The following is a 60,829-nucleotide window of genomic DNA, read 5'->3' on the forward strand; positions in this document are numbered from 1 at the left end:
AAGAAATGTGAAGGAGAGACTTGACTGGGCTTTTGGCAATTTGATATGGGAGTCTGAATTCCCGCATAGTAGATGCTGCCATCAACTGAAATTCAAGTCAGATCACAGAGTCATTATGGTTAAAACAACTCAAGATCAAGGTACCCCACACAGAACCAAACAAAGATTTAAATATAATGCAGCGTGGGCATTGGAGGAAAGCTTTCAGTCTATGGTACAGGAGTCTTGGGAAGGAAACAAATGGAGTGTGGGGGCCAGCACCTTTGTAGATAAAGCCATGAAGTGGAATAAGGAGAATTTGGGCAGTATTCCTAGAAAGAAACAGGAAGTAATGAAGAGATTGGAAGGCATTGATAGAGCAAGGCGAGATAAAGTTTCATCAGGCCTCTTCAAACTCGAGAAACAGCTATGGCGTGACTATAACAAGCTTGTAACCCAAGAAGGGCTTATATGGTACCAGAAATCTAAATGCCAGTGGTTGCAATGGGGAGATAAGAACACAAGATTCTTTCACACTTCCACTAAAATCAGAAGACGAAGGCAAATGGTGGAAACCATTCAAGATGACCATGGGAACTGGATCTCTGATCAAGAAGAGCTGAAACAGATGGCTGGGCAATTCTTTGGGCAACTTTACACTAAGGACAATTCTGTTATAGGAAGTTATAGTTGGGAAACAGAATTCCCACAACTCACTACTAGTGACGATCTAAGCATTCATAATGAAGTGACAGAATTGGAAATTAAAAATGCTGCTTTTGTTATGGGGGCCTTTAAGGCGCCTGGACCGGATGGTTTTCAAGCCCCTTTTTTCCAGTCACAATGGCAACATATTGGGAGTGCGATTTGCTCTTTTATCAAAGAAGTGTGGTCGAACCCGAGCAAAATCAAGGAGGTTAACCAAACAAACATAGCTCTGATCCCTAAAATTGATCACCCTACCAACCTCAAAGACTTTCGGCCAATCTCACTTTGCAATGTAATCTTCAAGGTTATCACAAAGATTATTGCGAGCCGAATGAGAAAGGCTATGCAATACTTGGTTCTCCCTCAACAATGCAGTTTCATTGCCGGGAGACATAGCAGCGATAATGTTATTATTGCACAGGAGGCAATACACACCATGCGCACCAAGAAAGGGAAAAAAGGCTTCGTGGCAGCAAAGGTTGATATGGAAAAAACCTATGACCGATTAGATTGGAAATTCCTCAGGGATACACTTAGAAGTATTGGCATAAGGGAGCAGATGCTGAACTTGATTATGGCCTGTGTTTCTTCGACAACTATGCAAGTACTTTGGAATGGGGAATGCTCACACGCTTTCTGTCCTTCAAGAGGTGTTCGGCAAGGAGACCCACTTAGTCCTTACCTCTTTGTGTTATGCATGGAGAGATTAAGCCAAATTATAAGTAAAGCTGTTAGGGATGGAAGATGGAAAGGGCTGAAACTTAGCGCTACAAGACCAATCCTCTCCCACCTCTTTTTCGCTGATGATTTATTACTGTTTGGTGAAGCTTCCTCTGAGCAAGCCGAAGTGATGAGTAACACTATGAGAAACTTCTGCAATGCGTCGGGACATAAAATCAGCCTTAGCAAATCCAAGGCCTACTTTTCAAGGAATGTGTGCTTCAACAGAGCTAGGGAACTCAGCCAAAGCCTAGGAATTGGTATCGCTGCTGACCTAGGGACATACGTCGGAGTTCCTTTACTTCATAAGAGAGTGACAAAGGCCATGTTCTTTCCGGTCATCCAGCGTGTCCAAGGTCGACTGGCATCTTGGAAGAGCTCTTTTCTCACTATGGCAGGTCGGTCAACCCTGATTAAATTAGTGATCTCAGCCTTCCCGAGTTATTACATGCAAACAATGCTTATCCCCAAAGGAATTCTGAAAGAAATAGAGAAAGTAAGCAGGAATTTCTTGTGGAACCAGAATCCAACAGGGAAAAAGATGCACTTAATTGCTTGGGATTTAATCAAACAGGAGAAGGCAAATGGTGGGTTGGGAATGAAAGATCTTCAAAGTCAAAATATTGCTTTCATCATGAAACTGTGTTGGGGGATCCTTACCAAACCCGAAGCACTGTGGGTCCAATGCCTAAGAAGTAAATACAAATGTGGTGATGGAATGTATCCTGTGGTTTACAAAAAACAAATGCTTCTGCTGTCTGGAATAGCATTACAAAGGTTTGGGACCATTTTTATCAAGGTGTAGGCCAAAGAATTAAAAGTGGCAACCAAACCCACTTCTGGTGGGACCTATGGACACCTTTGGAAATACCACTAATTCATCTAGTAGAAAGAAATGTTACGAGAATTGTTCCTAGTGAGAAGGTGAGCCACTTCATTCTCCCTAATGGCTGTTGGGATGTTCACAGATGGAGGGATTTCTTCCCGGATGAAGTAATTGCAATACTTGAGCAGATGAAAACACCGAGTAGCAGTGGGGAAGATGAATTCTGGTGGCGAGCAACTTCATATGGGAATTTCAGTGTCAAAGCCGCGTATAATAAAACCTTCAGACATCTCCGCACTAATAATAGAGCTCAGTGGAAGGTCATCTGGAAACTTCCGATTCCAGAAAAAATGAAATATTTCCTTTGGCAAGCTATTCAAGAGAGACTACCTACCAACGCACTTAGAAAAAAGAGAGGAGTCCAAACAAGTGAGGAGTGCCCGTTTGAGTGCTTGGGTGAGGAAAACACTCTACACATTTTGAGAGACTGTGAGATTGCTAGAGAAATCTGGATAAACGTTGTGCATCCCAATCTTCTTTTTAGTTTTTTTCAATCTAACTTGCAGGTTTAGATGAAGCAAAATTTATCAACAGGAGCAGGAAACGCATACTTTGCAAAATGGAGCTAGCCAAAGGTCTTTATCACAACATGCTGGCTCATTTGAAAGAACAAATGCAGAGGTGTGCTTGAGGGACAACGGTTTTCGGCTAAGGAAATTAGACACACGCTACTCTACCAACTCATGGAGTCTACGGAAAGAGGAAGGTTGCAACACATGATATTTGGTGCTGTAGCGTCAAGGGAAGAGAAGTGGCGCCCCCCTTTGGAAGGAGTCATGAGACTTGATGTAGATGGATCCGTGAATCAACATCGACAGGCAGCGTGTGGAGGTCTGGTAAGGGATGCTGCAGGAAGATGGCGTATTGGATTTCAAAGACGATTAGGAGTCCTACCACCGACAGCAGCTGAGCTAATGGCCTTACTAACAGGTTTGCAAATGTGCAAACAGCAAGGTTTTAGTAAGATTGAGGTCTTCACGGATTCTATTGAAGTTCTCAGACTAATAGAAACCGAAGGAGGAGCAAGCCACTTTCTCCAGACCGAATTAACAGAAATCCGAGAGCTAATTTACTCAGATTGGGACGTTAGCATCAACCATGCACCGAGGAAGGTTATCCAATGAGCAGACTTCTTGGCCAAAAAGGCACAGGACATACAGGAAGAAACGATTTACTAGCATAGGCCCCCTCTGGATTGTATAGACCGAATGCACGATGACATGGCTTTAGCTGTCTCATCGGCCACGAACATTTAATCAAGTTTTCTTGCCTTGTTTAAAAAAAAGAAAAGATTACCATCGAATCAATATATTAGGTTAAATCTAATACATTACTTTGAAGTTTAGATTATGTATCTACTTGGACAAATATAAATCATCTTCTTCCTACTTCCAACACGACGCACGGGCTTCCCATTTATTAATACTTACTGAAAACAATTTACGAAATACAAGTTTATAACTAAGGAATTTGAGTTTGTCTTAATTTTTTCTTTTGTTCTTTCTGAATCTGTCCTTATCCTTCTTTAAATAGGAGTATTTTTCAAAAGATCATTTATCAACAATGGGCATTAATCATTAAATTTAAAAATAGTATTTTGAAAAAAAAAATCATGAAATACTAAACCACGTACTATACTCAGCAACAAAGATTAAAAAATTATTCATTATACTTAGAAACAAAGAAATATTTTACTTCAAAGCATTATTTAAGATAATTATTAAGTTTTCTGAGATATATAAAATGACTAGCATAATTAAGCTAAGAATAACTTTCACTTAACAAATGACAAGAATAACTCAAATAGGGACTAAACAAATAACAATTTTTCACTTGATAAATGGTAATAATTTGTGTGAGCACCTTACATATGAATGTCTAGAAGTTTAGAATTTGGATTAGCTTTTCCGAAATAATTTTATAACGTTTGTGGTAAATATATGAAAAAAAAAATTATTTCAGTTTACATAAAAACACTTTTTTCAAATATTTCTAGAGTATTCCAAACACTAACCAGTAATAACTTTTATTTAACAAACAACTGACAAGAACAACTTAACCACTAAGAAGTTCAGATAAGAACCTGCATATAAATTACTAGAACGATTGTTCTTGTCATTTGTTAAGTAAAATATGTATTTAAGTTTTTGAAGGGACTTAAGAATCATTTCCCCTAATAACTATAGCCCATGTATTCACAAAAGACAAACCCCCCATGAAAAGGGTATTACAAGAATCTGAATTTGGAGCTAGCAAAAAAAAGGAAAATCTGAATTTGGAGCGGCTAGAAAAATCTGAATACACAATCCCGTTGGCTATATTTGGTCCCCCCCCCCCGGGGACCGTAGTCGCAGAACATTTTCACTAGACATAGTCCTATTGGTTGCTATTGTTATTTGTAATTGATTTTTTTTAGGTACCAGATATTCTCCTGTTAAAGGTAATATTATTGAAGATATTATCATCTACTAAATATAGACATCTTCCATCCTACTGGGAATGGGAATATTTTTTTCCTTTCCTGCCTTCGGTGAACACAGAGAGCAGGCAAAATCAGCAGGATCCATAAACTAATGTATCCATAGGCTTGTTATCAGAAAAAAGTATCCTTAAGCTAGACTGGATCCATAAATTAAACTAGAGATGGACAAATTAAGGAACAAAAAGGCCCAATCAGATCTGCCCAAGGTCAAGTAAGCTAAACCCAATTCATAACCAAACCCTTCATAAATCATCACTTGTAAACTTTTCGTGTCCCTAAATAATTCACTTTGAAAATTCTATGAAGCACTTAATATTTTTTTTTTCAATTAGTACACTTGACATGTATGTTGTTATTGAGTACTTATGGTAAAGAAAGGGAATGAGAAGATGAGGACTGAATTTGAATTCACTGAATCTAATTAAGAGTCTTTTAGAAAGATGTGACAGTTTAAATAGAATTCCCTGGCCAAAAAAAAAGTTTAAATAGAATTAACAAAATTTAATTCATTTGGTTAATAATCTGCGTGAATTTGTTAGATATGGCTTATAAATAAAAATATAGGAAGTAACTTAATGAGAAAAGACTAAAAAAATATTAAATAATACTACCTCCGGTCCTAATTATAAAAGCCAGTTGACTAATTTGAGAAGATTAAAGAAGTAAGTTGAGTTAGTTATTTGTCTTAAATAGGTGTTGTCTTTCCTTCAATAATAATTACTACCTCCGGTCCTAAATATAAGACCCAATCCACTTTGTCTCTCATATTTATACTTTTTTTTTCAAAATAGCCCTTCTAACAATAATAGTTCAAGTCAATACACTTGATTGGTAAGGATATTTTAGGAAATACAACACCTATTTATTACAAATAACTAATTTAACTTCTTTCTTTAATCTCCTCAAATTAGTCAATTGGATCTTGTAATTAGGACCGGAGGTAGTAATTAGATTCTTATGCATTGCATGAACTTCAAATAATGGGGTGTACTATTCATTTACTGATAATATTGTGGTTTGCAATTATATTTTTCTATATATGTTTTCCTATGTGTATTATACAACATCTAGAGAATGTGATGCCCAATAATCTAGAGGTTAAAGATATGCACAATCCACAACTTATGAATAGTATTATAAATTTTATATTTGATATCTATATTAATTTCTGTGGGCAAGTGGAGTTACATAAAATTGCAAAAATAAATTATATTATTAATAATTATGATCTTTAAATAGTTAAACTTACCATAAATTTTATATAATTGATTGCTGATATCATGATAGCAAAATCTAACCATTGCAGCTATATATAAATTTTATCATTTTTGTAGATTTTTTTTACAATATTGGTTAACTGATATTAGTATTGATATTAATATAATTATGAATATAAAAATCATTATTACATATCACAGGTAAATAATATGCCACTGTTATGTCTCTGCTTTTTTTTTTAATATAAAATGTTTGACTATCAGTTAAAACTTTTATTCCTAGATTTTTTTAAAAAATTCAAAATCTCTGAACGTAGCATATTATTGGCGCAAAATAATATTTATCATTATCTTTTCATCTTTAGTTATAACAACTTTTTTTCCCCCTGAAAACAAAGGATTGAAACAAAGAACAATTTCACGAAAAACTGAATTGAATTGGTGGATTTTTTTTTTTTTTACCAATAGATTGAACTCTGGTTCAATTCCATGTAAACCCCATAATCAACAAGATGTAATTTTTTTTAAAAAAAAAAGTGTATCAATTAGAGATATATACATTCAATAACAATTAATCCAACTAATAATTGAATTACTTTAGCTTACCGAAAAATTAACTTATAAAAAGTATTAATTCGACAAGTAACAAATTAACAACAATACCTGATTTTCTTTGTTCATTGATGATCAAGTTTACGTATTCTTTGCTGGAATGGAAAGTGCTCCCAAGTTAAAGTCTCGTGTGAATTGACGAAGACTTGCCTGCAAGATGAACAAATAACTGTACGGACTGACTTCAAACTCGTGAGAACTGGGCTGCTACAATCTTAAATGACCCTTCCTGTACAAAGTAGGAAGTTTTTTGCCTTAATTGATGTTGTTCTCTTTTGCTTGCTATGTTATTAAGATTGTTTACTTAGTTAGAATTTGTATATCAAAATAAGCCAATAAAAGATTAATCCACTTAGTAAAAAGTTGACGTATAAGATCATAAGTTTAACTCCTGCTATTGTTGTGAGAGTTTTATTGATAAGTGATATATACATATATATATATCATTCCAGTAAATGTTCTCTAAGTATTGAAAATACATGCATATAATATATATATATATATATATAAAAGAAAGCATCAAAATAAAAGATATTAAAAAAATTATTATGAAAAAAAAAAGTTATGAGATTTTTTAATAAAGACAAGAGGGAGAATGTATATTACTTATTTTTTCAGATATCCTAACATTCACGTGAACATTTTCATGTATATTGGTCGTTAATTATTTGTTCTCATCCGTACTAAACTACTCTCTATGTGTTAACTGCCTAATACAAAACTTGGATCTAACATTTTCATGTATTTGCTTAGAGCTGTTTATCATAATATGTTCATATAAATTAAGATTAACTTCATTTCACATATTTATCTTATACATTATAAATAACGATTAAAAATTTTTTTAACTACTACTACATCGTCATTCTAAACAAGCACTGACTGTCTGTTCTATTTATCAAAACGTATTGTTGTTGGTGATTATATTGGCACTCAACTAACTATTCCAATCTTGACCAACAAATCTAAACTAACAGTCAATTTTCATATACAGAGGCATCCAAATATTGTAATTCCTTCTCTCTGTTTTAGTAATTTGTCTATATTGTAAGCATTAGTTGATAATGTGATTCAAATAACCATGCTTGAAAATACTACCTTTGAGAGTTATTTTACCACGTACGATAAGAACGTAGCATGAGAGAAACAGAAAAACAAAATAGCAGATCCATAAAAGAAGGAAAACCCATGGGAGAACGAGAAGAGCTTGAAAACTCCAAAAACCTCAGGGCACTAATTCATACAATATGAGTAGGCTTTTAGTGGCAAAAATACATGTGAACGTTGGGCTTCTATAAATTAGATTAAAGATAGTTTATTTAAGGTAATTAAATATGGTTAATGACCAAATAAAATATAACTGACTTAGTTAAAACACATAAGAAACTCCAATATCTAGTTCCAAGGACTTTTAACTATTTTCAATAAAAATAACGCTGGATTTTGATAAAAAGATTTTTAGCAAAATCTTGCATGTGAAGGCAAATTGGTAGGTTTTTAATTGCATTGGCCTTTTGTTATTCTCATTAACCTTCCTCCAGCGGTTAATGAACAAAATTTTGCCCCCGCTCCAGAAAAAAAAAAACCTTCGATTCTAATTATAAGACCTTGTTTATAGACTATAAATAAGGTCTTATAGTTAGGAACAGAAGTAGTATTTCAAGATCCATCCCTATTGATAAAAAAATGTCTAATTTACAAGGCAGGGCACTAGCTAGCTAACCACCCCCCTTCTCTCAACTGTTTTTTTTCTTTTTTTAAATTACTACTCGTATTGTTCCTTAATATAATATCTATATAACTAATTTGATTAGATTAAAAAGGTTAGGTAATTTAGTTAATTATAAGAAATACGACATGTTTTTCTCAAAACACCGAAATCATCTTTTCTTAATATCCTCTTTCCCTCACTTACTGATTATGGTTGAGGAATTATCTATAGAGTAATTTAGAAAAAATTAATAAATATGATAAATATGTTTTATATTTAGGATCAAAATTAACTTAACAATCAGGTTTTATATTAAAGATTGGAGGAGTATATTATTTCAGTCATTCCCTTGGGATGTAAGTCATAACACAGTTTATCTTTATGGGATACTGGATCTTTTATTTATATCTAAATTTATATAATTTGTTCGTTTTGTCGATAATATGAGTTGTTTGCTTTGCTCTTAAATATTCAGGGGTTCCGCTGAGGGATAGTCTTCCTTCCTTCACGGCTACATGCACCCTGATAATGTTTGTATAACTACAGTCATATATCCTTCTAAACCTATATGTATAACATTAAAACTTGCTAAAATCGCTCCAACATACTCTATGTTGGCTGTTATGGATAGCTCTGGCCATGATAATTATTAATCTCTACTGTTTTTTTTAATAAAAATCTTTGATCATCTAATATAATTTATATTTTTTTAAAAAATAGCATTTTTTTTTAAATGTCCATATATTTATTTAGTCTAATATTTATAGTCCATAAATAAGATTTTATAATTAGAATAGAAAATAATATATTTTTAAAATTCTTTTAGGTGTCCCAGAAGAGACTAAGGACATACACACTGTAGAGCCGGCGCCGTACCTGCTGCATTACACAAATCCAAGGGAATTCATTGCAACATTTCAATATTTCATAAACAGAATTACTAGTAGAGATTTGATATTTTTTTCTTAAGTGATAATAAATATCCATATTTTTATAATATTAATTAATATTATTTTTAATCCTTTTATTTGGCATAAAATAAAAATAATAATATTAATTATAAAAATATTAATTTTTATGTAATATAGTGAAACATTTATAAGCTTTTTCCAAAAATATTCTTAAAAAATTTGCTCTACAGATATCCTCTCACCTTTTTAAATTTTAATTTAGAATACAAGTCAGCGAAATTTATCAAGACAAGTACTATCAATTATTAATATGTGGCCATTTTTGCATGAAAAGATGTTGGACAAAGGGAGAGGTGGGGTATTAAATTTCATTAATTAAATCCTTTTTAAATTAATTCTCCCATGATTCCACCATAGTTTTCCAAATAAATATTTAATGCTAGCACCTAAGCTAGCCCCGTGAACTGAGAAAGACCCGGGCAGCCATTTTCATGCGGATCACTTTATGTCTTTGTCAATTTTAATCGTGGTGCCTCAAGTCTAGAATATCTTTTTCCTTCTTATCAAAAAAAAAAAAGAATATCTTTTTCCTCCTTATAAGAGTAAGACAGCTGGCACCTCGTCGTCAATCACTAGTTCATTAAAATATATTACTTCTGGTCCTAATTATAAAAGCTAGTTGATTAATTAAAGAGATTAAAAAAAAGTTAAGCTAGTTATTTATAATAAATATTTGTTGTTTTTTCTAAAATATCCTTACTAATCAAATTTATTGGTTAGAACTATTATTATTAGAGGGACTACCTTAAGAAAAAATGCATAAATATGAGAGACAAAACGGATTAGAGTCTTATAATTAAGAGTAAAATAAAAGTCAAACAAAATCTTATATTAAAAACTTGAGGTAGAAGTTCATTAAAATACTTATAAATTGTAAACTAACTCATAACATAAAGAAAAAAATTCCAAAACAAAAACCCTAAAAAAAAACTCAGAAACAACAAATTATTTATTCAAATTTCAATAAGAACAATACTTATATCAATTTTTTTATATTTATCATGTTAAATTTTTCAATTACATATGGTCATGCATCCTAGATCCTATCATTGAAATATTATCATTTATTTATAAACCCACATGAAAAAAAAAAACACATGAGCACATATAATTAAAAGACTCGATTTAAATACTTTTCTCTAAATAATTCTAAATTTCTATCTAAATGAAATTTTGAAATATTAGTATTTTTATAATATTTACCTTTCGCTAACAAGAAAACCCCTCACTTTTTTTGTTCTCCAAAAAATGCTTTGTTATTAGCCTTGTTAGCAGGTTAACAAAGCTCCCACGACTGGTGATTGGAGTTTTGGCCGTAAAGGCTATGATTTCTATAGGCAAAATTAGCTGATAAAGTATGGTAAACAACTAATAAAGTGTAAATATCCTGAAATATCTGTTATTTCCGAATCAAGTATAACAGATAGCAAATGAAATATAGTAACTAACTAATAATGTGTAAAATAAATATTTAATACACTTCACTATTTATTTATAACACTTATTAACAAATGACAACATAATTTTCTAAATTTCACAATTGAATTTTCAAGATATTTACAACACTTTCATTAGAGATATACTTTTTTTTTTAATGAAACTAGATAAAAGTTTTACAGAATGCCAGAGCATAAAGAACAAACATAATTAGAAAATAACCTACAAAAAGAAGCTAAGGAATAACTTTTACATAAGAAAAAAGAAAAATCACACAATAAAACAAATTTTCCTGCCAAATTATTAAAGCCGGAAGATTCACAATGAGCTCAAAAAAATAAAACAAATTTTAAAAATTATTATTTTTTATTCTAAAACTTGTTCTTACATGCTATTTAGATTCTTCTGGGGATCTTTTAGTAATTATCTTTTTTAGGGTTTTATTATAATTCTCCTTTAAGAAGCAGAAAAATTAATGAAACTTTTCGTGACAGAAGTGATATACAAAGAAGGACTGGGTTAATCAACTTTAAAGAGGTGTCTGAATGAAAACTAAACCATAATTTCAAAAAAGTTTTTATGATTTACGAAATAAATATATGAAAAAATTTATCTCATTTTATAAAAAAGTGCTTTTTAGAAATATTTTTTAAGGTTACCAAACACGTCCTTAGTCATAATTCATAGCGTTGGAAATCTGGCATCTGGCCATCAACAAGGTGATGCCGACAGGGCGGCGTTTAAAAAAAGTGAGGGGCAGTAATTTTTTTCCCCAACATGTCAAAATTTTACATCAACATCGAGTCATTGATTTGGTATTTTGAAAAGTTGAATAGCTGATTTGTCAATTTTAAATTTTTAGGGTATTTTTTAAGGATATTCCTTCAAATAAAGTTCAAATAATTATTTTAGCTGTAAAATCATATTTTTATCTTTAAAATGCAGTACAAATTTTCAAAAACTATTTTTACTTTGAAACAAATTATATCTAAAAGATGAATTTTGGAAAAAAAATTTGTGTAACATGTTTAATTAGATACAAAATTGCGCCATTATATTTCTCCTAATTTAGATTTATTTATATTATCTAGGTTAATCTTACTTTTTATTTATTTATTCTCAAAACATTAGATCTGAACAATACATGAAAGTGTAAAAAATTTATATAAAAATAAAAAATAATTTTTCCTTTAATAATATATTATGTAAAAACACATATAGTCCATATTAATCGATATATTACGTAAAAATATGTAAAGTCTTTCCGTGTTATTCATAATATATGAGTATAATAATATGAACATACTAATTTGTTTAATACTATTCCCTCGTTCCTTATTATAAGAGACAAATAACCGAAGTACGTTGATAAAAAAAAACAGTTAAAATTAGTTAAGAACAATTAATGTGCAAAAAAGTATAATTTTTTTCCAAAAATGCCCTCATTAATAAGAAGAGAGAGCATGAGAGAGAACAATTAAATTATTAAAAGAAAGAGAAGTGGGAGGGAGAGAGAGTGTGAGTTGGAGATAATAAATATGGGTAAAATAGTAAATCAACACAAAAAAGTAGAGACAACTTGTAAGTGTCTCTTATATATAGGAACATGTTATAAGCATCAAATGTCTCTTATAATAAGGAACGGAGGGAGTACTATAACCTAATTTTTTTTAGGAAGAATATCATAAAAAGAAATTTGAAATATTAAATCCCACATAAAAAATTCTTCTAAAAATATGTTGTTATTTATAAATCTAATATTATTAAAACTTATTAAAGTATTGTTATCAAACCTAACTTAAAATTTACTAATTACAAGCTTATTTTTTTAAGAGATTTTCCTTTTTTTTAATATTATCTATGTGCGGGCGTAAATAATGTATTATTAGTTACTTAATATTCATTGACGTGACATCAGGAAAAAATGCACCTGTTGATAAGGTTGGATTTGGATCGGCCTATCCCACTTAGTGAGTAGTGACCAGGCAAGCAAACGAACGACCACAGCTTCCGCAATAGCTTTTGCTTTATCAAAATATTATCTCTAATTTTAATTATAAGATTGTTTAAAATCTATAAATAAATTTTTTGAACTCAACCCTTTTAAAAGCATCTTTTTGTTTTCTTGTTTTATTTTTTTGGTCTTAGCCCTTTTAAACAAAATCCCAAATAAATAATAATCAGTAATATAATAATTTCAAAATTCATTTTCATCATTCCAAAAATCATAAACAACTATAAAAGCTCTAAATAAATAATAATCATACAATTACATATATGCTAAAAGCTACAAATATAAACATTTTGTATTACACATACCTTAACCATTTTGCATTTTGAGCAATTAATACTTATAATATAAAAAAAATTAAAAAGAAAAATATTACTACCGGGCACCATCCCGTTCTGTCTCTGTCCCATTTTCCTTCCGTTCCCAATATAACCAGAACTGGGACAGGCCTATTTTAAGTACTTCCTTTCATTTTTATTATATAATATATTCTAAAAGTAATTTTTGATTTTAAACAGGAGTCTTTTATCATCATTTTCACTTAATTATATGTCTCTTGTGTTTTTTTACGCTCATTTTCTTTTATCATTCTTTTCACTTATTCTCTCTTCTAGTTTTCCTTTCCCATCCATAAATAAAAGTGTCTTAGAAAAAAGAAATTACATTTAACTAATTTTAATTAACTTTTTGAATTGCATGATTTAGTTATTTAATGCTTATATTTTGAATTGCATGGTTACAATTACAAACTAAATCTTATATTAAAAAAGAAGGCAGTAGAAGTCTATCTTATTTGCCCTCTATGCATTTATTTAAAAAAATAATCTTTGAGCAGATACAAATTATCAATGATTCTTTTTTTTTTTGGCCAACATTATTAACGACTCACTAATATTGTTATCACAAGTTAGTAAAAAAAGCAGTGTGTGTAAACATGTCACAATGTCATTGGTGATTAGTACTACTGCCTGGTAGGTACGGTTGACCAACAAGTGTCTACATAGAATGATAAGTTGTTCTGTATCACATCCTAATCATAATGTCGCATCCGTGGATAAAAGTAGAAGTGATTTTTTTATCTTTCTGATTTTTTAACAAAATTAAAGAAGGATAAAATTAAAAAACAATAAAAATGATTTATATTTATAACTAAAAATTTTCTCCGCAAGTAACTTGTGCTCAGTGCCGAAATGATAGTTCAATGAGATCAAATGCCTTGGTTGTTAGAAAATTTCCAATCTCCATACACGCTCGCTCTAAAAATTAGGTGGGACCTGATATTTCTCTTATTGCGGGTTGTAATTAGCAGTTCGTTATCATAGGCAAAGCTTCGCATAAATATTTGAGAGATGAACCATACATTCTGTGATTTGTCAGTGGAAAGGTCAAAGTAGCAGAGAGTACTTGCTAGGCGTCATATGCGCCTCTGCACAGTTTCAGAGAGCACTTTGGCAGGTGTCAGCGTTTGCCGCAGAATCACACCGGAGCTCGAGTATCAGTTTGGTCCTCTACATCCATTCGGTTGGATTCCGTCGTATTGTTGGTGAAGAGCCGAGTTGTGTTGTGGTGAAGCTATGGACATTGTAGCCGCACGGAGTCTGCAATTCCCAACATTTGTCAATATCGAGAGACTTGGGGGAAAACATGGTGATTCTCTGAAACTATCTCCGGGTTTTAGGGAGAAGAGCCTTCAAGTTTTTGTTTCAGCTAATTGGCAGTCTGGAAAACCTTTGCGCACAAGGACCCCGCTGAAGCTTGCTTGTTCGGGCAACAATTCTCCAGGTGGCTATAAACAGTAATTACTGTTCCCCCCCCCTCCAGCGATATCCTGGTCTCAAAAGTTGATTCTGGATAGCATTATGATGTTTTATCTGGGTTTTCTCTGCTTCTGTACGATAGGAACTATCTTTGTACCGAAAGTAACACCAATTTTGAACTTGCTGTTGTGCGAAAGAAATCAATGAAAGTAGAGCGGATGTACTGTCTTCTGTGATATGATTTATTTATCACTAATGACTGACTTTACTAGAGGCGCGGGCCATTTCGAGTGTTGACAGTTTATTTCCAACGTCACTTTGCAGTTTCTGCGCTAGAAGCGGGAGGTTTTCAAGGTTCTATTGATGAAGAGTTGATCCTAGAGGTAAAGCGTGACGCGTTTGTATTTTTTCAATTTTAATTGAATTCAGCCTATTCGGTCTAATAAGTTCATAATACAGTTCGGAAAAAAAAAATTGTAATCTGAGCTCAGTTTGTTGCTTGGCTAAGCAGCTATCTACCATTGTCTCACTCAAAATCAGTAAAAATTGCAGAATATCTCGCAAGAGATCGAGCAGCATCTAAATGGCCGCTGTATATATCTTGTTGGTCAGTTTCTTTGTTGAAGTCCGTGTGTTCACATGGTATACGTTGCGATAATAGTTTCTTTGGCACCCAGAATATTTTGTTTTTGACACGCAGGAATGATGGGCTCCGGGAAGACGACTGTGGGTAAAGTTTTGTCACAAGTTCTGAGCTATGACTTTTACGACTGGTTAGTACTCAGATGGAGACCACTCTTCCATCTTTAATCGCTAGAAAAATGTAGTTTTGAAGGAAACCATGGTTAGAAAAAGGAATAACACTAAGTAATGAAGTGATTCGATAGTTTATAGAATTATATTCTTCAATAAGTACCCAATCTGAGCTTCAACAGGGATTAGTGTCAACCTGTTCTGTTGATATTAAAGACTTGGCATACCATAAATTCTGGGGTATAAAATCTAAGGTTGAGACCTCAAAATCACTATGTGCATGTTAAAGTTCCTGCTGAATATTTTCTGCATTTGTTGCACTTGTGCTTCAGTGACGACCTCGTGGAGGACGAAGTTGGAGGAACTTCTGTGGCTGATATATTCGAACACTATGGGGAAGGTTTCTTTCGTGACAAGGAGGTCAGTTGAAAAAGCCTTGTTCTTTTCTCCCCCACCTCGTCTTTTTCAGGATTTTGATGCCTTCCGCCTTCCAAAAACATAGCAAAAATGGCCGAGAAAGTTACTGGTTGCCAAATCCAAGGCATTCTCATAAATGCTCTTTACGTCTCAGTAAATCATGGCCATATAGCACCATTCTTGTTGCTTGGCCTTTCTTAGGGATCCAGTGGCGCTTTCCTGCTGGAGCTCACAAGGCAAATAAGGAGTTGCCCTCATCTTAGCCATTTTTGGAACAAATGCGTACTAATTATTCAATTTCGGAATTTATATACTCATTTTAGCTGCTACAAACTAGCATAACTGGTTTAGTAAAACTAAATATCTGAGAATGATGTGTGCTAACAAGAAGCCACTGCATAATATCACAATTTGCGTTCTATTCTGCAAGAAGACAGTTGGATAAATATAAATAGGTTCATTTTTCTTTTGTGATAACTGTCAGTTTTCATGCCTTCTCTTTTGCCATTTCAGACTGGGGTATTGCGGAAGCTGTCAATGATGAATAGACTTGTTATTGCTACAGGCGGTGGTGCGGTTATAAGGCCCATCAATTGGTCCAATAATCATCACACTAATCATTAAATCTTGTCTTCAACTTTTGAAGGTATTTCTTCCTCAAATCCGTCTAACCATGTACTGATTTTGGGTTGCCAGGAAATATATGTACAAGGGGGTTAGTATTTGGTTGGATGTACCACTAGAGACATTGGCTCGGAGAATTACTGCTGTGGGAACTGAGTCCCGCCCGCTTCTACATAATGAGAGAGGAGACGAATACACACAGGTAAATTACATCTCTTCCTTAGGAACATCTTCTTTTTACATCGAATAAGCCATATTTTTTGAGAATTTAAGATGCTGAGAGAGAAAATGATTTGTCTTGATAGAAGTTACTGCCTCCAGTCCTTAATATAAGACCCTGTTTGACTTTTATTTTGGTCCTAAATATAAAACCCCAATCTATTTTGTTTGTCATATTTATACTTTTTTTTTTCAAAGTAGCCTTTTAACAATGATAGTTCTAGTCAATACACTTGACTAGCAAGGATATTTTAGGAAAGACAACACTTATTTAGGACAAATAACTAACTCAACTTATTTTCTTAATTTCCTCAAATTAGTCAACTGGCTTTTATAATTAGGACCGGAGGTAGTATATTCAAAATCACTTGCTGACTAGTACTTTGATTCTTTGGAATCAAACTGCAGACTTTGATGCGTTTGTCTTCTCTATTAGAAACCAGAGTTGAAGCATATGCTAAAGCCAATACCAGGGTCTCCTTAGAAAGTATGCCGCTGGATATTTTATTCTTTGTTATAAAATCTAATCGTTATTCTCTCCAAAATTTACCCAATGAAAATTCAATGCATGTGCCTTCTGTTGTTTTGTCTAGAAATGGCGCCGAAACTGGGCGACAGAGATGTGTTGGATCTGTCTCCAACTACCATCGCAATTGAGGTCCAAATCTCTTTCTGCCCTACCCGCCTCATCTACTCCATTTTCTTATAAGGCCCTTAGGCCAGTTAAAAGATTCCTTGTGTGGTACATTTTGCATTATTGTTTATTCTCTAATTCGCATCTTTGTACTGATCAGGCATTAATGCAGATTATGGGCTTCCTGAAAGCTACATGTGGATGATGTAATGTCAGATCAAGTCTTCGGAATAATGAATCTTGTAATAGAGTTTGTTTCGTTTTTATTGTCCTTTAAAATCTTTATCATCTCTTTTGTACTTACGTCTACTTCTATTTAAAGGCCTAAGGGTAGCACTATAAATAAAAATCATTCTCATGGTAGTATATTTCTCTATTTTATTTTTCTCCTATATGTGCATGAGACTAATAAAATGATAGCAAAGCTTTAGACTAAAAATATACCTTTAACTAACTAAATTAAAATTTTATATAAAAATAAAAGACTTAAAGTATAATTTTGCCACACATTTAAAAATATTTAAAGGGTAAGCTAATGCTTTTTTTTTGGGACCAGTAAGCTAATGCTTTCTAAATCCTGTTAAAGATGTACAACTTATTATTTTAAACTGTATAAACCATATAATTATATTATTACATCATATATATGCATCTGAAAAACCAAAATTTATCTTGCATTTTATTTTAATCAAATTGTATATGTTTTTTTTAGAGTAAAATACTCTAACCTTCCTCATATTTTGTCTTAATTATATAGACCTCTTTTCTATTTTAAAAGCATATACTTAAATCCAAACTGTTAATTTTGTCAAGAATATTTCAAAAAATATTTTTTAATTCAAATTTATATTGAAATACTTTCTATTTGCTAAATCATCCTTCACAATACTAAATTCCAAAATCTTGGTTAAAACTATATCAAAAAATTTAAGATTTTCTCCTTTACCTTAATTTTATTTTTCTATTTTTAAAAATTGTTTTTTGATTAATGTTTTTATTGTATTGGGCCAAAAAATTAAGTAATTTAGTTAATGCACACATAAATTTAAATGATTTGTATAAGTTTCCAAACTTGCAAAATTTATATTATGTGATAAGAAAATAAGCATTCAAAATATTTTCTAGCCATTTAAAAAAATCTTAAGTTTCAATATTTCATGAGGAACTAAAATTTTATAATTCTATAATATAAAATTAAAAATTTTATAACATATTAAAAATTTTGAAAATACATGTATTATAAATATTTCTTGTTGTATCAAAAATTATTTTTTTATAGATATAAATGTTTAAATAACATTTATGTTAAAGAGAGATATTTTGGTCAAAATAGAAATTTAAAAGTCAAACTTAATAGTCAACTAACGATTAGATGGATGGAAATTGAACTTTAAAAATATAAGGAAGGTTTGTATAACATACATTTTAATTTGAAAGGAAGTTTATATATATTTTCAAAATAGAAGAGAGGGTTCTGTAATTTAAGTAAAATAGAAGAGTAGTTATGTATTTTACTATATTTTTTACTATCTTCTAAATAGTTTTTTAAAGATCATTTATTAGAAATAAAAAATGTTTTCTTGGAAAATATGCAACAAAGTTGCCGGATTCCAAAGAGACATTTATTATTTATTCTAAATAAATGTGGAATAAAAACCCGATTTTGGTACTGAAGTTTTGCTAGGCAACAACCTTGTGTTGTATCTTGTCCTTTATCCAGTATATTTATATTTGACTTTTATAAAATAAAATATAAAATAATATATGAGTAAATTATTACTGAAGTTTGAAATATATGAAATATCTCGTCTATGATTTTTTTTTCAATCTATTAAATTGTGTGCCCCCACGGGAAATAATATTTGCTGGAAAAAAAACTCAGATCAAATTCTTAAATAATATTTGGTCATGTATTTTTCTTTGTTTTACATGGATTTATCATTAAATACTAATATTTTAAAAATAAGACACATGATTATATGTGATTAGAGTACTTAAGATAATAAATATAAAAAGTTTGACGTAAGTATTGCTCTATTTTTTTGCTCAAAAAAAAGTATTGCTCTATTTTGCCTACGCCGACCATGTGGACTGATGTATGATCAAGGGCTAAAAATGAATGCTCAGTTCAAGCCAATTGGGCTCGTTCGCCATAGAGCCCAATGAAGGCCTAGTGCCCATATTCTCCATGTTTCGGTTCAGCGGCTCCTGGATAACATGTTGGATGGTCTGAACATTCCTGGGGGTCCCTTCACCTTCCCAAACGTTTGCCCGGTGCATCATGAGAATTGAGAAGGGAAAAGCTGAGCTTACTCTTAAAGCCAACTTCCATCTTGTTCCCTTGCACCGAGGAAATTAATTCTTGTAGATGTATATCACCTCATATTTTTAGTATAAAACCCAATTGACTAATTTGAAAAAAATTAAGAAAGTTAGTTAAATTAGTTATTGGTAGTAAATAGATTTCTTTCCTAAAATACCCTCATTAATCATATGTGTTTGAATTACAAATTGAGAGTAACTCCTTAACATATATAACTATTGTAGGAATTAATTGAGAAAAAATGGATAAATATCAAAGATAGAATGGATTTGAGTCTTATATTTAAAATTAAATTAGAAGTTAAATTAACTCTTATAAAGAACCAAAGATAGTATAAGCACGACATAAAGAATCAAGACACATTAGCTGTTGAGAAAACAACATAACCTTAACTTATTCATCCCAAACAGCATTGTGGACTATCACACATTGTCTATATAGGATCCCACCCAAACCTCCAGGCATTCAAACTTGTCATCCACAACATTGTAGCTATTCTTAAATTTTATTTGGAATGAAGTATTGTCCCGTCTAGAATGAACTATTGAGAGGTTAAGATTGGAATTAAGATTAAAAAAACCTACTAAAAGAGTATTTGGTGTGAGAGATAGTTTGTTACTCGAGATGGGATAAACCCATATAAAATTAAGAAATACCAAAAGGGAATATGGCATTGAAAATTTCACCCTAAGATTACGATTTTTCAGAACAAGGGTTTTTTTTTTTTTTTTTTTAAGGCTGTTATGGTATTTCCGCAATTTATAATTAATTTAAAGTAAAAATTAATGCAATTATTACGTTTAAATATTACTCCATATCAAACATAATTTTAAAGGTCAATCTCACTTCCACACTCGATTCCATTACTATTTCCAAACCTTCAGAATTGAGACCCAGGCCACAAGCCAAAAACAGCCTAACAAGTCCACAAAATGCATTGTCTTTTGGAATAATCAAAGAACTCAACTGTACATATAAACTAATAAATAATACAATTAGTAAAGGACCAATCATTATCCATTTGCCCTGTTGTGTTGTGCGGGCAGCTGGCGATCATTTCATCAGTAATTAAGGTGTGTCCCTAAAGGCAGCGAAAGCATTACATGTCCAAATGGTTACCAGCAGCTTGCAAATTCGACTTCATCAGCTGAAACTCTTCCTAAACTGAATCTGCATGTTGTTGGCCAGTTTACGCAATAAGCATCAAGCTATGATGACTAATAAATAGGTTTTTGAAAACAAAAGGATAAAATAAAATTGATTTTTTATCATCATAAAAATAAGAAATTATTATTAAACTTATAACTGTGACAAACATATGCTCAGTGAGAGCTACATCATCTGCTACTTACTCTTACAAATTAACAAATAATAAGTATCAAGGCTCATGCCTATGAGGCTATGATTGAGAAAATAAAATTTAATTTAAAAGAATAAAGTAAAATGATAAGGATTTGTATGTATATCAATTTTCTATAATAAATATGCATATTTATTTAGCGCATTTTCTCACTAATTTCTCTTTTTGGATGCTTAAAATGCACAGACATACATAAAATATAGCTTAGAAACATAATTTAACTTTTTTAATTTTTTTTTAAAAATTTGGTTGACTCAAATCAATTCTGATTCACTAATAATTTTCTATTGGTTGAAGTCCTTTTCAAGTTTTATCCCTGAATAGGAGGTTCCCCCCCCCGGGTTAGAAGGGGTTTGGAAACCTTTGAATCATTTAAAAAAAGTGCTTTTATGCAAACCTGAGATTTAAAGTGCCTTGCATTAAATAGGACCAGAGATAAGTATTTTTTACTAATTTTTCTTAGAAATATAGGAATATTTTGTATCTACAAAATCATTTTATTTATTTTAATTTTCTTTCATTTAATTTTATTTTCTCTTCAAAGTTATTTCTAATATTTTTATTTAGTAGTATTTTGCAAATTTGTTTATTCCTTTTGAGTGGATCCTAATTACAATCAGCTTTCTAAAAATTAGAACAATCTTCTCTCTTATTCTTTCTCTTGGCGCAACCTCACTTATGGAAATGTAAGGAAGAAAAAAAAGAAATCAGCTACAAAACGGCATCACTTCAAGCAGCGGACGGGCAGCGGACCACACACGCGGCGGATAGAAGCCACTTCCCCTGTCAAACTGTAGCAAGTGAAAACTCACCAAAGGCGAACCGTACAATTTTATATCATAACACCTCGAACTTCAAATTTGGGAATATTACAAAAAAGTTACACTACATGCGTTCACATTGAAGACCCCAGGTTCCTTTTTAATTGCAAAAGCTGCCTCAAAAACATATAAAAATTGCATATTTCAAAAAAAGGTCAAATAAACTCGTAAAATTAAGCCGTTTAGCCAAACCCCTAACATAATCCTAATCATAACTTCACCAAATACGTCATTATAGGGACCTCATAGATTTTTAACCATTCCTTCTTTCCACGGCCATGGCATGCAGTGGGTGCTTCATTTCGCAGGACAGTTTTAGAACCTCGGAGATCTCAACGGGTCGAGTCGGGTCCTGGACCCACTTGAACCGTTGAACCAGCTTGGCCACCCACAGCGACACCGTCACGAGGCCAAGGTGTTTCCCGGGACAGACCCTTCGTCCCGCCCCGAACGGTGCCAGACGCAGATCAGAACCCCTGACGTCCACGTCAGCGCCACCTTCGTTCTCGAGAAACCTTTTCGGCGAGAACTCGAGCGGGGAATCCCACACACGGGGGTCGTGCGTGATGGCCCACATGTTCACCATCGCGGTTGTGTTGGCGGGAACCACCATCCGGTTGCTTAGGTGGACGTCCGACGTGGATAGTCGGGCCCACGACAGGAGTGGACCAGGTGGATGAACTCGCAGTGATTCCTTCACCACCGCCTGTAAGTACGGCATTCTCACCACGTGGGCATCTGTCACAATTCCTTCCTCCCCAACAATCTGGTGGATTTCACTGTAGAGCTTATCCTGCACCATCGGGTTCAAAACCAACTCTGCCATTGCCCACTCGGTCAGAAGCGCCGTCGTATCTGTTCCTCTGAATACCATTTCCTGCAAAATTTAACACCCGAGTCAATTCGGTTCAACTGAAGAAACTAACCTCTCAGCTTAACTAATGAACATATTACATACCCATAACACAGCGATCATATCATTTTCTTCAAGCTTCTCTTCTCCTTCCAAGGAAAGCAACACGTCGACGAAATCATCGTTATCGGTGGGTTTTCCAGACTTGGCGGCTCGGTGCTCTCCTATGATGGAGCCGACGAATTCTCTGACACGGGAAACGAGTTTGAAGCAACGTTCATTTATATGATGCGGGTCATAGATAGCACCAAGCCATGGAAGATAATCAGACCAGTTGAAAACCCCAAGAAGCTCAAAAACTTCTCGAACCATATCCTCGAGCTCTTTAAGTTCTTCGCTCTCAATCGATGGATCGTACCTTTTCCCGAAGACGCTGCCCATTATGTTGTTGAGAGAAGCTGCTTGGAGATGCCTTCGTAGAGACACGGTTCCAAGTTGCTTCTGTTCGTTTGCTATGTTGCGCAGCATGGCGGCGCACTCAAGCTGGCGTCCTTTTTCGTGGGCTATAATTCGCCGAGGTGCAAACAAGTGGGACGAAGCTATCCTCCTGAGAAGACGCCAGTAGCTTCCATTGGGAGCAAAGCCGATGGCTCGGCTAAACATGAGGCTCTTGGCCGACTGCTTGAGAGGGCGGTCGGCGAAGTGAGGGGAGGTCAGAATTTCGCGGGCAGTGGTTGGATCAGAAGCCACAACAACAGGAGTACTCAAGCCGAGGCTGAAGGCCATGAGCTCAGTATTACCCCGAGCCCAGGCCATGGCGGCGAGTGACCGATGAGCCAAGCCACGGCTCAAGGTAAACAAGCTGCCAAAAACAGGAAGACCCCGAGGACCAGAGATAGGAACTCGCCCTCTAGAGTTACGACCATTTTTCCAGGCGAGACCGCCAGGAGAGAAGGCCCAAGTGAGAAGGCCGGTAGCGAGAAAGGCACGAAAGTTGGAAAGCAAAGCGTAGGCGTCGCCAAAGAGAAAAGCAGGAAGGGTGAAAGTGAAACCCCACAAGTTCACGGGCTTCATAGCCGCACAAGAACCTTCCTCCATCTAAAGAGGCTTCGTGTAGAAAATAACGGCAGAGAACAAATCAGAGACAACAAAGAGAACACGAGAATGCTCTTAGAACGATGGGTGGTTGAGGGAGAAGTAGTAACTACGAATATATAGAGTTCGGGAGGTGAAAACCGCAAGGGTGAAGTACTACTAGTTTTAACAATTAAAATATTCAGCATCAAATCAGTCGTTGTCTAATATCCAGCATCAAATACATCAGCATGAAGTCCATCTGTCGTTTCCTTCTTGTTTGTGTCGAAATATTTTCTCAAATATTAATATAATAATACCTATAGATTTCGTTCGTCAAAGAATTCTATTCTTATTCTTAGTTTCTATTTTTTTCGAGTTTTTATTAAAAACTTTATAACATATAAAGTTTCTCTTGGCTACTCCACTACTTCTTATCCACTACTTCTTATACTCCACATCTTGTTTGTGTCGAAATATTTTCTCAAATATTAATATAATAATACCTATAGATTTCGTTCGTCAAAGAATTCTATTCCTTATTCTTAGTTTCTATTTTTTTCGAGTTTTTATTAGAAACTTTATAACATATAAAGTTTCTCTTGGCTACTCCACTACTTCTTATACTCCACATCTTGTTTGTGTCGAAATATTTTCTCAAATATTAATATAATAATACCTATAGATTTCGTTCGTCAAAGAATTCTATTCCTTATTCTTAGTTTCTATTTTTTTCGAGTTTTTATTAGAAACTTTATAACATATAAAGTTTCTCTTGGCTACTCCACTACTTCTTATCCACTACTTCTTATACTCCACATCTTGTTGTGTCGAAATATTTTCTCAAATATTAATATAATAATACCTATAGATTTCGTTCGTCAAGAATTCTATTCCTTATTCTTAGTTTCTATTTTTTCCGAGTTTTTATTAGAACTTTATAACATATAAAGTTTCTCTTGGCTACTCCACTACTTCTTATCCACTACTTCTTATACTCCACATTAGTGGAGTAGCCAAGAGAAACTTTATATGTTATAAAGTTTCTAATAAAAACTCGGAAAAAATAGAAACTAAGAATAAGGAATAGAATTCTTTGACGAACGAAATCTATAGGTATTATTATATTAATATTTGAGAAAATATTTCGACACAAACAAGATGTGGAGTATAAGAAGTAGTGGATAAGAAGTAGTGGAGTATAAGAAGTAGTGGAATAGCCAAGAGAAACTTTATATGTTATAAAGTTTCTAATAAAAACTCGGAAAAAATAGAAACTAAGAATAAGGAATAGAATTCTTTGACGAACAAAATCTATAGGTATTATTATATTAATATTTGAGAAAATATTTCGACACAAACAAGAAGGAAACGACAAATGGACTTCATGCTGATGTATTTGATGCTGGATATTAGACAACGACTGATTACAAAATATTTGATGCTGAATATTTTAATTGTTAAAACTACGGAGAGATTAAAAGTGTTAGATTTTGGGCTTGGGATCCGCCCTTGATGGGCCGGATTATTTGACCGGGTATAAAGAGAATGTATCAGTCAAATATCCAAGAGATATTGTGATATGTTTGACTTAGTCAAACACCCTGAATCATATCCAATCAGTTACGATATAAATCTAATTAATTTATATTAAATTAATTAATTTATATTGTGTAGATTAAATATATATTAAGTATATATATTTAGAATTAATTGTGATTGATTCTGGATTTAAATTCAAATATCATGATATTATGAGATAAGGATATATTATATATCTTATCTCAGATTTTATTTGATGTGCTCAGTGGATATTTTTATGCTACCCAAAATATCCCTGACAAAAGCTATAAATAGAGGCTTCCCCCCATCAGTTCAAATCACTCCAGTAGTAGAGCTTTCCTACTATCTCTCTCTCTCTCTCTCTTATTTTCTTTCTCGCAAAGAGGTGCTCTGCTGTGCACTTAAAAGCTTAGCCTTTTATAGTCTAGCTTAAGCGTGAGCTAAGAAGATCCGACGACCCGACCCGAGATCTGACCCGGTATGTTTTCGATCCAGTGTCTTTTTATTTCTAACATTGGCATCAGAGCCATAATGATCTTGAGGCTATCAATATATGTTATTCGTTTATTCCATTGTCGTTAATATACCAATATATATTCGGATGCCATACTCTTGTGTTTTAAACTCAAATACACACTCTGTACATATATTTGAAGCTCGAAAACATTGTCTGTAATGTCGTGGGATTAAAAAACATGATCAAAATCTTCTTTTTCAAAAGCTCCAACGTCGGCCGTTCGAATCAATTTTTGGGTCTTTAAAAATGATGTTTTTTTAAAGAAAATGAACCCATAGAATTATAGAGCACGAAAATACGAGTTCATAGACACCTAAAATGCATAAAACAGAGCTCGGAGGCGGAAGATATGGCGGTTCGAAAAAGGCAGGTTGCAACGGACTGCCAGAGCTGGGCGACCCGGCTGGAGGTCAGGGACGACTTGACCAGCCCAAAATGACTTGAAGTGAAACGCTGCATTTCGGGTCTATGGACTCGGATCCTCCCTGGAAGTCGGGTTGGTAGACCGACCCGACCAAAAAAAAAAAGAATTTTTTTTGAATTTTTTTTGGACGCACCTTGTGGGCGCGTGGGGTCCACCTAGGGATCCTTTTATCATAAAAAGCACATATATAGACTCCTTAAGACGTGAGAAATCAGATGGAATAGGTCAGGTAACGGCGAGAGGCTGAAAAGGCGATGCATGTGTGGCACGCGCCAGTCCCGAGAGTGGGCGAACCTCCCCCTTATTTATTTTTTAAAAAAAATTTGGGACTGCCTATTAGGGCGCGTGAGGGCCTATTTTTGGGCCCTGTTTGACCTGAAATATTTCCAAAAATCATGAACTATAAATTGATATATTATGTGCCTATTTTTTATGACTTTTTGGGTACGAAAAATAGCAAATAAATGTTTTGAATATTTATTTTTATATTTTTCTTAACTCCTTCTTTTTGGGTTTAGGAAATGGCCAACTCAAACTCAAATTCTAACCACTCTTTTGAAAAATATCCAACTTATTCTCCTCTTTTTGATGCTCCGAAATCTTCAAATTATTATGCTGAAGAAAGTACAAATAAAAGAAAAGCGCCTCAATCACAAGTAAACTCTAATGTACCTGAGGGGAGTAGTGGTAAAAGGAAATGTGTTCCTGACCAACAAGAGGAAGAAGTCTGCAGACCCAAAGACATAAATTTAATAGAACAAATAGCAGAAAAGTATGCTGATGAATACGAGCATCAAAAGTGCCTATTTTCAAAATTGAGTTATTATGCTAAACAAATTGTCAATGAGCAAGACGCACTTTTTTTCTCAAACATTGCAATCCAATACAGAGAGGAACTAGCAAGGAGGGGACACATTTTTAGTGAAAGATTTTTTAAACAAAGTCTTTGTAGATGCTGGAAAGATGTTAGAGAGAGTTTGAGAGAACCCATGATAAAATATATCATGAACGAATGAGTTTTTGTTCACATTTATTTTTCCTTTTTCATTTTATGTTTACTCTTGAGACTTTATTTTTGGATTATCAAAATTTCTTTAAACATTTATGCTTTGATAAATAAAGTTTTTTATTATTTTAAATGCTTTATATGAGTGGGAGTTTTCATGAGGAAAACTCAAATTGGGGATATGTTCAAGGAAAGTCAAAGATAAGAAAGGTAAGAAACTAACCAGGAGTAATGGGATGGGAGCCAACCTAGTTGTCTCCTGATCATGAAAGTGGTGAGACTCTTACCCGGACGACCTATGACCTACTTGAATAACGTGTATGTTGCATACCGTACTAAAATGCATTGTTGTCTATATGATAGCACAATGTCTCAAAGAGGAATCAAGGCTGAATGACAAGTTGAACGGAGATAATTACAGCATGTATAGGATCGTAAGATAGGACCTTGTGACAAGTTGAACGGAGATAATTACAGCATGTGGCATCGTAAGATATCATATGTCCTTGAAGAACAAGAAGTCACTGATGTGTTGACTACTTTTCTTCCAGAGCCTGAGGCGAATGCATCGCGAAGGGACTAGGACGGCTACGCGGCCTGGAAAAGAAGGGACACTATCACCAGAATTACTATGCTTAGTGCCATGACTGACGATGTGTTGGTGCAATTCGAAACACACCCTTCCGCCTCTGCCATGTGGGCAGCGCTGAAATCCGAATTTGACAGTACCTCTACTGCAAGGCTTAGGAGACTCACCGTCAAAATTGATAATTTCAAGTTGGGTCCTAACACTCCCATAAGGCATCACCTAAGGGTAATGCAGAACTTAATCAGGGAGCTTAAGGAAGCCGGAGGCGCCTTATTTGAAGAGCAACATATTCAAGCTATTATGAGATCTCTCCCAGCAAGTTGGGACACCATGAAGCACACCATTACTCACAACGAGAGTATTAAAAACCTTTGCTGATGTAGCTTGCCACCTCCAACTAGAGGATGATCGAATGGAAAATGTGAAATCTATCAGTGAAGCATATTTAACTGAAGGAAAGGGAGGAGCAGCCTCCCAAAACTAGTCCAAGAGAAGCAAAGGCTCTCAAAATAAGAAAGACGGCCCTAAAGTAAAGAAGGGAAAGAATTCCTTCAAGAAAGGCAAGAAACCTGCAAAGAAGCGGAACATAGCAACCATCAAATGTTATGCATGCCAACAAAAGGGGCATTATGCCAAGGACTGCCCTGAGCAGAAAAAGGTATTGGATTCAGATTCGATACATTTCTCTTATGTTTCTAGCACTGCATTTATTGCTGAAACTAATCCTGTTTGGGTTATAGACTCAGGGGCCACAGACCACGTGAGCAAGGATTGTGGTAACTTCACAGAATTTCGTCGGTTACCAGCAAGAAGCAGATGGCTTTATGTTGGGAACAACGCGAGAGTAGAAGTCAAAGGGATCAGTACTTGTGAGCTGACCCCGCATGGAGGAAGGACCCTAGTCCTGCAAAATGTCCTCTACGCTCTGAAAATCTGACGAAATCTTGTGTCTGTTATTTCCTTAGTTAAATTTCATTTCAATGTCTTTTTTCATGATTTCACAGTAGACATTTCGTATGGGACCAACTTTTCAGTTTCTGGTTATGTTTAGGATAGTTTCTTTGTTTTAGAAAATTTCAATGATAATTTTTCTAGTTCTTGCTATGCACTTTCTTCCGATGTCAATTACGATATATGGCACACTAGATTAGGATATATTGGTCAAGAACGCATGACCAAACTGGCAAAAGAAGGTTCTAGGAAACGTGTCCAAAAAGAAAATGTCTCTGTGTGAACATTGCCTTGCTGGCAAGAGCACAAGGAAACCTTTCGGAAAGGCAACCAGGGCTAACCATCCTCTTGAACTAGTACACTCTGATATTTGTGGACCAATGAGTGTTAGGGCACGTCACGGAGCATGGTATTTTATTACCTTCATCGATGATTCTTCCCGATATGGCTATACTTACCTGATTTCTCACAAATTTGAGGCATTAGAGTGCTTTAGAAAATATTTCAATCTAGTGGAAAATCAGCTAGGTTCAAGAATCAAAGCCTTAAGAACTGACCGAGGTCGAGAATACCTCTCTGATCAGTTCAAGAAGCTATGTGAAGAAAGGGGTATTGTTAGGCAATTAACAATCCCTGGCACTCTTCAACAAAACGGAGTTGCTGAAAGGAGAAATAGAACTCTCCTCGATATGGTTAGATCAATGATAGCACAAGCTGAGCTTCCAACCTCATATTGGGGAGATGCTCTTTTAACTGTCACATTCATACTTAACCGAGTGCCTTCTAAATCAGTCACTACAACCCCTTATGAATCATAGACAAACCGCAAACCGGATCTAAGCATCCTAAGACCATGGAGGTCAGTGGCCTACATTCGTGATTCTTCCCATAAGTATGACAAACTAGAATCGAGGGGCAAAAAGTGTATCTTCATAAGATACTCTGAGAACTCTAAAGGGTATGTCTTCATTGGTGAAAATGATGACGGCTCAGTGACTGAGATAGAGTCAAGGGACGCAACATTCATAGAAACCGAATATCCTAGCAGAGGGAGTATTGATCGAACAAGCCTTCTTTATGAGGATGATGGCAATGAGGTACAACAAAGTGTTCCTCAGTCTGCTGATCTGAGTAGGAGGGTTGAACCATTTTCACAACAAGGTTTAACCCAGTCACAGGAAGAAAGTCCTACAGCAACCCCACTTAGGAGAAGTAACAGAGACAAAACTCCTAGGAAACGCTTCTTAATTGAAGGAGCAACCTTCATCGTTAGTCCAAAACACGATGAAGAAGACCCCGTAAGTGTTAAAGAAGCATTAACAGGACCTGCTAAGGAAAAATGGCAGAAGGCCTTACAAGAGGAAATGGATTCCATGGAATCCAACCAAGTATGGGAATTAGTTGATCTACCACCTGGCCGAAAGGCAATTGGGAGCAAGTGGGTTCTCAAGTACAAACGTAAGGCTGATGGATCAATTGAAAGCATTGTCACAAAAGGCATACATAGCAAAGATTCTTGAGCGTTTTAATATGAGAGACTGCAAGCCTATGGATACCCCTGTGGTTAAGGGACATAACCTAAGCGAGGAAATGCGCCCTACAAAACAATGCGATATAGAACGCATGAAAAGAGTCCTATACTCAAGTGCTGTTGGCAGCCTAATGTACGTCATGTTGTGTACCAGGCCAGACATATGCTTTGCAGTCGGACTTGTGAGCCGATTCCAATCCAATCCAGGAGTCAAACACTGGGAAGCTGCAAAGAGAATTATGAGATATCTAAAAGGAACCATGGACTATGAGCTATGCTATCAAGGAAATGGCCTTCGTGCGGAGGGTTATTCCAATGCTGATTGGGCAGGAGACCTGGATGAGCGACACTCGACGTCAGGCTATGCTTTCCTACTGAATAACGGAGCAATCTCCTGGAGTAGTAAGAAACAAACGTGTGTGTCTCTTTCATCCATGGAAGCAGAATACGTAGCTTGTTCTGCAGCTGTCCAAGAAGCTGTGTGGCTCAAAAGATTCTTAGTACGATTGGGAATCCATGGTGGGAGTGAGGGACCAACTCTGATTCACTGCGACAGCCAAGCAGTAATAGCCTATGCAAAGGACCCTAAGTACCACAATCGTACTAAGCATATAGACATAAAATCACTTTGTAAGGGATATGATCGCTAAGAAACAAGTGACAGTTCAATACTTGTCCACTCATAAGATGTTGGCAGATCCCCTAACCAAGCCTATAGCTAGAGATCCTTTCATTAAGCATGTAAAGGCCTTGGGCATGCGTAGAGTATGATGTATTGAACTCCTTTTTCTTTTTTATCCTTTTTTTCTTGTTCAAACATGCAAGCACAAGGCATGTTGTAATGAACTTTTTGTTTCCTCTTACTTAGTAATTCAATACATTTTATCCAGTTCAAATAAATTTTTCTTGTATATACATTTGTGTATTTATACATGCATAGGCACGAGGTATGTAATACAAATATGTCGTACAGGTCATAAGGTTGGCTCACTCACACGAGTAACCACCTCGCTATATTCTCATGGGATATAGAAGGTTTGACAGCAGATGATCACCATGAGATGGTAGAGAAGAATCACTACACAAATGTTACCTCAGCTAGACTGAGATGAGACCCATAAAAGTTTAGGCCGAATCACGGATAATGTGTCGTCCATGAGACCTGTAGCTAGACAAGGAACTCTTCACTAGTAAGACGTCATATATGGTTGTGATGAAAGAGCTCTTGGTTCAAATGTTGGAGTGCATTTGGAACTTAAGTCTATACGGTGCTATTAAAACCAAAAGCAACATACTCCACTTGGTGGATTGAGCACCGTAGCATGCAATTCATACTACATGAGCTCACCCAAATCCGCAACAAGGGACGTAGATGGAAGATCCCTGATCCATTACGGTGTGAGTCCCAGAAAGGAAATAAACCTTTCATAATGCCCTTAAGACTTAGACAACATCACAAGGTTTTGGTTTAGTGGCAGCTACTCTAGCCTAAACCCCATGGTCAAGAATGATGCGATCTAACAGGTCAAGACTAAGAAAGCGACTATGCCAAATCTAAATGATGGATAGTCAGAAGGAAGATTTATCCTGAACTACACATCTACGTTGGTGTCTGTGACATGTCCCTTGCAGGTTGAACAGAACAACTAAGCAAGTGTGGATACCATACGTATGAGAAGGCAATCTGAGTAAACAAAATAACTCGAGAGGGATTAGATATGCCACAAGTAAAGTGTATGGATAAAACTGGGGCATTCGAGGCAACAAGCATGTAATTTGCAGGTACACCAAGGGTGTTCTTGTGTGTTGGTCCTGCATAAAGGATTCCTAGTGCACAAGCGCCCGAATCGATGACGTCATGCCCACGCGGTCACGGCAGACACCCAGTATGAAGCAATGAAAGATTTAGCTATCGCACGATGGGCAGCCCATCAAGTGCGAGTGGGAGATGTTAGATTTTGGGCTTGGGATCCGCCCTTGATGGGCCGGATTATTTGACTGGGTATAAAGAGAATATATCAGTCAAATATCCAAGCGATATTGTGATATGTTTGACTTGGTCAAACACCCTGAATCATATCCAATCGGTTACGATATAAATCTAATTAATTTATATTAAATTAATTAATTTATATTGTGTAGATTAAATATATATTAAGTATATATATTTAGAATTAATTGTCATTGATTCTAGATTTAAATTCAAATATCATGATATTATGAGATAAGGATATATTATATATGACAAAAGCTATAAATAGAGGCTTCCCCCCATCAGTTCAAATCACTCAAGTAGTAGAGCTTTCCTACTATATCTCTCTCTCTCTCTTATTTTCTTTTTTACAAAGAGGTGCTCTGCTGCGCACTTAAAAGCTTAGACTTTTATAGTTTAGCTTAAGCGTGAGTTAAGAAGATCTGACGACCCGACTCGAGATCCGACCCGGTATGTTTTCGATCCAGTGTCTTTTTTTTTTTTTTTTTTTTTTATATTTCGAACAAAAACAAAATATCGTTGCCCCCTCCACCTAATTTATTATTATCCATCAATCACCACGGCCATGTGCTTTTTAACCCTTGCGCTTTTCACCTCCCGAGCTCGAGGATATGGTTCGAGAAGGTTTTAAGCTTCTTAGGGCTTTCGACTGGTCTGATTATCTTCCATGGCTTAGCGCTATCTATGACCCGCATCATATAAATAAACGTTGCTCGAAACTCGTTCCTCGTGTCAGAAAATTCGTCGGCTCCATCATGGAAGAGCACCGAGCCGCCAAGTCTGGAAAACCCTCCGATAACGATGATTTCGTTGGGAGCATGAGGTCCAAATTTCTTTCTGCCCCACCCGCCTCATCTACTCCATTTTCTTATAAGGCTCTTAGGCCAGTTAAAAGATTCCTTGTGTGGTAAATCTTGAATCTACATTTTGCGTTATTGGTGATTCTCTAATTCGCATCTTTGTACTGATCAGGCATTAATGCAGATCATGGGCTTCCTGAAAGCTACGTGTGGATAATGTATTGGCAGATCAAGTCTTCGGAATGATGATCTTATAATAGAGTTTGTTTCGTTTTTATTGTCCTTTAAAATATTTATAATCTCTTTTGTATTTATGTCTACTTCTATTTAAAGAGTAGCACTGCAAATAAAAATCATTCTCATGGTAATATATTTATCTTTTTTTTTTTCCTCCTATATGTGCATGAGACTAATAAAATGATATCAAAGCTTTAGGCTAAAAATATACCTTTGACTAACTAAATTAAAATTTTATATAAAAATAAAAGACTTAAAGTATAATTTTGCCGCACATTTAAAAATGTTAATTTTCTAATTCTTTTTTTAATTACACTAAATTTTCTAATTCTTCAGCCTCGATAAAAACACATATAACCGTCTCTCATGTCCAACTTCCAAGTTTTGAAGGTGATAATTAGAATAAATGCCTGTTTGGTGGGGCCTTTAAGGAGCCAAAAAGTAGTTTATATGTTTAATAAATTAGTTTATAAATTTGAGAGCGGTTTAGAACATTTTTTTTTATCAATATGACTTATTGGTCAAAAGTTACTTTTTTTAAGTACGATTCCAAAAATATTTATAACTTATTTATAACTTATGCAAAAAAACTTTTTAAAATTAAAAGATATTTTTGCCCTTATATTGTTCTTATACTTCTATCAACCTATTTCTTATAATTTCTAATCAGTTTTCAATTATTTATTTTTAATATTTCTCAAATGAAAATAATTTTAACATAGTTTTCATACTACATCTAGTCCTAGAAGGACCGGAGGTAGTAATATTCTTAATTTTTAATATTATCTTTTATTTTATATTTACATAAATTTTGTAGATATATCATCAAATTAATTATGAAATATTATTTGATTTAAAATTTTTTGACATTATTATAATTTTTAATTTAAATATATTTTATTTATTAAATATAACTTCTTCGTATTATAATAATAATTTAAAATTATTATATTTTGCAAATTCATATTTTTAATAATTTTTTATTCTTCAATAAAAGTTATACTATTTTGATCATTCTATAAACTAAACTCATGTATCCGACCATAGTTCAAATAATTTTTCTACTTCACAAACTAACTTTTATAAAAATTAATTCAAACAAAAATCACATTACCCCATCCGACTTTTACCCAATATTTAAAATGCAATGAACTTTCTCTTACTTTTTGAATTTTTATATTATTATCTTTATCATGCGTAATGTAGTCCTATGTGGTAAAATACCCTTGAACTTGCTTCCAACTAAGCTCCACCTCCATTCATTTTATAAAAATTTAAATAAAAAAAGGAAGGGGCGGAGGACGGGCAAAAGGGAGAAAAAGAAAGTTACAGAGCACCACTACCCACAAGCTGTGAGTTGTACCTTAACTTCCTGCCGCCATCCGAAAATATTCATATACTCCTCCGGTTCTAATTATAAGACCCAATTAACTTATTTGAGGAGATTAAGAAAGTAAGTTAAGTTGGTTATTTATAATAAATAAGTGTTGTCATTCTTAAAATATCTTTGCTAATTAAGTATATTGGCTAAAACTATCATTATTAGAAGGATTATCTTGGAAAAAAAATGTATAAATATAAGAGACAAAATGGATTGGGATCTTATAATTAGGACCAAATAAAAAGTCAAATAGAGTCTTATAATAAGGACCAGAGGAGTATAACCATTTCGATCTGTCCGATGCCGTTGAGAAATTTTTGTTGGTGTTGAGAAAAATTAGGGGAGCTTAATGTTGCACGGACGCGAACAATCTGCCAGTGCTTTTTAAAGCGATAAAAAAAATAATAGGACTATCAATATCTTTGTGACTTGGTAACATAAAAATTCCATGGGAGAGGTCCCTTGTAACTTGAAATAGTCAGCGCCTGCTCCCTCAAATACTAAAAAACAAGATTAAGTCAAAATTTGATTAGAATATTATTACGTACTAATTGGATGTCGACAAATCATAAATATTTTTAAATTGACTCATTTAACATCGGCGAATTTCATTTATAATGGACAACTGGAACTGTATACTGTTGCCAATCATTCCGCGGCAATTATTTCATGCTAATTACGTACATCAAAAGAGCTCGTACAAATTAACAGACTGATAAGCAACACATAATGTCAGCTATGTACAAATTTAAGATCAAGAAAAAGAAGGACGAGCAAGCAATTCTTCTTCTTGTTTTTTTTTTAATAGAAGAAAGTGATTCTACTTGTTACGAAGCAAGATATAAAAATAACAAAGATGCAGTACTGCCTCAGCAATTCCTGTATTATTTACCATGAACGGGGTTGTCAGAGTCACCTGACCAAATCAGAAAGGAAGCTTCAAGCTTTGTTAGATCAAGTGACATCTTTTCAGGACATTACAGCTGCCACACATATGTAGAGAAATAAGTGGACTGCAATCAGGAAAAATAAAAAATTTTGGTGCAGTAAAGCAAAAATCTTACAAGAGTCTAAATACAATACTAGACTTCCGACTATTAACATAAGAACTAATTGACTAATTTAAAAAAATTAATAAAATTACTAAATTACTTAATTATAACACATATTACATGATCTCTTTAAAATATTTATGTGTACTATCAGATTATATATCAATTTATAAGCAAGGCAAATTAGTTGGAAAAAAAACGATAAATATAAATACTTTAAACTAATTTAGTAACTTTATCAATCTCTCCAAATTAATCAACTGAGTCTATGACTAAAAGTAGTATGTACTACTCACTTAAGCACCGTCTTAATCTCAATCTCCGCCGAATAAGAATCAAATTTACAATAGCAAGTCGTGGTTACATGCTGCATGAATACATCAGAATTCAGATAAACAATAAATGGAGTCAAATTATCAACAAGTAAATAAATTGGGACAAGACCCTTTTACCAAGATGATGTTAGTCATACACGTTGAAGACAAAATACATCACAATCCAGCAGTGTGAAAAGCATTGTGACTCGTGACTGATGATGACACGATGCTCGGGTCGTTACTGTGCTAAGTACATTGGCTCATCATTATTCCTTCAAAAGACAAGCCATAAAATACACAAGACTTAGTTATATCAAACAAACATGAAGAGGCCAGCTAGCTAGCTAATCTGTGCCTTTGTGGCTCACTGCTATGCTTTAAACTACAAGGGCACGGGCTCCTCAAAAGCAAGCATAAGAAAATGAATAGAGAATCAACAATGCCATTTGATTCTTGATATTGACCACACATATGACCTCTCAACCATTCTACTTAAAAAAATAAAAGCAAGAGTTACTACTCCTCTGCTGCGCAGCAAGATTTGAAGATTGGAATTCCAGAAAGGGGGGCGAGGGGGAGAGGAATCCCCTTCTGACTCAGGAGCTTAGAGGGACCGAATGGAAGGAAAAACAAGCAAGACTTCATAGAGGTTGAGCCATTGGTCAATCAAACACTAAAGATCTACATATTTTGGTATGTTGTTTCAAGTATGATGGCATGAGTTGATACCAAAAAACTATGATTTGGAGAGAGATATGGGATTGTCCTACATATGAGAAGATTAAAGATCTCCATTGGCTTCCGGCAAAAAAACCAAGTACAGCGGATGATCTCGGCTCAGGTGTTGTGAATTCCCTGAAACAATCATACACATCCTCCAAGATTGCAGCTTGAGAAGTCGTATGACTTTCTCAAACATTCTTAGCATGCCTTTGTCTCCTAAGATCCGCAGAACTGGATCCCACGAAATGCAAAGAAGGAAGCCAAAAAGGGAGAGCTAGTTGGCTGGAGTGGGGGAAAAATGTATCAGAATCTTTAGTCAGAATGATGCAGTAGAGTTTCAGATCCAGATTGGCACCTAAAGAGCAACTAAGCTGTAGATGCACCCAGAGGATACTGCGGCAAAGATACACAGAATTGGCAATTGAGCCCCAGATAATAGCAGCTGGTTTTGCATGTATGTTGATGGATCAGTTGATGCCAAAGGGAAAACTAGTGGAATAGGGATGATACAGGACCACTAAGGGCTATGGCAAGTGGCATTCCTGGAGAAGATGGGATTTATCCCAAGTATGGCAGCCAAGGGCATAAACTTGGCTCGAACTGGCATTAAGATTGATTGAAACAATCTCACTGATAACCAGAGGCTGAAGCATGTATCATCATCTGGCGAATATCATTAAGGAAGCTCAAGGCCTTCTCATCCACAACTAGATAGTCATCCTAGACCATGTTTGAGGGCATATAACGCTTTGTGCCCATTGCCTTGTCCACTCAGCATATAAAACCCCTTGGGGGTGCTGACTGTAGATTCTTAGAGTAGGATAGTCATCGTCTGGATCCTTCTCCTTGTGCTCTATTCTTGTATGGTTAATACCGTAGCCTTTGGTTCATTTATGTAGACAATATTGTACAAGTTAGTTTAGGTTATAAATTCGCGTGCAAGAAACGAGCTTCTTGAAAATTTTGCATATTAATTATAAAATGGACTAGGAATAAATATATACAACTCCCTAGTCCCTACTAAAATTTAAAGTATTTAATAAAGACGGGGGAGTTTGTGGGAATAAACCAAGCCAGATTGGCTTTACCTAAGTCTTGCTGGCACAAGCCAACTCTACAGCTAAAAATGTTCATAAGTTGGGGAGGGTATTGATTTAGGTTGATTGATGGTCCCAAAACACAGACTGATTCAGTTTGGTATCGAGTTGGACCAGATGACTGATGTGAGCCAAGTCATGGGACAGACTTATTCCAGAAGAGCAAAGGGTCTAGCCCAAAGCACAAAGGGTCCAGAGCCAGGAAAGGAAGGGCAGAAAGGGAATACTGCTCAGTAACGGCTTCTCTGACCTCTGAGGAGTAGTGGGAGTGCGTAAAAGTTGTAGGAGGGGTTCATTTTGGGGCAGAGAGAAATGTCTGTGGCTTGGAAGAGGTTCCTGGTCTCTCTAAAACAGTAAAACCAGTGAGAGTGTTTCTTATTTTCGTGAGGTCTTGAAGGAGTGTTTATTTTCCAGAGCAATTGCTAGGCTGTAATAGCTGTGTTCACTCCATTTCCCCTTGTTAAGAGTGAATCGGATATTTATACAATTACTTATCTCAGACTCTGTTTTGCTAGTCCTATCAATGACTTTTTCAGGCTAGTTAAGCCACTTTGTAACAAGACCAGATTGGACAACATGAGAAATTTTCGTATGCTTTTTTCTCTTTTCGGCGCCCAACCCAAACCAGTGTGATTGGTTTTAAAACATCCTATACAGGAGGGTATTTTATTCAACTACCGTTATAGACAAGCTAATGGCAAATTTGAAATTATACTATTGTGCAACTTAAAATTTTGCTACATCAGAAGTTTATTGTGCATGCTTCAGAGAGAGAGAGCGAGAGAGAGGTTCTAAAAAGAAAGAAAGAAAAATGGGAAAAGGTAGATAAGAAACAAGACATCAAACTCCTTCTCACCGCCCAAATTTCAAGACACCACCAGACTGAGAGACATGGACGCTTCCTAAATACTGCTTTTCCTAATAATCATTCAAATTTTCTTTACTTTAATTTTCTTCAACTAGAAATTTATAATTCTCATCTGACCCACTCCGCCATAGGATATAGGTTAGCAATCCCTTTCGCATTAAACATCCCAAACAAGCAATTGAGTAGAAACTATATCCAATCACAGCCCTGTTTCTAAAACAAAGAAAGTAAACAAAGGGGAAATTATGAATAAACAAGTTCGGAAAGAAACTAAGAGACAAACTAAATGGTATCATACCTTACTGCGAACACTAGCTGATAATCAATTCACAACGGAACTGCAGAACAATGCACAATTGATGCCCCTTTCTTGGCTGAGAGAACTTCATCCAACCAAACAATTTTACCCCACAACTCATCTGCTTCATTTTTCTTCACCTCAATTTCGGCACACCAAATATGTATTTCTTTCCCACTCCCTTCTTCCCATGCCACAAACAACTTCCCACCAACGTCAGCCATGGTCGCCCCACACAAAAACTTCGGCAAGCACTTTCCCAGGCCTCTCAATTCCTTCCAAACACCTTTCTTCACATCAAATCCCTTGATATTCCCCACGTAATCGTAGCAATACAAAACACCATCCACCACGCATGCCCTCCCTCTCCATCCCAAATCGAGCTCGTTCCCAGCACTTTCCCAAACCTTATTCCGTGTATCATACACGACCCCACCGCGATCGGCCATGGCGTAAACCTTACCGTCCACGACAGTGCTTGCATGCATCCATTTCTCCCGTACCTCGACAGGACTCGGAACCGTATCCCACCTACCAGTTACTGGATCGAGTACTTCAGCCCAATTCGTCGATCTAGCCCAGGTATCAGCAACGCAACCTCCTATGACATAAATCTTCCCGTCGACAACACCGGCGGCAGCGAACTCACGGCCGACGCGCATGTTAGGGCCAGGCCGCCACTTATTAAAGCGGCAATCGAGGATCCATACGTGCTGGGAAGGGACGTCGTGGACAGAACCGCCGATGACGTAAATATCATGGCCGAGGACGGTGTACGCGGATCCGACCGAAGTGGAGGGCATGGGTGGAATAGGGACGAGAATGTTCCTGCGTGAAGAATTGTGGGTGTTTTGATGCAGAGAGAACCATTGAAGAGGACCAGAGGAGTCATGAGAGCGAAGAGTGAGGTAAAGAACGTGCTGCGTACAGTGAAGGAGAGAGCGAGTGTTGAAGAAGAGAGGCGAAGAAAGGACAGAGCGGATAGATTTGGAAACAAGCGAGAGGGATACGTGTTGGGAACGAGGAACGCGAGCTAAGCAGTTCAAGGCCACGTCGTCCGGAAGGGAAGGGATGAGACTCGGCGACGCCGGTTCCGAGTCTGTGGCGGAGGACGACGACATCGTTGGCGTCAGAAGGGTTCGGTTCACACGCGGGCTACATAACTGAAAGTCTGAAACAGCTAACGAGTGAGCAAGTCCGTAGTACTGCAGTAGGCGTCTACCGTTTTCCAGCTAACTTCCAATAATTGGGCCGGGCTTGTTTCTTAAAGCCGTTTTTTGCCAGCTTAAGGGCCCAATTGATAGATGGATATTTAGCATTGGTCTAATTTAATAATTTTCTTAGATGTCTTGTACTACCAACAAAAAGCTGGTAAAAAAGAAAAATGTACCCACAAAAAAAATTAGATGTCCTGCATTGGGTATGCTGTGCTAATGCTTTCTAACTCTTGTTAAAGATATACAACTTATATTTTTAAACTGTATAAATCATATAATTATATTATTACATTAGATACATGCATCTGGAAAACCAAAATTTATCTTGCATTTTATTATAATTCAAATTGTATAAATATTTTACTATCTTCTAAATAGCTTTTTAAGGATTATTTATTAAAAATAAAAAAATTTCTTAGAAGATATGCAACAAAGTTGCCGGATTCCAGAGACATTTATTATTTATTCTAAATAAATGTGGAAAAAAAAAAGCCGATTTTGGTACTGACGTTTTGCTTGGCAACAAACTTGCGTCATTGTGCGTTTTTTATCTTTCCCTTTATCAAATATACTTATATTTAACTTTTATAAAATAAAATATAAAATAATACTACTTTTCAGTTCTAATTAGAAGACTTTATTTGTAATTTATAAACGAGATCTTATAATTAAAACCGGAGATAGTATATGAGTGAATTATTACTGAAGTTTGAATTATTACTGGAGCATTAAATTGTGTGTCTCCTTGTGGGAGAAAAACAGGAAATAATATTTTGTTGGAAAAGACTTAGGTCAAATTCTCAAATAATATATGACCATGTATCTTTTTTTTTATTTTACATGAATTTATTATTAAATACTAATATTTTAAAAATAGGACATTTAGTCATATGCGAATGCGATTGGAATATTTGATATAATAAATATTAAAAACTTGATGCAGGTATTGTCTTATTTTGCCCATGCCAAGAATGTGGGCCGAAGTATGATCATGGGCTAAAAATGAATGCTCAGTTGAAGCCAATTGGGCCTGTTCGCCATAGAGCCCAATGATGATGTAGGCCTAATGCCCATGTTCTCCATATCAGTGTCAAAAGCGTCTCTTGAACCTTCCCAGTTCCAAACTTCGGCTCCGCGGCTCCTCGATAACATGGTGGACGGTCTGAACATTCTTGGGGGGTTCCCCCTGCTTCCGAAACATATGCCTCGTGTATAATAATAAGGGAAAAGCTGAGCTTACTCTTAAAACCAACTTCCATCTTGTTCCCTTGCACCGACGAAATTAATTCTTGTAAATATATATAAGCACGAAATAAAGAATCAAGACACATTAGCTGGTGAGACGACAATGTAGCCTTAACTGATTCATCGCAAACAGCATTGTCGGCTGTCACACATTTTGTATTTAGGATCCCACCCAAACCACCCATAAGCATTCTGACATGTCATACACAACATTGTAGCTATTCCTAAATCTTTGGAATGAAATATTGTCCCGCTTGGAATGAAGTATTGGTAGGTCAAGATTGGAATTGAGATTAAGAAAACCCACTTAAGAAAAAGAGTATTTGGTATGAGGAATTGTTTATTACTTGAGATTGGACAAATCTATAATAAAATTAAGAAATATCAAAAAGGAATGTGGTATTGAAAATCTACCCCTAAGATTAAGATTTTTCAGAACAAGGGTTTTGTTTTTTTTAACAAGGTTGTTATAGTCTTTCCTCAATTTATAATTAATTTAAAATAAAAATTAATGCAATCATTACTTTCAGATATTACTCCCTATCAAACATATTTTTAAAGGTCAGTCTCACTTCCACACTCAATCCCATTATCCTTTCCAAACCTTCGGAATTGAGACCCACGTGCCAAACATAGCCCAACAAGTCCACAAGCTGCAATGTCTTTTGGCATAATCAAAGCACTCCACAGGACACATAAACCAATAAATGATACGATTAGTAAAGGAGCACTCATTATCTATTTGCCCTGCTGTGTTGTGTGTGAAGCTAGCGATCATTTCATTAGTAATTTGCATCAGATGTCCAAATGGTTATCGGCAGCTTGCAAATTTGGCTTCATCAGCTGAACCTCTTCCTTCTGGTTTAAAAAAAGCTGAAACTCTTCCTAGACTGAATCTGCATCTTGTTGGCTAGTTTATGCAATAAGCATCAAGGTACGATAACTAATAAATAGGTTTTTTAAAACAAGAGGATAGAATAAAATTGATTTATTATCGCCGTAAAAATATGAAATTATTATTATGCTTATAACTGTGACAAACATGTGTTTAGTGAGGGCCACATCATCTGCTACTTACTCTTACAAATTAACGAATAATAAGCATCAAGGCTAATACCTATGAGGCTAAATTTGAGAAAATAAAAGCTACAGGTATTTAACTAAAAAAAATAAAGTAACATGATAAGGATTTGTATGCATATCAATTTTCTATAATAAATATACATATTTATTTAACGTGTTTTCTCATTAATTTCTCTTTTTCGATGCTTAAAATGTGCAGGCATACATAAAATGTAGCTTAGAAACATAATTTAACGTTCTTAATTTTTTTTAAAGAAAATTTGGTTGACTCAAATCAATTCTAATTCACCAATAATTTTCTATTGGTTGAAATCCTTTTCAGTTTTACCCCTAAATAGGAGCTTATTTTTTTCGGTTAGAAGGGGTTTGGAAACTTTTGTAATCACTTAAAAAAAGTGTTTTTACATAAACATGAGATAAAATATCTCCCACATACTTATTTCGAAATCTTTAAAACTACATATGAAAACCTATTCCCAACAGCCCCTCAAACTGACCCGTCCGATTCAATTTTTAACATGTAGCATTGATCAAAATGCACATTCATTTTTTAAAACATTGATCAAAATACTGAAATCCTAGCTAATACTTTTTTCCTTTCTTCCTCCTCCCTCCCTCCTTCCTTTTCTTCAACTATTTATGTCGTTGGTGTCGGAGCACATATAGATCTTCATGGCCGAGTAGTTTTCGGTGTTTCTGTTCTTGAATCTTGTGCTGTTAATCTACTCACTCCACAAATATTGTGATCTCAATTTTTTTTTTCTTTTTTTTTCTATGCAAAAAAGTTGAGTCAAGTCCAAACCCTTAGGAGCTTACCAAGACAAGATATGTTTTCAAACTTAAAAACACTTACAAAGATATTTACAGATTGCCTTTCAATAAGTTCCTTACATATACAACAAAATTTAAACTCATGATCAACTCTTGTTTGTTAAATTTCTCTTTTGGAATGATCTACTTCTTGATTTTTTTTAATAATGGGTAAATTTATCTATTGTAATATTCAAAAGAAGCAGTAAACACCATAATAAAATGTAAGGTACAAAAATACCTATGGTAATTCAAACGGAGCCCTAAAATACTACTTCTGTTAAACTTAGTATGTTGACCATTTAAAGAAAAGATTTTGACCAAAACATACTGATGTGGTGCTTACATGGCATAAGAATACCCTAGCTGCGAAAGTAAAACAAAAATACAACTATTACAAAAACTCTTCCCCTCTTCATCACCATCACCTTCCCACCATTATGCCACCAGTGCCTCTATCATAGCCCCCTTCATCGTGTCTTCCTCATTCCATCGACAACATAAATCAAACCCAAGTAATCATTCATGGTTTAGATCACAAAGCACAAGCAATTGAACATTTGAAAATGATGAGAAAGAATCTATTAAAATACCAGATGCTCTGAATCACAAATAGTTCAATGTCACATCCTTAGAGTTTGCTTTTCTTCTAAAACTTTACCAGAGCTAATCATTAGTAAATGCATTGCGATCTGTGCTCAGAAGTAAGATTTAGGGGGTGTTTGGATGAGGCAAAACCATGGTTTGGAGAATAGCTTCTGGAGAATAGATTTTGGGGAGAATAAATTTTGAGAGAATAACTTTTCTGAAAAAGTGATTCTGATAAAGTGAGAGTGTTTGGATAATTATTGTCAGAAGTGCTTTTTGATATGTAGAAATTACTAAAAAGGACATAAGTTTAAATGATAATTACATGTAAGATATATTTCATGATATATGCTTATTTGAAGTAATAAATTTGTTAATAATATATATTTTGGCAACATAATAAATAAGACATAAATAATATAAATAGTAAAAAATTAATGTGTATATATATTAATAATATAATTAAATATGTTTTGAGGAAAATGATTTATTTTGCCAAAAAAAATATTATTATTTCTTAAAGATGAAATCCCATAATTTTTTTTTCACAAAATTAAATAAGCACAAAAAAAAATTCATATCAATTGTCTTCATAATAGAGGTTGCAACGAAATATATTTGTCCAAGTAGTTTTTTTTTAACAACACATTACATTATCTGAAAAGAAAAAAGGAAATAAGAAAGACATGGCTATTCTTGTATATAGTGAACAATTTGATCTCTTATGGAGTCACGAAGTCGAGCCATGTGAGATGAAGATTCTATTGATGAAGGTATATGTGAAGACCCAACTCCATCATCATCATTATTTTCTTCTGCATAAGAACCTTCTGGTTCAAACTGAATGAAACCAGGATCAGAAATGGATGTTGATCTAATGAAGTTATGTATGGCCATCGTTGCACAAACAATTTGAACCTGTGTTGGAAAGTCATAGCTCGGCATGTTTCCTAAAATTGCAAACTTACTCTTCCAAACTCCAAAAGTTCTTTCAATAGTGCTCCGTAGACTTGAGTGCAAATAATTGAACGCCTCATTGTCATTTTCAAATGCAGATGACCTTCGAAAATCAGGGAGATGGTAGCGTTCACGTCTGTAGGGACCAAGATATCCCATGGGTGTCGGGTAGCCAGCATCGACCAAATAATATTTGCCTACATGAAATATATGATTGGTGTTAATAAACTTTGTTTTCTAACAGTTAAGGATAAATAAATTGTAGCAATTTAAAATATACCTTGAGGCGGATGGGGGAAGTTCATGGAAGGAGTTGTGAGGGCGTGGTCAAATATACGAGCATCATGCGCACTACCTTCCCATCCAGCCAATACAAAAGTGAAGCACATGTCCCAATCACAAACCGCCATTACATTTTGCGTCACTCTTCCTTTTCGGTTAATAAATTTTGTTTGCTCAGTTGCATCAACAATGCATGAAATATGTGTTCCATCAATTGCTCCAATAGCATGTTTGAAAAAGGGCCAGTATCGACCACCGGGCCGTATTTTTGTATGCAAATGCTGAAATGTTGGATCTTTTGGTTTGATATTGGACATAGCAAGTCTACAGCATGCCAATAAGACATTATGGAAATGTCTACTAATTGTCTCCCCTGAATGTTGGAATCTTTCTTGCTGCATCCTACTACTAAGCGCATGGCCAACGGTATTTAAAAACATTGCAACCATTTCATATATCCCAACATTTCTAGTTTCCCTTAGACCGTGTTGTTGCAATTCTGTGCAAAGACTAAAGAATACTTCCCTTTCCATTCTAAACATGTTATAACAACGATTGGAATGGCCTTGTAAAACATCCCTTACCCATGCCTTGCCTGTATAAATACTTGTATGCTGGGGCTCTTTACACAAATGAAGAGAAGCGTATCCACCAACCGCTACTGCAACTTGATTAACCCGTTTGTTCCGTCGTTTACGATACTTTTCCGCAATTTTAATTTCATCAGCCATTTTTTGTCTTGTCCTGTGCACATAGACATAAAATTTAGAAACCTTGATATGAAACTACTAAACATTTAACAAGAAAATAAGTTCTTTAATTCCTACAGAATTTGAAAGTCACATAATACAATAGTGCTGATTACATAATTCCTAAAAATATACACAAATTATCACAGTCATCTTCTAAGCAACATAAAAAGTAGTCAAATACTACGATAAGCAACACAAATGAAGTCTCAATCCTTGGTTGCATGCTTCAAGAAGAGCAGGAGTTTTTCCCTCCTGTTCTTCAGAGCCACATACATCTCCCTTGCAGCTGGCTTGTCCATGAGGAGTGTTGTGCACCGGGAAAACAGATCAGGATCATCAGTAACTTCATCAACTTCATTAAGGTGCTCCATGACTCCGGCAATTGACGTCTCATAAGCACGTGCTTCTTCTTCTGCCTTCCTAGCACGTGCTTCTGAAATCTCTTCATGTTCACGCTGAGAGTCATTTTCATTTGCTTGAGCTATCCTGCTTAGTGCATCTGCTATTTTCATAGTGGTAGTGGGTTTCTTCTTCATGGATTCACCTTTTCTTCTAACCCCTAATGAGCTACTGGGTCGACTGCCCCCTGTGCTTCTACCCCCACGAATGGTTTCCTGTCTCATCCCAGTGTTGCCTCCACTTCCTCCACTATTGTCATTGAATGTGACTGAATTAAACTCCCCGCTTATGCCAGTTGGTGCCCCCAAAATTTCATCACTATCTCCAGATCCTTCTTCCATATCATCTTCAGGAACTCCTTCATTTGGAAGTGTCATGGAAGAAGGTGTCCATGAATGTGGTCCAGTCGCAGCTACAGATCCAAAGAGTTGAGTCAATTCAGCCCGAAATTGAAGCCCTCTTTCTCTAAATTTCTCATAGCCTGGAACTTCCTGCGCATTCAACACCAAAAATATTATACATTATACAAAAAACGTTAACATGGGAGAAAATACAAGTTCAAATAAAGTTAAATGATTACCACAATTTTCTTCTCCCACCAATCATCAGGGGCACTAACAGTATTCCTTTCAGCATCCCACCCTAAACCTGTCTCACGGAGCAGCCTATCCCATAACTGCCACTCCTTTCGCAAAGTATCAAATTTGTTTTTTAATTGGATTTTCGTATAAACCCTCCCAGTCTTTGCAGTAAAGCTCCCCTCAATACTTGTCCAAGCAGGCTTTGTCATGCTAGTTCCTCTTCTTCCCCCTCTTTCAACTTCTTCAATACACAGGTCAATAAAGATCTTTGTGGCTCTTATATCCCACGAAGCCTTGCTATTTTTTTTATTCATTATGCTATAAACCAATTACAACAGTGGGGTCATGACAAGTTCAACCCAAAAAGCATACCATTCAGTCCAGGAGATATGATATAACAGGTATAGTATTTAACAAGTATAGCCACATGTTCTTTTTTCTAGCAAAATGAGGCCTCATTAATAATTGATATTGCAAAATTAATGATGACTTTTTTTCTCATCATTTCAGGGAGTTCTTTTCGGTTAACTGACCAAAATTGAAGTTCAACCACTAATTATACTATTGGTTAAGTGATCAAAATTTGAAACATAGAAATTGGTTAACTCATTCATAGGATTTTCATTACAGAAATAAAAATAATTTCATCAGCACAAACACCCATAATCCAACCGAATACACACAGCATCATCGACTGATCTGTCTCCAAAACACAACATACGAATGTTCAATAAAAGACACACACACCTATTTAAAATTTCCAGCTACCAAAATTGCACAACAAACAGCCACACACAACAGAATGAAACCAGCATCCAAACCAAACGGTCAGCCCGAAATTAACGAAATTAACAGCTGTGTGGGGGAAACAAAATGAAGCCACCAATGATCCAAAGTTATCGGTGAAACCACCGCTGTGTGGGGGGGAAAAAATCGACCGGAGGTAATATTACAGACCGAAATGATTCAAAGCATAATAATTACGGTGAGCACATATATATTACAGACCGAAATGGGGGGGGAATATCGACCGGGGGGGGAATATCGACCGGGGGGGGATATCGACCGGGGGGGAATATCGACCGTGGGGGGGATATCGACCGGGGGGGAATATCGACCGGGGGGGAATGGACCGGACGTCATTTCAAATCGACCGGAAGTCTACAGCATGCCAGAGAATCCTAACCGGAGTTCGCGGAGGCAGCTTACCGGAGTTGTGGATATGAGAGCTGGAACCGAGCAAGGCGACCTGAGACGGACTGAAAGCGAAGAGATCAGAACCGGATGGCTCCGATCGGCCGAACCCAATACGCGGTGATGTCTTCGCAAGCCCAGAAGCACGTCGCCGGCGCTGATATTGCTGAGGGATGGGAAGATCTCACCGACGACACAGGACCGGATGGCTGGCTTTTTTCCTTCGATTCTTCTCCAGTGAGAAATTGCCCGAGTCGAGATCTTCAGGTGAGCTGAAGGGAGAGGCCGACGGCGATGAATGGGAGAGAAGAGGCGGAAGACATCTTGACCGTGAGCTGAAGAGTATACCGCGTGCGGCGTGCTTGTTCCCGTGAGCTGACCGTTGAAGCAAGTCCTTCGCAAGCTGAAGGTTTTGTTGGGGAGAGCCAATAATTGAAGTGCATAATCGATCAGCCGGCTGCTTATCTGAAACCGAGGTTTTGTTGGGCAAAACCTTGGTTTTGTCCAAAACCTTGGTTTGGCAAAAACTGGGGGTGTTTGGCAAATTTTTTGCCAAACCATGGTTTGGCAAACCAAACCAAGGTTTTGCCCAAAAGCCAAACACCCCCTTAGAGGAGAGATAGGAGAGTTACCTAAGACGCCACTTCTGAGAAGAGAAGAGGAGAGCTATAGAAACTTGGACTTTACAAATATGTGATTTTGAGGACGAGAAATCCAATGCTCCACCACATGCGAACTTTACCGTTGAAGATTCCAATAATGAGAAACCCAGTTTCAATTTGAACGCCAATGATAAGAGGGTGGGCCCAATGATTTGCATCGCTGCATGCGAACTCGCTGGCGGCAAGAGGCTATGCTTTTGGCACGGCTTGCGCCATCAAAATACAAAGGAGTGATAGATGATCCGGGGAAACCAGTAAGCAGCTTTCACATTGATTGATAGTGATAACAATTCCTTGACTAATTTTCTTACTAAGAGGGCTTTAAATGACTTAAGGAGGCTTTAAGTTTTGGGCTTGTTGTCACTACTTGGGTGACTATAATGAGGGATGAAGGAGAAAAGTGGAGTGTTGAGGAAGGGGAGAGGTGTGTGGGTTTTTTAATAATAATTTACAACCACAAATTTCAAATAAAAATGAGAGGGTGTAATTAAGCTATTAAGAGGGTGGATTGTAATTGGAGGGTGTATGAAAAACATGGCATTAGAAGACAGAATGTGGGATCCACAACCAAAAAGTAGTACTTTATCATCCTCAAATAAGCTTTCTGGTCGCCTCATTTGGTCAACATTTTAAAAACTAATGGTCAACGTAGCTAAGTTTATTAGAAGTAGTATTTCAAGGCCCTTTTTAAATCATCATAGATATTTTTGCACCCAGCATTTTATTATGGTATCTATTGTTCCTTTTGAATATTACAATGACTAAATTTGTCCGTTCATCATTTTTTTTTTTATATTTGTAATCAGCAGTTTGTTAACATTAACAGATTGGAATACCGTCAAAATAATGCTGCTTATTGCAAACAGTTTATGCCAATGGCTTTCTCAAGATAATGGCCATTAAATTAAGGAAAAGTAACTAAGTAAGAACTTGAAAAATGTAAAATCTCTTTTTTTAAAAAAAAAAAAAAGCACCCCAAAAGACATAAAAGGGGGTTGGGAACTTACTCTTTTTTTAAGGAAAAAAATAAAAAGGTATTTATATCTCTTAATTTGAATTTTAAAATTTCAACTTAGGATTTTGTATTTTTATGAGATTACCCTAATTCAGGTGATTTCACATAATTCATGCTCTTTATTAGTGATTTTCCCTTTAATTAAATTTGGAAAAAACCAAGGCAATCTACTTCACTGCTAACGTCCTTTGTCTGATAACCGATGCCTACTAATTTTATTGTAACGCTCCCAGTTCACGATGACGATTTCTATTATGGTCGAAGTAGATGCATGTGGTAGTAGGGAAAAAAAAACAAAATAAGAAGTAGTAGCAGATACAAGTAAGAGCACCAAGTAATATGTTAATTATCATGAATTATTACTTTAACCGTCACTGTCTTCTATCTTTTTAATGAAAATCATACACTACTTCCATTCTTAAATATAAGAGTCATATGAAAATTTAATATAATCTAAAATATGAGAATTCAATTTACTTTATCTTTCAAATTCATTATATTTTTTTCTAAAATATCCCTATTGATGATAAAGATTCCTAGCTAGGAATGATCCTAATACAAAAAGAATAAAGAGGATAGTTTAAAAAAGTACATGAACATTGGTTACAATTAAACAAGTTAACTAATTTTCTTAATTTCTTTAAATTAGTTATCTATGTTTTATATTAAGAATATTTTTTCTATGATAAAACAAAATTTATACTTCAACTTATACTTAAAGTATGTTTTTAATTAAATTAAAAATATAGGCTACCTATTATGTCACCTATTGTTATTATTATCTTTAACTTCTTTTCAAATTTAATATTTATTATTTTAATTTAAATATTAAAGGTTCAACTATCAAAAATTTTGCTTTTTAAACACCACAGACCATACAGTTCAACAATTTAGGTTTGATAATACTTAAACTCAATAGTAAAAAAAAAAACCCGAACTAAACTTTGGTAACTTTCACACTAATCTAATGAGTTGTAATTATCTATAGGCTACTTTATTTTTCATTTTGTTTAATATACTTTTTTATAGTTTCAAAGTTAAACGAGTAGATTGCTCTTGGAGTATTAACCCAATCCTCTCCTCTCCCCCTATCTCCTCCCTGGTTCTCAAGTGAGGTGATTTCCCACGAGCATCAACTCTGGCAACTGAATAACCATTGTGTAACTATCGTTTCATTTGGTTATCGATTAATAGCCTCAAAAGCTGTTTTCAACCCTAACCCTAACAAAAAAAAAACTAATATTTGGTCATGAGGCAAAATGTGACACAGTGTTGTAGAAGTCTTAGGGATTAGAACAAAGGAAGTAGGAGAAAAGAGAAGAAAAAAAGGTAGAATCAGAGACATGAGAATGAAAACTTCACTAAATATCATTCATTAGTCATCAATCAACAACAGTCACAATTAGGCCATCCTAACTTTGATATAGGTGAGAGTTGTTAGCTATATTAACTAACTAATCCTCAGAGTAATTACCTAACTACTCCTAAGGCCTTAAAGACTTAGTAAGCCTTTATTAATAAATCATGTGGCTCATAGAATTAGTAACACCACCCCCAACCCAATATTTATGATTATATAACAATCCCCCCTTTTAAGGGTCTTGAATCTGGAAAAAAAAAAAGAGAAAACTACAGCTGCAGTTGGTATAGCAACACCCAACTTGCTTCTTCTTCAGGAAGATTTTTCCACCATGCCAACACCTCTACAACAATTTTGCCCTTTTTTCTACCAATCCTTTTATTCAATATTTTTTTTGCCTCACGAGTAGGAGCAGTTCTAGCCAATCTAGAGGAGGATGACGCTGTTTCACATTAGGATTGAGACACAACTTAAGTAGGAAAATGCGAACAGTAGAATATATCCTGGAATTTGGAGGTAATTTCAATTTATATGTCATATGACCAATTGTTTGCCCCACTCTATAAGGGCTAAAATAGTTAGGGGCCAATTTTTATGAGCTCCTAAAAGCCAAGAAAATCTGTTTATAGGGCTATAACTTTAGGAAAAGCCACTGCCTTATTTGAAATTCCCTTTATGTTTTGTGAGAATTAGCCTTTTGCTTCATAAAGTTCACTGAGAGATGCAAATGATATTTACAATTGACAGTGCCTCTTCTCCTGCTGTAAAAGATTTGTCTACTACTTCCATAGCTGCACTTTTAAGTAAATAAGGCACAAATAAAGGAGATTTTTCTCCATAGAGGAGCTCAAAGGGAGTTACCTTAGTAGAGGTATGATAAGTGGTATTATACCACCATTTAGCCAATAGCAACCACTTACTCCATTTCTTTGGTTTCTCCTGGTAGACACATCTCAAATAGGTTTCCAAACACCTATTTAATACCTCTAATTACCTATCAGATTGTGGATGATATGAAGAAGTAAGCTTTTGATCCACTCCCAAAATTTTTAAAAACTTTTGCCAAAAGTTACTAGCAAACAAATGATCATGGTCATTGATAACCTCAACAAGAGCACCATGCAACTTGTACGCATGATCTGAAAAGTGTTGAGCCAAACTTGAAACTGAAAATGAGTGAGATAATGAAATAAAATGAGCATACTTGCTTAATTTATCTATCACCACCTAAATAGTGTCTCTAGACCTTGGCGGTCCCTTGATAAAATCTCTAGTTATACTTTCCCAAACCTTGTTAGGAATTGGAAGAGGTAGCAATAACCCCAGATTGGTTGCGATATCATACTTACATCTTACACATGTGTCACAATGTTTAATGAATTCTTTTACTTCTTCAAACAAATTTTTCTCCTACAAAAGTATCTTAACCCTTTGTTGGGTAGCATGAATCCCTTAATGGCCTCTTTGAGGAGTAGAGTGAAGCCATTCGAGAATTTTATTCTTAACAATTACATTAGTTCCTACCATCAATCTGCGGTTCTTTCTTAATAATTCTCGTTCATAAGAGAATTTGCCCACTTGTACCTTGATGTTTAAGGGTAGTAACAACTTCTTTTAAAGTCAGATCTTCTTCCAAACTTGCCCTAATATCTTATGGAAGTTGATCAAAGCAAGTAGATAATGTAATTAGGAAAATTTTCATCTTAGGCATTTTAGAGACAGCATCATCAACTATTGTTGTTTCCCTTCTCATAATGGATCTCATAATTGTAACCTATCAACTTAGACACCCAATACATCTAAAAAAAGAGGTTTTCAACTTCTGATCCAACAAGTATTTTAAGCTTTACTAGTCTAGTCTAATAACAAAAGGCCTTCATTTCAAGTATTAATGCTAATGCTCCACTAGTTGCACCACCGCTGGTAACTCATTTTCATATATCGAAAGACTTTGGTGTCTAAGAGCCAAAGCCTTGTTCAAAAAACCAAGTGGCTGTCCTCCTTGTATTAAGACAATACTAATCCTTGTTCTACATGCATCCGTTTCCACTATAAAAGTCTTTGAAAAATCCAGAAGAGTAAGAATAAGTGCTGCCACTAGTGTTTCCTTTAATTTCTTGAAGGTAATTGCTGTTTCATGCGTCCAGTTATTGGTGAGGGGCCTTACCAACTCACCATAACATTCTTCTAAATAGCTAGGTACTAATATAGCCTTAAGTTGATTGGATCAGACCCTTCTTGCAAAACTATGGGATTATTATGACCTTCTCTTAAGGGTGAAAGTGATTTAGGTTCAGTAGACACATCCCCAAACTCCCTTAATAACTATCTCACACCATTTCTGGCATCATTCTTCTCATTGTGCACCACTCCCAAGGTTTGATCCCCTCCTCCTTCAATAGCTTGCAGTAAGAAGAGTTGGCTACCATCTTCTAATAGGTTTTCTAATTTGCTTACCAATTGATAATTTCCTTAACAAGTAGGCTGTAAGGTACACAAGTCATCCTTGTACTAAAAAGTCATAGCCATATTGTCATAGTCTCATGAAGCACGATGAACTACACCCTTCAACCATTTGACCTTAAGAACAATGTCATATGTTTTAATATCTATTATTCTAAGATCCCATTCAAATTCCTTCCCCTTCATATGCCATTTGAAGTTTATCCACCAACCATAAACCTTCAACCTGCCTCCTCTAGCTATACTAGTCTCTGCCATAAATGTTGACCCACCCTTTTATCCTAGTTTCCTAGCTAGTTGAGAATCAAGGTAATGTGAGTTGCTCTATCATCAATTAAAATCTGAATAAAATGCTTACAAACATAACCCTACAGTCTCATGGTATAGGGACTCTTAATGCCCTAAATACCGTGTAGAGAAATCTACAAACACTCAGAATCTTCTTCAAGAGTGCCCATAATTTCTCCATCCTCAGCAACACCCTCATCTTCGTCTACTTCTAATTCCATCAAGTGTAGTTCTAGTTTTTGCCTTTAGGGACAATTATGTCCTTTATTAAATTTCTAGTGGCAGTAAAAACAAAGACACTGAGTGTGGTGTTCTTTGACTTCTTCAAGGGTTAATTTCTGTGAGCTGGGTGCTTTGCTTTTCGGTGAGGAAGGGTTAGAATTTGAAGAAATAGAGGAATCCATGCCTATCTTAGATGAAAACACAAGCATTTTGGCCGTAAATATGTGCCTAGAGTTACTGAAGTGGAACCACTCCCAATTGAAGAGGTTTTTGGCATTTTCCACTTGCCCCTTGTATGCGACACACCAAAAGAAGGCTTCTTGGAAGTCAATTTCCACTTTGCTTCGTTGCATGAGTTCATATTGTGGATCTTCCCTATACTTTACACTTTGTCCATGGTCTAGGGTTGTGGAATCTTGACCTGTCTAGCGAAGTTAGGTGGCAAACCTTCAATGTAGGCTTGAAACATGTGAGCCTCTAGGAGTCGCAGCTTGTAGAAAACATTATCGAGGGGTGTCATTGTAATCGTCCAAGGTGCCCATCTGCTTCAATCGTTTTAATTCGACCATGGGTTCTTTAAAGGCAGTACCAAAGCGTTTCTTGATAGCAATGTGATATTTCATCCATGTCAATAGTTCACTGTCAATACCTTTTTGCAACGTCAAATGCCAAACATATGCTTTGTCATCTAAGATGCAAGCTAGTGATGGTAACCTTTCATTTTTTAGGAGTTTCATGAAGCAGGAAATATCACTCACATTTGGCTAACCAGCCGATGACATCTTGATGCTGAAAGTTGGGAAAGTCAATTTTTGTAAAATGCATCAGAGGGTGATAATCGCGGCTTCCTGTTCTTGGAATCTCAAAACACGGATAACCATCGCACCTATCCCCATGCGACCAGATGCGTGTGGTGTTACTAAAGGTTAGCGATTTAGGTTGTCAAAGCCTTAATAGCATCAGGTAAAACCCTCAGTTCTCGTAATTCTTAGAGTTCCTCTTCAATGGCTTGCAACCGATCATTAAAGGCCTTTGACATCTTAACCTTGGATGATTGGGAACGGGTTACGTGCATAAAGGTCAAGGAAAGACTAGCTCTGGATATCACTGATACAGCGTTGTAGAAGTCTTAAGGAGTAGAAGAAAGGAAGTAGGAAAAGAGAGAAGAAAGAAGGTAGAATCAAAGACACAAGAGAGAAAGGAGAATCACTGAATATTATTCATTCGTCATCAATCAACAACAGTCACAATTAGGCTATCCTGACTTATATATGTATATATGATAGCCGTAAGCTGTATTAACTAACTAATTGTAAGAGTAATTACCTAATTATCCTTGGGGTCTTATAGACTTAGTAAGGGTTTATTAATAAATCCTTGTGGCCCATAGAATTAGTAACACCATCCCCTAACCCAATATTTATGATTATATAACAAAATGCAACTAATAAAAGGAGTTATTTATAATTTTAATCAAACAAAAGTAGCCAATTTAAATTTTGTTTAGACCTCTTTAAATAATCACTTTTATGTTTTACAAGTCAAAATTCTTTTTATTTTCTCAAATGCAATCATATTTTTTTTAAAACTAAGTTATGCTTCTGAATCACTTATTATCTCATTTAGAATGATTATTATAAGCATTTATAAATATGTTTCGCATAAATTGAAACAAAACTTTTTTTACATACTTCCCTCGTATTCCGTTATAATTTAAAAACTGTTTATGAACAATTCTAAACTAGCCTTAATCCAAAAAATGTGTATTTTAATCTTTTGCCTCTAAAACAATTTTTTGACCTAAATAATTCATATTATAGCGTCAAACTGGAATACAAAGGGGAAAGAGTCATAATACTAAAAATAAACACGGAAAGAGAAGAAATAAGCGAGACAAAATGATCTCAACAAAGCAAAAGTTGGTTCTACCCAGTTAACTGATGCCTTCTTTGTCGTGTCTTTCATCTTGGGCAAGTGAGTTGCTAGTGGAAGCCATAGACCTAGCCACATCATGAGAGAGAAAGACACATAAAGAAGATGATGGTGAGTCCACCCACCCCGGAGGGTACATCTCCCTGCGCATACAAACTGCTAAGTGGTCAACAGCATAATTACTTTCCTGTGGAGAAAGAAAATCTAAGGTCTGTACATGATGCAACTAGATCTGGAGTATTTTTTAGAATTCCTCATCCCCTCCACTCGCATCTCGTCATAGAAGAAGAATGTAAACATTCAAAGAGATCATGATTATTTGTTTCAATTACAATCTTGCTTAAGTTAAGTTCAGTGCACAACAGAACGGCTTTCTGGACAGCACGCAGTTCTGAAATGAAGGCCTAGTTATCTTCAACACGATCACTGAACCCCCAGATAAAGGAGCCAAAGCTGTCCCTATAAATTAAACCAATTGCTGATGAGTTATCATTCGCCAAGTAGGACCCATCACAGTTTATTTTGAGCCATTCCAAGATAGGAGCTTTCCAGTGAAAAGATTGTTCAATCCTGTTCCCGGGTTCAATTCTTGGTTCCGAATGATTTGCATCAAAGAACTGTTTGGCTCCCCATTTTGCTTTAGCTATCACTGAGGTAGGATCGGGGGATTTGGCATGGAATACTGCTTCGTTCCTTTCCTTCCAAATAAACCACAGAGTCCACGCAATCATAGCCAAGTCATTTGCCTCCAGCTCCATGGAGGGATTAGTTAGAGAACAGAACCAATCTTTAAAAGATTTTAAATTTCTTTGTTCTATTCGCATAGATAGATAGCTCCCAAACCATACGCTTCTGGCCCAGGGGCAGAAGAATAGCATGTGCTCTAAGGTCTCAGGGTCTGACAAACAAATAGGACAAGGTGGGTTAACTGCACCATGGCGAAAAAAGAGAATATGATTAGCAGGGACAACCTTAGAACAGCATCTCCACAGAAACTGAATTACTCTTGGTAGGGCCTTGACTTTCCAAGTACCAGTCCACAAAGACTTAGGCAGAATAAATGAAGTATTTGGTCTAACGAAGTGCTTTTCAAGCTTTCCAAGTGATGTTTGTAACCCTTTTTCACTATCTATGCGCCATTGCTAATTGTGGTCCAAACAATCCTGTCCTTCTGGGCTGGGTATTCCAGCTTGATGTTACATATCAATTGTGCTATTTCAGTTGGAACTACCCTTTTATGGATGGGAGATGCCATTGGTTATCTAAGATGAAACTGTCTACTGTTATACTAGAGTTATTTTCACTATTCAGGTGATAGGTTAAAGAATGATTTGATAGACCTGGGATCCAGTTGTCGTGCTAAAAGCTGATTGATTTTCCATCTCCTATGAGCCAGTGACAGTTTTGTGCAATCATACTCTTAGCTATGAGAATGCTTGACTAGATCCAAGATGCTTTATAACCTCTTACCGCATTTAGAAAAGAAGTCTCAGAGGAGTAAAATTCCTTTGAGCACTTTGAACCACAGAGTTTTTCTTATTGCATCAAACGCCAAGCGGTTTTGGCTAGTAAAGCATCATTGAGTACTTTAAAATCACAAAAGCCCATTCCTCTCTCTGTTTTTGGAGTTTTCATATGTTCCCAAATTCTCCAGTGGATCTTGCCTCCTATTTCTTTCTCCCCCTACCAAAAGTTTGATATAATTCTGTCGAGGTCCTTGCAAGCCTTCTTTGGGAATTTAAGACAAGTTCTAGGATAAATTGGAACTGCGTTTCTTACTGACTTGATCATAACTTCACAACCCGCAAAAGAAAGAAGGTTACTTCTCTAGCCTTATACTTTCCTCCCTACTCGTTCTCTGACATAGGCTAAAGCTTGGTTCTTGGTTTTTTCTCAAATGTTAGGGATACCTACGTATTTGCCTGGGTCTTCAAAGGTTGGAATTTTGAGGGTAGTGCTGACTTGATCTCTCACAACAGCAGGGTGTTTTCAGGAAAAATTAAGCCAGATTTGACAAGATTTGCTTGTTGTCCTAATGCATCACAATATAAATTTAAGAGCCTAGATAGTCGATGACAATTCTCCAGATTAACATTCATAAACATAAGCACATCGTCAGCAAAGAAAGTATGAGAGAGCATTGGGCAGTAATTTGATAGCTTGATGCCCATTAGATTCTTATTTTTATTTCCTTCTCTAGCATACAAGAGAGAACCGCCGCCACAAGTATGAATAAGTAAGGGAGAAGGGGGTCCCCCTATTTAAGACCCCTTCGGGGTTTAAATGAGCTCACAGTTCTACCAGACAAACAGGTATTAAAGTGTACTGAATTAACGCATTTCATAACTAAAGTCACCCAATTAGCATTAAAGCCCAGTTTAAGCATTACCTCCCTAAGGAAGTCCCATTCGATACAGTCGTATGCTTTGCTCATGTCCATTTTCAGAGCGAATTCAAACTTGTTCCCGCTTCTCTTCTTCTTTAAGTAGTGAAAGACTTCGTTGGCAATGATGATGTTGTCTTGAATAAGTCACCCCGAGACAAAAGCACCTTCTGTGGATGAGACACATTTGTTAAGCACCAGCTTTAAGAGATTCGCAAGCTGCTTTAAGATGATCTTGTAGGAGAAATTGGAAAGTCCTATCAGGCAGAGCTTAGTGATGGTTTATGCCTTATCCACTTTTGAGATTAGTACCAAGTTTGTTTCATTAATTCTGCTGATGTCCCCGTGACCCTAGAAAAATTCTTTGACAATTGTTACAATGTCTTTGTTAATGATGTTCCAATTGCCATGGTAAAACTTGCCACGAAAGCCATCCAGCCCAGGAGCTTTATTAGACCCCCCCTAATTGGAAAGTAGCTTCTCTTATCTCTATAACAGTCATTTGTGCCAAGAGAGCTCTATTATCTTGTTCATCTATTTTTTGTTCCATGTAGCTTAAGACTTTTGTGAAATCCGTCGGGTGGTTCAAGGCAGTGAAGAGATCGAGGAAATATTTAGAGATATACTCTGCTATGTCGTTTTTCCTCTTCCACCCAGAATCCTTCATCGTTTTTGATTCTCAAGATGGAGTTCCTTCTACATCTCTAAATGGTTGAGATGTGAAAGAATTTTGAATTGCGATCACCTGATTTTAGCCAAGGAACACAGGACCGTTGCCACCAGTACGCCTCTTCCCTATCCCAAGTCTTTTCGATTTCTATCAAGATTTTCTTTGCTTTTCTCAACTTGTCTTCGGTTAAGTTTCCCTCTATACACTCTGAGAATTGTTATTTCAGCCTATTTATAAGCTTGTTGCAGTTAGCGAATACTTTTTTGCTCCAATCAATGAGGACTTTCCGACACTTGTCTAACCTTAGGGTGAATTCCTCCATCTTGCTCATTTCCCCTTCCGTCAAATCTGACCAGCCTTGTTGTACCACCTTGCTAAAATCAGAATGTTCCATCCACATGAATTTCTAGCTTGAAGTTGTAATGGGCGCGTATATTATGGAAACACATGTCAACATATAGCATGAAGTGATCCGACCCTAAAAGTTCTAGGTGGAAGACTTACGCCTTGGGGAAGGTTTCCCTGAAGTGTACATTAGCCAAGGCTCTATCTAGCCTCTCTTTTACGTGGTTTTTATTTGTTCTTTTCTTGCTCCAGTATAATATGATCCTTGATAACCCATATCCAGGAGGCCACAATCAGAAATATGCTTCTGGCAATTCAGTCCTTTTTGTAGAGCTCTAGGTCGCCTTCCCTACTTTTCATTTTGTCTTGTGAGATCATTAAAGTCCCCAATGCACATCCACGGCCCATCGATGCCTCCTGCAATAGATCAAATTTTTTCCCAGACTTTCTTTCTGCCTTCTTCCTTAGGGGGACTATAGACACAAGTAAGATACTGTGGCACGCTGACTGAGCTTGAGGAGAGAGCTGCGTGAATTATATTATTGGAGGAGTATAGGACATTGATGAGAATATCATTGTTCCACCAGATTGACAGACCACTGATTAGACCTACTAGATTGCTCAATCCATTCTTCATTAAAATCGCACCTTCATAGCTGATGAACTGTCTTTTCTTTTTGCTTGGTTTCCATGACGAATACCAAGTAGGGTTTATGCTTTCTGCAAGCCTCTTTAAGGTTTTATTGTCAGAGCCACCCCAATGCCCTGACAGTTCCACGATAACAGCCTCATGGCGCCCCGAGGGCTGTTTGAGGCCAACCACTCCTGCCTTCAGTAGTATCCATCTCCTCCTTCGATCTTTCTTCGCATGCAGTTGAAGGAGGATCAATCGAGAAAGAGAGGAACTCTGTTCCCCCATTTGATGTTTGGAAAGCTAACCTGCATCTAAGTTTCTGCTTCGCGTATCGGACATTTATCTTCTGGCCCCCTTGGGTTTCTCCTTATTCTTAGTCTTGCTGTCTTCTGTTCTGTTAACCTCTCCCTTGTGCTTCTTCCTTTGTTAGGGCGAGTCAATGTTGGGAGGGGATCTTTTCAGTTTCACCCCTTCTAATCTACCAGTCATGGTTGATATAGGTGATGTTGGGATAAAGGGCATTATTGCTTTTGAATTGTCTTGTTCTTTTGTTGTCAGCGTAATAATTCGTCCCTTACATCCCCCTGCGACCTTCTTTTTCTGGTTGTGGCTGTTGGACTTGCAATCCATATTGGGCCTCTTTGACTTGCCAAGGCTTGTTCTGAGGGCTCCCTTTGTAGGTGATTTGGTGGGCATGACTTTTAGAGTCATAGGATGGGAGCCCATCTCTATGCTTAGGCCCAATCTTGTTGCATCTTCGTGGTCTTGATTGAGCTGTCTTTTATCAATAGACTACTCGCCATATCCACCCTATTACAGGAGACTGTATCC

The 60,829-nt window shown here is 35.8% G+C and overlaps 6 protein-coding genes across 8 annotated transcripts; 2 read left to right on the forward strand and 4 right to left on the reverse strand.

Moving 5' to 3' along the window:
• Nucleotides 1–2,976: 2,976 nt before the first annotated feature.
• Nucleotides 2,977–3,417, forward strand: LOC114714512 (uncharacterized). The gene has a single exon (XM_028899253.1). The coding sequence runs from the start codon at nucleotides 2,977–2,979 to the stop codon at nucleotides 3,415–3,417; it is 441 nt and encodes a 146-aa protein (XP_028755086.1).
• Nucleotides 3,418–14,000: 10,583 nt separating this feature from the next.
• Nucleotides 14,001–17,519, forward strand: LOC114714538 (shikimate kinase, chloroplastic-like). The gene is made up of 10 exons (XM_028899282.1): nucleotides 14,001–14,516; nucleotides 14,816–14,874; nucleotides 15,044–15,098; nucleotides 15,192–15,264; nucleotides 15,577–15,664; nucleotides 16,175–16,257; nucleotides 16,358–16,487; nucleotides 16,913–16,991; nucleotides 17,098–17,162; nucleotides 17,299–17,519. The coding sequence occupies exons 1-10, from the start codon at nucleotides 14,309–14,311 to the stop codon at nucleotides 17,341–17,343; spliced, it is 885 nt and encodes a 294-aa protein (XP_028755115.1). The 5' UTR covers nucleotides 14,001–14,308; the 3' UTR covers nucleotides 17,344–17,519.
• A 4,332-nt stretch (nucleotides 17,520–21,851) lies between these two features.
• LOC114714513 (cytochrome P450 78A7-like) lies at nucleotides 21,852–23,593 on the reverse strand. Its single transcript, XM_028899254.1, has 2 exons — nucleotides 22,601–23,593; nucleotides 21,852–22,519 (listed from the first exon to the last, which is right to left on the reverse strand). Exons 1-2 carry the CDS (start codon nucleotides 23,591–23,593, stop codon nucleotides 21,896–21,898), a joined length of 1,617 nt encoding a protein of 538 aa, XP_028755087.1. The 3' UTR covers nucleotides 21,852–21,895.
• Nucleotides 23,594–35,144: 11,551 nt separating this feature from the next.
• Nucleotides 35,145–40,188, reverse strand: LOC114714533 (F-box/kelch-repeat protein SKIP6). 3 transcript variants are annotated; one of them, XR_003737458.1, is made up of 3 exons: nucleotides 38,917–40,188; nucleotides 36,086–36,202; nucleotides 35,145–35,544 (listed from the first exon to the last, which is right to left on the reverse strand). XR_003737458.1 is itself a non-coding variant. In XM_028899276.1 (2 exons), exon 1 carries the CDS (start codon nucleotides 40,035–40,037, stop codon nucleotides 38,946–38,948), a length of 1,092 nt encoding a protein of 363 aa, XP_028755109.1. In that variant the 5' UTR covers nucleotides 40,038–40,187; the 3' UTR covers nucleotides 35,145–35,544; nucleotides 38,917–38,945. The 3 variants fall into 3 exon arrangements, 1 of the variants encoding a protein (XP_028755109.1); XR_003737457.1 differs by having other exon boundaries at nucleotides 36,066–36,202; XM_028899276.1 differs by lacking the exon at nucleotides 36,086–36,202 and having other exon boundaries at nucleotides 38,917–40,187.
• Nucleotides 40,189–44,433: 4,245 nt separating this feature from the next.
• LOC114714534 (putative nuclease HARBI1) lies at nucleotides 44,434–45,669 on the reverse strand. Its single transcript, XM_028899277.1, has 2 exons — nucleotides 45,097–45,669; nucleotides 44,434–45,013 (listed from the first exon to the last, which is right to left on the reverse strand). Exons 1-2 carry the CDS (start codon nucleotides 45,638–45,640, stop codon nucleotides 44,550–44,552), a joined length of 1,008 nt encoding a protein of 335 aa, XP_028755110.1. The 5' UTR covers nucleotides 45,641–45,669; the 3' UTR covers nucleotides 44,434–44,549.
• Nucleotides 45,670–46,056: 387 nt separating this feature from the next.
• On the reverse strand, nucleotides 46,057–47,138 carry LOC114714514 (uncharacterized). Its single transcript, XM_028899255.1, has 2 exons — nucleotides 46,830–47,138; nucleotides 46,057–46,740 (listed from the first exon to the last, which is right to left on the reverse strand). Exons 1-2 carry the CDS (start codon nucleotides 47,037–47,039, stop codon nucleotides 46,057–46,059), a joined length of 894 nt encoding a protein of 297 aa, XP_028755088.1. The 5' UTR covers nucleotides 47,040–47,138.
• Between the last annotated feature and the right edge of the window lie 13,691 nt (nucleotides 47,139–60,829).

This window comes from Neltuma alba, unplaced genomic scaffold (genome assembly GCF_004799145.2).
Source record: "Neltuma alba isolate B1F8T4 unplaced genomic scaffold, ASM479914v2 tig00011509_pilon, whole genome shotgun sequence".
In the NCBI taxonomy this organism is placed as follows: domain Eukaryota; kingdom Viridiplantae; phylum Streptophyta; class Magnoliopsida; order Fabales; family Fabaceae; genus Neltuma; species Neltuma alba.

Bases quoted from the DNA above. Each gene is read 5' to 3' on its own strand.
- LOC114714512 (XM_028899253.1), top strand. From the start codon at position 2,977: ATGGAGTCTACGGAAAGAGGAAGGTTGCAACACATGATATTTGGTGCT.
- LOC114714538 (XM_028899282.1), top strand. From the start codon at position 14,309: ATGGACATTGTAGCCGCACGGAGTCTGCAATTCCCAACATTTGTCAAT. The intron at 15,665-16,174 runs GTCAGTTGAAAA...TTGCCATTTCAG, and splicing joins GTTTCTTTCGTGACAAGGAG to ACTGGGGTATTGCGGAAGCT. The intron at 16,992-17,097 runs GTATGCCGCTGG...TGTTTTGTCTAG, and splicing joins TACCAGGGTCTCCTTAGAAA to AAATGGCGCCGAAACTGGGC.
- LOC114714514 (XM_028899255.1), bottom strand. From the start codon at position 47,039: ATGACAAAGCCTGCTTGGACAAGTATTGAGGGGAGCTTTACTGCAAAG. The intron at 46,741-46,829 runs GTAATCATTTAA...TTGAATGCGCAG, and splicing joins GGTGGGAGAAGAAAATTGTG to GAAGTTCCAGGCTATGAGAA.
- LOC114714513 (XM_028899254.1), bottom strand. From the start codon at position 23,593: ATGGAGGAAGGTTCTTGTGCGGCTATGAAGCCCGTGAACTTGTGGGGT. The intron at 22,520-22,600 runs GTATGTAATATG...TAAATTTTGCAG, and splicing joins ATATGATCGCTGTGTTATGG to GAAATGGTATTCAGAGGAAC.
- LOC114714534 (XM_028899277.1), bottom strand. From the start codon at position 45,640: ATGTTTAGAATGGAAAGGGAAGTATTCTTTAGTCTTTGCACAGAATTG. The intron at 45,014-45,096 runs GTATATTTTAAA...TATTTCATGTAG, and splicing joins CTTCCCCCATCCGCCTCAAG to GCAAATATTATTTGGTCGAT.
- LOC114714533 (XM_028899276.1), bottom strand. From the start codon at position 40,037: ATGTCGTCGTCCTCCGCCACAGACTCGGAACCGGCGTCGCCGAGTCTC.